The sequence below is a fragment of the Eptesicus fuscus genome, chromosome 2 (genome assembly GCF_027574615.1).
Source record: "Eptesicus fuscus isolate TK198812 chromosome 2, DD_ASM_mEF_20220401, whole genome shotgun sequence".
Lineage (NCBI taxonomy): Eukaryota > Metazoa > Chordata > Mammalia > Chiroptera > Vespertilionidae > Eptesicus > Eptesicus fuscus.
In genome coordinates this window covers 59,821,251-59,893,339 of record NC_072474.1, presented here as the reverse complement: position 1 = coordinate 59,893,339, position 72,089 = coordinate 59,821,251, and the positions used below count along the sequence as shown (strand labels likewise).

At 39.4% G+C, this 72,089-nt stretch overlaps 1 protein-coding gene across 1 annotated transcript; it reads left to right on the top strand.

Annotated features, from left to right (window-relative positions):
- Positions 1–45,385: 45,385 nt before the first annotated feature.
- On the top strand, positions 45,386–55,801 carry IBSP (integrin binding sialoprotein). Its single transcript, XM_054723276.1, has 7 exons — positions 45,386–45,439; positions 45,534–45,584; positions 45,683–45,760; positions 46,481–46,483; positions 50,128–50,190; positions 54,565–54,723; positions 55,283–55,801. Exons 1-7 carry the CDS (start codon positions 45,386–45,388, stop codon positions 55,799–55,801), a joined length of 927 nt encoding a protein of 308 aa, XP_054579251.1.
- The last annotated feature ends 16,288 nt before the right edge of the window (positions 55,802–72,089 follow it).

The following is a 72,089-nucleotide window of genomic DNA, read 5'->3' as shown; positions in this document are numbered from 1 at the left end:
AAAATACCATGTGCGGGCGCGCATGTACAGTGCGATTGAAACTTCGTGGCCCATGCGCAAAAGTCGGTTTTCGGCTCTCAAAAGAAATTTCAATTGTTGTACTGTTGATATTTGGCTCTGTTGACTAATGAGTTTGCCAACCACTGCACTAGATGATTTTATAATCAGATTAAATTGTATAGGCTCTCAAGCCACATTCAACTCTTTGGCCCCTTGAGTGTGGCTAGGTGTTAGAACCACTTCTTCAAAATAGACTTGCCCAGGCCGAAAACCGACTTCTGTGCATGGGCCACAAAGTTTCTATCGCACTGTACGTGTGCGCCCCCACGTGGTATTTTGTGGAAGAGCCATACTCAAGGGGCCAAAGAGCCGCATGTGGCTCGCGAGCCGCTGTTTGCTGACCACTGGTATAGGTTATAATGGGAAATGTGTTACATAATTAATCATATGACTAGAAAGATACTGCATTTACAAATCCTTAGGACTCTTCCATTATTTGCATAGATCTCTTGTGGGCTGAATGATGTCCCCTTAAAATTCATATGTTGAAGGCCTAATCCCTGATGTGATGGTATTCAGAGATGCAGTTTGGGGGACGTAACTAGGTTTAGAAGAGTCCATGAGGGTGGGGCCCATGATAGGATTAGTGCCCTTATAAGAAAAGACACTGGAGAGTTTACTACCTTTCTCTCTGCCTGTGTGCACTGAGAAAGCTCCTGTGAGGTCACAGTGAGGAGGTGGCACTCTACAACCCAAGGAGAGAGTTCTCACCAAACACTGACCCTGCTGACAGGTGGATCATAGACTTCCAATCCCCATAATCTGAGAAATAAATTCCTGTTGTTTAAGCCACCCAGTCTATGGTCATTTTTTTATGGTAGCCAGAGCTGACTAAAAATAAAACCTCAAATGATATGAAGTTTTCATTGTATTTAATTTTGTTGGGATTCTATGAGGCAAATAACAAAAACTGCAAAATTCTCTAAAATTATTGGCATTAAAATGATTGTTTTCTTGCCCAGAAAGGTCTATAAGACTGTATTCCAGTCATATTTTATAATATATTGTGTTTTTTTTCCATTCCAAGAGCCAGCAGGAGCTACTTATTGGTTTTCAGCATTGATATGAGAGATAAAGTTTGAATATAATAAAGAAGAATTAAAAGCATCACCACATGTTAGTTATGCTCTTGGAAGAAGAATAAAGATTTTAGGGGAAAAAACAGTTTGACTGAATTTTCATGATGCTAAGAAATATTTACCCCTTATGCTATCTAACCTACTAAAATATATATTTCCCTAAGTACATAAGAGAAAAACAAACTGATCATCAGAGTTTTAAGGTCATAAGAGTTTAACTAGAACACATCAATATTCTTAGTTCAGGAGGGTAGCCCTTCTGAAATTACCCATCAGAACTTGGGATATGATGGACTGTTAACAACGTGAAACTAAGTTAAAGATGTTTTAGTTAATCATATAGGTACATAGTGAAGGTGTCTGCAGGAAAAAGGTAAGGGAATAATGTAAATATTTGATTGTGGCCTAATTTCTTTGGAGTCTTTTTAACTTATCTAGAGTTGATAATTCACTACAATGCTCACTATTCAATGCTCCGATGCTAAACTTAGGTGGAAAGCTGGCTTTTGATGTCACCATGTGCTAGTATGTGAAGTAAAAATGAATTTGCTCATTAAAAGAGTGTATGAACAGTATTCATGACGTTTTCTATTATTAATTATAATATTTTTCCAAAATAAACAAACTTTAATTGAAAGTAGATGGGAACTGATATTCTAGTGTTCTATAAGTTCTTTCCCAGATGTAACATATCCTTAACTATTTGATTTTATGAAAGAACTCAACATAGGTTAACATAAATTTATAAAATCCCCTAATAGTTAATTGAACAAAAAAATTCTCAGATTCTTAATTAATTGGCATCTGCATCTTTGCATTCTTTAGTTCATTTACATTACTTCCATCATCAAACATCTCTAATTGATTTTTTCTAAAATTCTTCCTAACATCTAAACATCTTTTGACATAATGCTACTGACCTCACCTATAGGTCAATCATTACTCTAATCTATATCAAGAAGGGACATGGGCCTTAAAAATAACTCTAACTAAAAAATCCAGTGCCCAACCATGGAAAAAAAAATTATTATTGGCTAACTAACTAAGATCATAGACATCTTTAGCTCTTGGTTTTTAGGCTTGTTACTTTTTCCTTTTATTGGGTCAAATATATAAATTTTTTAGCCCAATAAGAGAACCATGTTTTGATTTTTTAACTCAGAAATAAGTTCCCAGGAAGATAAAGATAACTCATTAACTTTGTGGCATTCTATGGAAAAGAAACTGTGGGTTACCCAAACTCTGTCGTGAATCTCTGGCCAGCCACAAAGTCAATCTTGGCAAATGGATAGAACATGCATTTCCAAGTTTGCCAAATAAAGACGGCTGGTGCCTTGCGTTTTAAAGGCCACAGGGTATAATTTCTAAAGAAATAAAACAAAAACAATACAGCAATAAAAAAAACTAACCTGAATTTAATTACAGCAGCTGTCAAATTTAAAGATGTAAACTGGCATATTCTTTTCTTCAGTTCATGTATTATAACTTTTAACTACTCTATTTAGGTAACTACTCTTAATTTTTAAAATCTCTATAACTAGAATATAAGCTCCACAAAACAGTGTCTGTCTAGACCGATGTCTTATTTCCAGTGTTAGTAGAGTAGCTGGTACATGACAAATAGGCCTATTAACTCCATGTTCTCCTTTTATCCTCACCTGATGGGACTGTCATTTTATAAAGTGCTCCAGGAAAGTTAAAGCACAAGGAATTTCAAATTTGAACATTGACATGAAATCAGCATTTCCCCCTTTTCAGCCAAAAATAATCCAAAAGAAATAAAGTGAACAGTAAACAATGTCACAAAGGAGGAAATTAGGAGAAGATACTACAGTGAGAGAACTAATTGACGATAGGATCCAGTTGCTATAGACTTCAGAAAAAAAAACCTGCATATTTTACACTTTGCAATATTGTTCTGAGCACACAGATGTGCAAAAACAATATCCATTGCTTGCAAGGATGTAGGGATGGGGAAGAGATGGAAGCTGGGGATCCCAACTAGCTTACTTCATTCCAGATGCAGAACAAGTATGGCTGAAGGAAATGTCACTTAGACAGGCCATGTTTCCAAGAAGCAGTGTTTCCCTATGGCAGCAGGAAGAACACAACACCTGTATTGTGAAGGAAAAAAATACTGCCTATTCCAACTATTTGGGAAATAGTAAAGGCTACATAAACTTTCTCATAAATCCCTAGATTATAGGGAAAATCCCAAATAACATGGAAATAGTCCCTCACTTCTCCCTCTCTCAAAAATTTCCTTCAAAGAGCTGGTTCAGAACTAACAAATAAACAAACAGAAACCTTAAATATTGAATTATTGAAAAGGATCAGTAAAGAATCTATACAAAAGTTCTACAAGGAAAAAATGAAAATGCAAAGAAGATGGCAGGTGAAGAGCACTCATCAGAATACTGTTTCCTTGAATCAGATAAATGTTATGAACAAATATTTTGCCATCAGTTTAAACAAATGTGATTGCCTTTATCGAATGAGATACAAAATATACATAAAAACCCATAAAAGAACTCAGGAAAAAAAGTAAAAGAAAAATAATGATCACAAAAAATATGGCAAAACTAAAAGGACCTTAAAAAGGGGGATTCCGTAGACAGCACAGCAAGTGACATAGGAGATATAAATGAGAAAAGAAGCACACTGAACCAAAAATAGAGTTTAAAATGATTAGAGACTAAAATAAATCTAGAAAATAGGCAATAGAGCCTCAAGCCAGGTGTATATAGAAGGAAATGTACTGAAGAACAAGAGAACAGTAGCAATGAGTCTGAGGCAGGAGCATGTTTGACATTTTTAAGGATGACAAGAAGGTGGCATAACTGTGTGAGTGCGCAGAGAGTGATAGGAGAGGATGGAGAGACAAATAATTTAGAACACTAGAGGTTATTGTAAAGACTAAATTGCTCTCTAAGAAAGGTGAATAATCATTTGGAGGGTTTTAGGCAGAGAACTGACATATTCTGGCATTTTCCCCAATCTATCATAGAGTATAAATCTATCAGAAAGTAAAAGAAGGTATTCAGTGAAAAGTTCCCTTCTAACTTCTAAGCCTATTTTCCTACTACCCTAGTAACATCTGTTAATACTTTCTTGTGAATTATGTCAGAGCTTCTCTTTTTTAAAACTTTTATTATTGAGAGTATTATTGATGTCCCTCTTCTTTTCCCCCCCAAAACCCCCTCCACTAATTTCCTGTTCTGCCACAGGCCCTCACCACCTTATTATCTATATCCATAGGTAATGCATATATGCATATAAGTTCTTTGGTTAATCTCTTCCTGGCCTCCCTCCCCTCTTCCCTCTGAGATTCGTCAGTCTCTTCCATGTTTCAATTCCTCTGGTTCTATTTTATTCATCAGTTTATTTTGTTCATTAAATTCCTTGTTGTTTTATTTTTATTTTTATATTCAATGTTGATAGATATGCATTCATTGCCATTTTATTGTTCATATTTTTTATCTTTTATTTATTCTTCTTCCTCTTCTTAAAGAATACCCTTCAACATTTCATGTAATACTGGTTTAGTGTTGATGAACTCCTTTATCTTTTTCTTGTCTGTGAAGTTCTTTATCTAACCTTCAATTCTAAAGTAAAGAATTGCTTTGCTGGGTAGAGTAATCTTGGTTGTAGGTCCTTGCTTTTCATCACTTTGACTATTTCTTGCCACTCCCTTCTGGCCTGCATAGTTTCTGTTGCGAAATCAACTGATAGTCATATGGGCACTCCCTTGTAGGTAACTAACTGCCTTTCTCTTGTGGCTTTTAAGATTCTCTTTTTTACTTTAACTTTGGTATTTTAATTATGACCTGTCTTGGTGTGGACCTTTTTGGGTTCATCTTGTTTGAGGTTCCGTGCTTCCTGACTTGTATGTCTAATTCTTTCACCAGGTTAGGGAAGTTTTCTGTCATTGTTTTTTCAAATAGGTTTTCAGTTTCTTTTTCCCTCTCTTCTACTTCCCTATGATGTGAATGTTGGTTTGAAGTTGTCCCAGAGGCTCCTTACACTGTCTTCATAGTTTTGAATTTTTTTCTTTTTGCTCTTCTGATCGGGTGTTTTGTTTGTTTGTTTTTGTTTTTTTGCTTCCTTATATTCCAAATTCTTGATTTGATTCTCAGTGTCCTCTACTCTACTGTTGATCCCCTATAAATTATTCTTCTTATTATTTTTTAATTGATTCTTTATAGAGAGGAAGAGAGAGGGATAGAGAGTTAGAAACATCGATGAGAGAGATACATCGATCAGCTGCCTCTTGCACACCCCCTACTGGGGGTGTGCCCGCAACCAAGGTACATGCCCTTGACCGGAATCGAACCCGGGACCTTTGAGTCCGCAGGCCGACGCTCTATCCACTGAGCCAAACCGGTTTTGGCTATAAATTATTCTTTATTTCAGTTAGTGTATCCTTCATTTCTGACTGGTCGTTTTTTATCTTGTTGATGTTTTCACAGAGTTCCTTGAAGTTCTTACTAAATTCTTTGAAGTTCTAATTAATTTCCTAGAGCATCCTTATAACTATTGTTTTGAACTCTGTATCTGGCAGTTTTCTTGCTTCCATTTAAGTTATTCTTTTTTTCTGGAGATTTTTCCTATTCTTTAATTTGTGACATATTTCGTTGTCTCTGCATTTTGACTGCTTCCCTATGAATTAGGTAGATATGTTATGTTTCCTGGACTTGGTAGAGCTGCTTTGTGTAGCAGGTGTCCTGTAAGGCCCAGTGGCTTAGCCTCTCCAGTCACCTGAGGTGGAAACTTCAGGTGAACCCCCATGTGAGATGGGTGCACTGTCCTATTGTAGTTGAGCCTTGATTTACATTGGCATCACTGGACAATTGGTTGTAAGGATTGGCTGTGACTCTAGCTGAAGAGCTGCTGTGTAGGAGCCATGCCTATGGAGCAAGACTTGCTTCAGTGGGGCTTTGGTGCTCACCAAGTCTGCCCCTTTAGTGTGTCAGTCATAGATGTGGTAGGGTTGTAAACCAGTGTGGTTGAAGTTGACCACCAGCGAACACTGGCTCTGGGGTTTCTTGGGAGGTACAAAGTCAGACTTTGCCTGTATCATGTACGGGGCTATCCAGCATGAGTTACAAAGCAATCTGAAGATAGCTGCTATTTGTGTTGAGCTTGGAGGTGCCCAGGAGAGGCCAAACAGTGAATGAGTGTGGGCTGTTGCTAGTGCTGGGCCTGGGGCCACTTTTTGAGAGGTATGGGGCATGCAGATGCCAGCTGTTGCTTGTTTGAAGGATTTTAGGAAAGTCCAAAACATGAGTCAAGAGAGCTAGTTGTATGGAAAAGCCACTGGAATGGCTTGAATGAGCCTGCAAGTAGGGAGGGCATGGTCTCAGGGAATCACCAGGACCAGTCAAAAAGTGTGAGCCAGGTTGATGGAGATTGAGATATGGTGCAGCCTGTCAGCTCTGTGTTGGGAAGAGCTCAACAAATGAACATTGGCTTCTGCCAGAACTGTCTGTGAGAAAGCTGCCCCTCCAGCTGTCATCCTGGTTCCAGACAAGTTTGTTTCTCCCCAAATGTTCCAAGTTCTTTTCAAGCTGTTTCCCCAAAGCTAGAGTTCAAAGGGAGTGAGTCCAAGTAAGTCTCTGTGGGGTCCCTTTAAGAGGAACTGCCTGAGACTTCTCCAGCCTCCGTGTCACTCAGCCTCATTCCCCACTGGTTTTTACAGTCAGAAGTTGTGGGGACTTCTCTTCCTGGCACTGGAACCCTGGGCTAAGGGGCCTGGTGTGGGGCAGGGACCTGTCGCTCCTCAGGGAAACCTCCACAATCAAGATATCCCTCTCGATTTTAAACTGCCATATATGGGTGTGGGAACAGCCTGTTCTGCGATTCTGCCCCATGTATCCACCCCTCCTAATAGTCTTGATGTGCTTTTTCTTTAATACCTTAGTTGTAGGACTTTCATTCAGCTAGATTTCAGGTGTTCTGATGATGGTTGTTCTGTTTTTAGTTGCAAATTTTGATGTGATTGTGGGAGGCAGTGAGTACCATGTTTACCTACATGGCCATCGTGACCAGAAGCCAGAGCTTCTTTATGCATATGCAAGTATACACAGAGCATTACTGTTATTTCTATCCTTCCTTTTTACACAAAGGGTAGGACTTATGCAAGAATATTCTGCCCTGTGCCTTTTTTATTGAAAAAAAAATCTTGTTATATCTATACTAATAAAAGGGTAACATGCTAATTAGACCAGACATCTTCTGGACATCCTTCTGGACAAAGCCACGGTGGCGGGGCCTAGGCTAAGGTGGTTAGGGGCAATCAGGTCAGCAGGGGAGAGCAGTTAGGCAGTTAGGGAGATAAGGCTGGCAGGGGAGAGCAGTTAGGGGGATCAGGCAAGCAGGCAGAGTGGTTAGGGGTGATCAGGCAGGCAGGCAGGTGAGCAATTAGGAGCCAGCGGTCCCAGATTGTGAGAGGGATGTCCAACTGCTGGTTTAGGCCTGATCCCCCAGGGGTCCCGAGGAGTCCCGGATTGGAGAAGGTGAAGGCCAGGCTGAGGCCACCCCCGCCCCCATGCACAAATTTCATGCATCGGGCCTCTAGTATAAAATAACCAAAAATGTACATGTCAGTACACAGAGTTAAAGGTGAATTCTCAAGGAATGCATGGATCTAACTTATCTAACTGATGTTCTATTAATGGTCATTTGCAAACAGTAATGCACTAAGAAATGTGTACATCATTCCAAATGTGTGAGTATATCTGCAAGACAAACTTGCAGAAGTGAAATTGCTTAGTTAAAGGGCATATTCATTTGTTACTTCGTTAGATTCTGCAAAGTTGTAATAATTTAGACTTTCACCATCAATGAATAAGGTTGACTATGATCTCATAGCCTCTGCCACCTCAAAATATTGTTTTAATGGTAACAGCTTTTTTTTTCTGTGTCAGGAACAGCTGTAAGCATGTTACACAAATTTACATATTCAATCCTTAAAATATTCCCGTTATGAGGTAGGTAAGTTATGATTCCTGTTTTACTCATGAGGGAACTAAGGGACAAAGAGTCAAGAAATGTTTTCAAAACCTCCCAATTAGTAGGGCTCAGACACATGTAGTCTGGCTTCCGACACAGGCTTCTAAACCAATACTTCACAGAGACTAATAAAATTTTACACTTTTGCCAATGTGAGAGGTGAAAATTGTACCTGTTTACTTTTTAATTTCTCTTAAGAATCCGTTTATATGCTTAAGAGTCAAATTATAATTTACTTTCTCTGAACTTCTCATTCATATCATTTACCAATGTTGTAATGTGACTTTATTGATTTATAGAAGCTTTTTAATAACGGAGATAGACCATTGTCTGTGATATGAGTGGCAAATATTTCCCACAAGTTGTACCTTATTTTTTAATTTACTTAGTGTACTTTTTTATTCACATGTAAGCTTCTGATTTATATGTCATCAGTATGGTGTCAGAGAGAGGTTTTTTGAAATAGTGTGGGAAAAACTGCTTGTGTATGTACTATTGGGGATAATACAGTAGAACAAGAAATTTTTTAATTAGGAGATAGGTGAGGATTTCTGGAGTGGTGCCTTGAGTAGGTAAGACAGGTGGATTTTAATGCACATCACAGGAAGTTCATCTATAGTGACATATAGATGCAGCGTACATGGGGACCTACTAGTATGTGGGCTGGGAAGGGTGCTGGAAGGCTGTGCCAGTTTTCTTTTGAATGTTGATTTTTTCTTAGTTAATTGTCAAAGCAGGTCATCAGCTGAGAGTGTGGATCAGGAAAGACGTAATATAGTAGCTAGCAGAGACAGAGGGAATAAATAATTAGACAGACATAGTATGGCTGAGAGGCAGCATTAGCAAGCCCCTTGAAATTCATGGTCATGATGATGAAGCAAGACCAGTGTGGTTTTTCTCTGGCTATGGTTAGTTGAACAGATCCATGGGCAGAATAGGCAGAAAAGTGGATTTAATCAGAGTTGTGGTTCCACATACTAGTTCAACTAGGCAGGGGTAGGGGGAAATTATATACAACATGTAGATTAAAATGATGGAGCACGGGACTTACGCTGTGTAAGGAGGAACAGTGTAAAGGCATATTTAAAGAATTGTTGAGATGGAGTTTTGGAGAAAATGAGCTGAAAATCTAAGGGATGATGGTCAAATAATGAGATCCATAAAACAGGGCTTATAAAGGAACTGTAGTTAGTGAGAATGAATAATAATAAGACCTGCACACTGACCATAAAAGTGTCTGAGGCATATGTAGAACAAAAACTTTGACATTTTTTTTTCTCTCTAAACCCTAATGAAGAAGGGAAAGGAAAAATCAAACAGAACAGATAACAGTACATGAAATACATCAACAAAAATTTGGCATACAGAAAGCAAAGGGATCAGAGGGGGAAATGGTATACAAAACAACCAGCACAAAAAGAAACCAAAATGAAAACAAAACAAAACAAAACAAAAATTATGAGACTTATAAGAGGCATACATAAAACAGAGGGATACCAAAATGTTGGAAAATAAAAATTGAAAAGTATTTACAATGCCAACATAATCAAGAAAGAAAACTGGTAAAACAGTACTAATATCAGAGAAAGTAAACTAAGCTGAAAACCTTTACAGACATAAAGAAGGTTATCATAATAAAAATACTGCCTATCATGAAGATGCAACAGCTGTACATGTGTATGGATCTAGTAACATAACCTAAAGTAAAACAATTTTTAAAATGACAGAACTTAAAAATAAATGAATTTATATTTTAGTAGAAGATTTAAACACAATTTTCTCAGTAACTGATAAAATAGACAAAAGAATAAGAATTTAGAATATTTGAATAGCATGCTTAACAAATGTAGCATAATTAAAAATATATATATATCTACACTAATAAAAGAGAAACATGCAAATTGACCGTCCCTCCGCTGCGCCCACCAGCCAATCAGGAGTGAGTTTGCAAATCAACCCAACAAAGATGGAAGTTAATTTGCATATGCAGGCACGGAGTGAAGACTGAAGACAGCGTAGAAGGAAGCCAAGTGCTGCAGAAGGGAGCGAAATGGCGGAGAAGGGAGAGAGGCAACGGAGATGGGAGGGAGCAAGGCAGCAGAGAAGGGAGCTTTGCTCAGGCCGCAGGAAGCCCTATTCTTGCAGGAATAGGCCAGAGGAAGCCCTATTCTTGCAGGAATCTTCCTGCAACAGGCCTCTAGTGTATATGACACTGTACCAAACAACCCTAGAAGAGATGATCTTATCAAGTGTACAAGGATCATTTATCAAAAACAACCAAATGTTGGACATAAAGTAATTCTCAACACATTTCAAAGGATTGAAGTCAAAGTACTATTTCTGATTATGGTGAAAATTAGCTAGAAATAAAAATAAAAATAAAATTTGGAAACATCTATACATTTAAAATTAAGCAATATATTTCTAAATAATCCATCAAAGAAAATATCATAATAAAACCAATAAAATATTAACTAGAAAGTAATGAAGATACTATTTATTAGAACTTATGACATACAGCTAAAGCTGTGCTTAGAGAGAAACTTATAGCCTTAGGTTTATTTTACAGAAAACAAGAAAGACTAAAAATTAATGATCTATCTCAAGAAGGTGAAAAATGACTATGAAATGTAAGCTAATGGAAATAGAAAAATTAAATAATAAAAATATGATTAGAAATCAAGAAAATAGAAAGCAAATATAAGATTCAAATGATCAATTACCAGCAAGTTTTCTTTAGATTAAATTACAAGGTTGACTTGTTGCTCTAGAAGAGTCTCTTAAACTTTATAAATATCTAGAATGATAAATATGTGGATTCCTTAATTCAAAACATGAGTAATATAGGTTTAATTATTTTTATAATTTATATCTTTAATGTTAAATTTTCCCAAGTTTAAAATATACATATGCCCTAAAAATGAACAATTAGGTCACTCCAAATAATTTTTGAGTTTGTTTTTTTTCTATGAAAATATTGTTAGGTTTTCTCTCAGCACTCTGGCTTGTTGTCTGGGTGTTTTTAAAGTACCAGGGATATCAATCAGGATGCTACTAGATCCTTGTTTGATAAACTCGTGGGTGAACCCTTTTACAGTTGCTATATCAGCGACTCCACACACAAAGGAAAAGCTGGGTACATTACCTATTCCCTCACATTTGAATAATTTTATTCCCAATTTTCAAGTAAAGTTCATCTGAAATCCTCATTTAGTGGCTACACACTTAATTAAAGTTTATATTTCATTGATTCTTAAGATATGTAAATGTATTTCTATTCACTGGCTAAAAATCATTAGTGGAATTCTGAATTATTTCCTTTTTTCCTGACTTGTTGAAGCACACATCTCTTAATATTAGAATGTCTGATTGGATTCTGCAAATCTTAGGCTGTGTCTGCATCTATTCATAGCACACAGCAACTAGCAATTTATTCAGTGTGAGGAATTGGAATGCTTTGTGCACAATGATGGCTCACATAACAGTATTTTATTTCTTTGTGACATGTCATATTCCTAGCAAGTCACGACGACCCTTACTTTTTTAGTTCTTACTCCTCCAGGACAGCAATAACTAAAAAGAATTAAACCATTGGGTGGTCGCTCAAGTACTGACCTCAGAATTCGACCCAGAAGTTGGGTGTCACAGCATGAAAAAATAAACACACCCCATCGTTGTTGACACTAATTGTGTCCTTCACTTCTGTTTTCTCAGAAGTAAAGCCAAGAGTGAAATTGCTATGAAGAACAAGCTCCTTCTCATCACTGGGGGTGGCCTCTTTAGTACAGGGTTGAAGGCCAGTTCTAGTCTGGTGTGGGATAAGTGCACATGGCCAAAGTCTGTGCTATTCCTAGTGTGTGGAGAAGGAGGGCGAGGTAATCTCCTGGGACATCTAGCATCTATGACTCAGCAGCAAATCTGTTTGCAAAAGTTAAGAGAACATAGAATATGAAAAAAATAGGCAAGAGGAGACTTGATGGCATTACTCAGAATTTTCTTTGATGACACAGTCATCTATGATGTCACCACCTAACAGTTTTGTGTAGTTCCAGATTTATATTAGTAAATTACTAGAGGCCTGGTGCATGAATCTGTGCATGGGTGGGGTCCCTCGGGATGGCCTGAAGATCGGGCCCCAGCTTGTGCCCCCAGCCTCACAACCCTGTAGCCTCGCCTGGAGCCCTGCCTTGGCCTGGTGCCGCCCCTTCACCTGCTCCACCATCTTGCCTGTGGGTTGATTGATCAGGGCCTCCCCCCCCCCCCCACTCTCTCAGCACCTAGGAGCCAGGTGGCAGCCACCCCCCATCCCACCATCTGCAGGGTGATCAAGCCCCCGCTCACACCCACCTTGGCCTGATGCCGCCCACTCACCTGCTCCACCATCCAGCCGCCAACCCACTACCATCAGGGCCCATCAGGGCTGTCAGCGCCTCCACTGCCGCCCGCTGCCAATGCTGTGTCACTGACACCTGCCATGTTTTGTGCTGCCCCGTGGTGGTCTGTGCACGTCATAATGAGTTGTCAAACTCCCAGTCGAACTCTCGGTCGAATGATGGCCTGAGGGGACAATTTGCATATTAGGCTTTTATTATATAGAATTAACTTTTTAAACACTTAATCAGAGTTGGACTACTGATTAGAAAAACATGGTATTGGTCAGTCACCAGCAGAGTAAGTCTGAGCAGCAGGCCCATTTAACTCTCCTCCACCAACTTCACTTGGAACAAGATTGACATTTAGACTTCCATACACTTTGTACTGGCCTCATGGACTTTTGGCCTGAGCAGGGCCTCATGTTTAAAAGGTCCCTGTGCTTACAAGTCCCTGGCTATCCTTGTCTTGAAATTCTTAATAATTATTACTGGGCCCTGCAAATTATGAAGGCTGTCGTGTATATACCATCTATTTGCTTTTACTTCTTAATTTGTTCTATTTAGGTGAGAAAGAGGAATGTTGTTTACTGAGTAGCTCCTCAAAATCCCAATATATTAAATCATATAAAGAGGGAGATTTTTAAATAAGTCACAATTTATGGAATTGCATTATTATACCATGCAATACAGAAACTAAATATATTAATTGAACTATTAGCAAAACAAGGAAAATGTGATAAAGTTTGATTAATAACTACTCTCGAATAGGATGTTACTTATAGCCAAAAACATTAAACAAAGACACAGGGAAATTGAATATCCCTTTAGTAGAGATTTACTTTTTTTTTTTTCTATACATCTATGGAGCATTTAAAAAAATCAGTTGTGTGCTTAGTTACAAAAAAAATGTTTTAAGCTTAAAAACATGGGAATTTATAGCTTACATTTGACTAGTACAAATAAAATTATAAATAAATAATGAAACAGGCTCCACCAAAAATTGAGGTGAATTAAAGAATTAAATGGGGGAAAAGAATAATACAAATCTTACAGGAAAATTCAAGAGATTCAATATCAATCTATAGATGATGGAGCTTATTTATTAAAGTTGGAAAAAAGAAAAACACCTATTTTAAAAAAATAAAATAAAAATAAACAATGGATTTGGAGAAAATAACATAAAGACGAAGTGTAGGTAGCTATTACAAAATGGCCCAGTAAAAGATATGCAATAGAAAAAATAGCCAAGAAGTATGTACATGAACGAATAATAAACACAAGTATCCCACAAATATAGAAAGATACTTCAACTAGTAGTTAGTAGGATACAGATGAATGAATAGTAAATATTATTGCACACCTACAAAGATGTAATAAAAATGGTTCTCTAAGAACTACTAGTTCTCTAAGAACTATTACAGGCAGACAGGTAATAAAGCAGGCAGGCAGGTAAAAAAGCATTGCTATTGCTTTATTGAAAAGTGGTCTGAAAACATGTTGAAATTTAAAAAAATAAGTTATATTCTTTGATTCAATACCACTCCTGGGAATCCCATATAAATCAAGCCAGTAGCACATAATAACATGTGTTTAAGGAAGCCTATAGTAGCTTCATCAATAGTAGACAGAGAATATCTCTATAGTAGAGCCAGGGTGTAACAACTGATCACGACCAAAAGCTGACCATCCAAAGTCAGAGCTGGGTTGCCATGGCGACACACCGCTGACTACTGAGGCTGCAGGCCCAGTGACCCAGCAGTGACTGCTGAGAGGGCTGTGAATCAGGCTCAGAAAGAGACCTGAAGAGAGAAGCAGGGGCTGATCTGTAGCATGTGTGGCAACTTTTGACCAGCACTTGCCTCTATCTTTCCCTCCAAGCCTGGCCAGCAGCCCTGCCTCCATTTCTCTTTGATCCTCCACCGGGGCTGCTGATCAGCCCTGCCTTTCTGATCAGGCCCTGTTGGGGGATGTCTGACTGTCGGTTTAGGCCCAATCGGGATCAGGCCTAAACCGGCAGTCAGACATCCCTCTCGCAATCTAGGACTGCTGACTCCTAACTGCTCACCTGCCTGATCGCCCCTAACTGCCTCTGCCTGCCTGATCTTGCCCCCAAAGGCCCTCCCCTGTTGATAGGCCCAGAGACTCTGACTGGCATAGAAACTGACCAATCAGAACCAAATCTGGGTCAACTGTGAGGAGCCAATGGCTGTCTAGGAGGCAGAGCTTTTGACACTGACTGGCATAGAAACTGACCAATTAGAACCAAATCTGGGTCAACTTTGAGGGGCCAATAGCTGCCTAGGAGGTGGAGCTTTTGACACTGACTGGCATAGAAACTGACCAATTAGAACCAAATTGGCCAGCAGAGGAGGGCAGTTGGGGGAAACCAGGCCAGCTAGGCGAGGGCAATGGGGGTCGAGATCAGGTCAACAGGGGAGGGCCTTTGGGGGCAAGATCAGGCAGGCAGAGGCAATTAGGGGTGATCAGGTAGGCAGGCAGGTGAGCAGTTAGGAGTCAGCGGTCCCAGCTTGTGAGAGGGATGTCTGACTGCCGGTTTAGGCCTGATCCCAATTGGGCCTAAACTGGCAGTCAGACATCCCCCAAGGGGTCCCCGATTGGAGAGGGTGCAGGCTGGGCTGAGGGAACTGCCTCCCTCCATGCATGAATTTCGTGCACCGGACCACTAGTATACTAATAAAAGGGTAATATGCTAATTAGACCAGGTCAACTGGACATCTTCTGGTCATCCTGACTTCCTTCTGGACAAAGCCACAGTGGCGGGGGCCAAGGCAGAGGTGGTTACGGGTGATCAGGCCAGCAGGGGAGGGCAGTTAGGGGCAATCAGTCTGGTAGGGGAGGGCAGTTAGGGGCAATCAGGCAGGCAGGTAGAGGGGTTAGGGACAATCAGACAGGTAGGAAGGTAAGCGGTTAGGAGCCAGTGGTCCCAGATTGCAAGAGGGATGTCTGACTGCTGGTTTAGCCCCGATCCTTGTGGGATCGGGCCTAAACTGGTAGTTGAACATCCCCCAAGGGGTCCTGGATTGGAAAGGGTGCAGACCAAGCTGAGGGACCCTCACCCCTCTGTGCATGAATTTCATGCACTTGGCCTCTAGTCTATAAAAATAAAAGCATAATATGCTAATTAGGCAACATGTCCTTTCAGACGTCTTTCTGGATGACCTTCCATACGAAGCCACAATGGCTGAGGCAGCAGCGATGGCGGGGGCCAAGCCCTTTGCATGAATTTTGTGTATTGGGCCTCTAGTAAATAAATAAATTGAAACATAGTGAATGACCATCAATTGTAGTATAAATTATATCATAATCACACCATGTGATATTTACTTTTAAATTTATTTAAAAGATGTTTTTATTGATTTTAGAGAGAGAGAGAGGAAGGGAGAGAGAGAAACATTGATCAGCCAGGCATGTGCCCTGACCAAGAATCAAATCGACCTCTTGGTACATGAGTCAATGCTCAACCACTGAGCAACACCAGCCAGGCATAACAAAATAAATCAGAGATAAACAATTGACTCGAAGAGATGGATATTCATATTCATGAGGTATTTGTTGTTGAGTAAAATGTATAAAATGGGTGTTTATACACATATTCATTATATAACAATTTTTAAAGGAAAAGTGATAAGAAAAATTTACATGCATTCTATAGTCGATAAATGTCAGTATTTAATTCTGTGACCATGTGAAGAAATGGAAGTATACACGCTAGTTGTTATGAATGAGACTGATATATGTGGGAGAGGGTCTAGCAGGTTGTGAGTGTGAGGAAAAGGAAAAAGAAGAACAAAAAATGCAAAACAAAATGAAAACCAAACAACTTACTTAACCAGCATTTATAATACAATATGCATTGATGTAAAATTATTAGCATATATAACAAATAAAAAGAAAATAATTAGAAGACCAGAGCCTACTGCCCACATGCAGGTCTTCCAAAAGAAATTCCAACTCTAGAGATCATGGCATTAAATCCACCTGGGAATGGTCCTAGCTTCTGCCTCATTTCTTTTTTCTGAGTTTTTTGTTCCAACATAAGCTGATTTGAATTTCCACATGGGTAGGAAATGGCAGTACCTCCAGGAAGGTGGAAATAGCATGAGTGCAAAAAAAGGCACAAAGTGCTTAATAGTATGAAGTTTCCCTTTTTTGGGATAATGAACTACAGAGAAGTGATGGTTGTACCAAATACCACTGAATTGTACAATTTAAATGGTTAATAAAAAAGGCAAGAAGAATGGTTATGGGCAAATATATTCTGGGGTGCTATTTTTGAACCTAATTCAAGATATGTAGACAGCTGTTTACCTTTGATATCCAGTTATTGAATCCTCCAAAAATATTAACTCACCTTCATTGGCACAAACCATAGTCAAATGATTAAAAGACATATAATCATCTCTTCACTATTAATGTATTCAGCTGATAGATCCTCAATATTCCAGGATACTGTCAATGGATATTGTATTATAAATGCTGGTTAAGTAAGTTGTTTGGTTTTTGTTTCGTTTTGCACTTTTTGTTCTTCCTTTTCCTCACACTCACAACCTGCTAGCCCCTCTGTGATATAAACTCCTCACTCATCTTCTTCTAAAAAGCCATTCTTTAGCACAATTGCCTTGAACCCAGAAGCATCTTTTTCTGGCATTTAACTTGGCCCTCTAGTTCAAGACATATCCTGGCACTCCTGGTGATCAGATATCCAGAGAGACCTATGGGAATAAGTACAGACTTTAGATGTGTGTATGTGTGTGAGTGTGTGTGTGTGTGTGTGTGTGTGTGTAAGAGAGAGAGAGAGAGAGTGTGTGAGAGAGAGAGAGAGAGAGAGAGAGAGATCATATCTGTGACTACTGATAGTTTTTCAAAATGACCTTGTTTCTACTTTACTAGGGAATCAACTCAGCACAGCAGCTATAGAAATTTATGCTCAGAATTGACGTCTTCCACCTATAGACTCCTCAGTTATCTTATGTTAGTCCAAAATCCATAGATTGGCCTCCTTGCAACTCAAGAATTTATGTTAGGTGCATGTCCAGTGTTGGAACTGGAGTTGGGTTTGGGCAAACATGGTACATGCAAGCTGAACATAAGGAAGAACAGCAACCAAAAATCTTATGGAGCAAGATGGTTTGCAGTGAGGACAGCAGAACAGACAGAAGAAGAGAAATCACTTTTTATGGGAAGAGAGACAAAGATTGAGTCAGAGAGACAGGGAGGCTGCCCCCAATATTCCATTTTTTTCTGTATTGTTCTACAGCTCCCTTTTGAAGGTAGCTTGAGAGGATTTTTGTTCCTTGAAAACAAATGATGTCTACCCTTACAGATATTTTGTTTTCTACATCTGTCAGACAGATTATGCCAAGTTCAACCTGTTGGACAATATTGGCCAGGACTTTCTCAACTAAATCATGTATTTATGTTATATAACTTTTGAAATGTGTCTATTTAGTATTTTCTCTCAAGACTGTAAGGTCCAAATGGCATCCTTTATTTATTTTTTTTAAGCCCTTGAATGTCAACCTAGAACTCTCTGACCATATTCATGGTAGATTATCTCTAGACTAGAGGCCTGGTGCACAAAACAAATTTGTGCACCAGTGGGGTCCCTCAGCCTGGCCTGCGGGATTGGGCTGAAACTGGCTCTCCAACATCCCCGGAGGGGTCCTGGATTGCGAGAGGGCACAGGCCAGGCCAAGGGATCCCACCAGTACAAGATAGGGGCAGGGGAGGGATGCAGGAGGTTGGTCAGCCTGGGAGGAACCATTGGAGGGCTCCAGGGCATGTCTGGCCTGTCTTGCTCAGTCCCACTCAGCCGGACCCCAGCAGCAAGCTAACCTACCGGTCGAAGCGTCTGCCCCCAGTGGTCAGTGCATGTCATAGCAACTGGTCAACCGGTAGACTGTCTGCCCTCTGGTGGTCAGTGTACATCATAGCGAGCGGTTGAATGTCCTTGGCATATCATTAGCATATTACGCTTTGGTTGGTTGAACAGACAACTGGACGACTGGACACTTACATATTGGGCTTTTATTATATAGGATACTTGTTGAACGAATAAACACAGGAATAACTATTAGTCTTCAGAAACATGATAATAGCAAGAAGCTCTAGAGTCTTTAGGCACTCAGAAAGGATAAGAAATGGGAGAGGAGGAAGCCCAAATATTGCTGTTATTTCTGCCAAGATTCAAAGAAGGACCAGGAGAATGGGCCAACAGAATGAGCCACCCCTGAGGTCCAAACAGGAGGCAAGCAGGAGTGGTCTTCCAGTACCCCACGTCTCCTCATTCAATCCCCCCTTCTGACCTGCCATTGACATTGAGAGGGCACCAAAATAAAACCGAGCAGAAATATCTAATTATATTTACATTTTAAAGGCAGGGGAAAATATCTTTGCAGAGCCAAACATTGTTTACTGGTAACCTTACTACCTGCAATCTAAAAGACATAACATTAGTTTATTTTGTTTTGTTTGCTTTGCTTATTTCTGGAACTGTGGTTTCTCTTTAGAATAGCTGCAGGGTGGAAACATGTGAATATCCTGAGTTATTAAAACAACCACCACAGTCTTCACATTCAAGTGTGGAAAATATAAAAGATGACTCCTATTTCATCAAACTAGGAAAATAATATTTGGGGGAAGAAAATAGAAGAAAGAAGTCTCTACACACTTGTAAGAAATGCCTAAGAATGATCCAACCCTCTGCTCTTCAAAGTTTGGGCATCTGAAGGGAAGCAACATGGGGGCCACACCTTCATTTGGATAAATATATGGTTTTAAGACACTAAGCTACTCATTTACAGGTTTCTGCTTAAATTTTCAACCACAGTTTAAGCACAAAACTTTGTGGTTTATGAGTTAACAAGATGCAACCAAGAAAACATTGGTCCATGGGGTGTTGCTCTTGAGATCCTTAGAAACGTCAGAATGTAGTGTCCCCCCTTCCCCACAAAGTGACCCTTTGGGTTTGAAAGACATTGGTTTGCTAATGGTTGGTTTCAGACTGCAGTATTCCACAAACTGGTTTGTTCTTTTTCTATGGTCTGTGAATGATATGCCTCAAGGAATGGTGGCTGATACTCTTTTCATTTTCCTCCCTAATTTTCTCACTAAAATGTTTAATTAGTGAAAAGGCAATATATTTATAGATATAATAAAGCAGTAAAGGACAGACTGTCTTAAATATATGCACGTTATATTTAGATATACACATATATATTTAAAGGATACTTTACATTCACATACATGTGATTCAGAAAATAAACTGTTACATTTCCTTATGGTATGATAAAAGTGAAGTGATATATGAAAAACAAATTATTTGAGATGGTTCTAGATAAAAGGAATACATTATGCAAAAATCATAAAGTAATGTTTAATGTTACATTTAGGTAATTTAAGATCCAAGAAGTAAGATTTATTGTAGAATTACAATAGTAGACACTCTCTATGCACTACCTTGTTCCTCATAAGGACTTTAAAATAGGTATTAAGATCCCTATATTAAAAAATTGGAAACTGAGGCTCAGAGAAACTAAAATGAGTTTTAGTTTTAATAAAAGATATATAAATAGTTATGTCAACAATTTATAAATTCACTATTTGCTCTTACAACATTATTTAAAGATGACAATGCTGTAAACATTAGTGGCAACATTTTGAATGACAAGACTAATGCTCTGGAATCAACTTTAGTTTCCAAAATTCTTAATAGAAAATCCTAAATCAGGAGTAAATGGAGGCTGAAATGAAACATCCTGGAGTCAGGAGAACAAAGGAAAAGGTAATGTACTTCAATGGCCTATAAAGCTATGAAAATAACTGAAATTATTATTGATGTAAACAAAAATAATTCAATAAAAGTTAATTTAAATTGAGAGTAGAACTGTTTTACTATATCATACAAGATCCAATTAATAGGTACTATCAGTACTATGTAAGTGAAAATGTAATCAATAATTTTTGGTTACTCCTAAAATGCTTTATACTTTTCCTATGCTGTCAAAGTTAAAACAAGAAGTAAAATCTTCATACAAATTCTCAGGAGATATATTTTCCAAGCCTAGACTATAGTGCCAGCAGTGTTTTTTGGACCTTGATACAAGTGCAAAGAAAATTTTCATATTTCAACTTTCATTTAATAACAACAAAAATTCATTCAACTGAATTTTAATGGAAGCAATTGAGAAGCATCCATTTACTTTTCAATTGAAAGTGATTAATCTGCAATGTAATGACAGGCTAAAATGCAAATATAAAGTGATAAATCTAATAGAATTCTATAAATGCCTTCCAAGTAATAAATATGCTCAATTAAATTTACATGCTTATGGATTGATCAGTACTTGGTAGGACCTATGTGTGTAAAAAGACATTTTCAAAGATGAAATATGCAAAATCTCATCTCATTAACAGATGAACCTTTGCAATCAATTTCAATGATCAAGACCACTAACGTTGACCATTTTACAACTTCTAAGGGAAGGATGTGTAATTTTACTGCAGAAAAAAAGAAGATATAATTTACATTGATTTAGATATTAAGAGGTAATTTCTTATTTAATCTGAAGTTTTTGTTCCTTTATTAAAGTATTTTGTATATCTATAATAATCTAATCTAATAATAGACAAATATGCAAATTGACCGCACCTTCGCTACACCTAAGCCACGCCCACCAGCCAAGCCATGCCCACCAACCAATCAGGACAAGTATGCAAATTACCCTAACAAAGATGGCGGCTAATTTGCATATCAAGACAGCATCCACAGAAGCCAAGAGCTGCAGAAGGGAGTAAAGCTTTGAAGAAGCAAGCAAGCCAGGGGGGAGAAGGGAGGGGCGGAGGCGGGGCCGGGGGCGAAGGGAAACGCAGGCGGGTTGGAGGAGAAGGCGGGGCGGAGGCGGGGCTGGGGGCGAAGCGAAAGTGGGCGGGCTGGAGAAGGCAGGGCGGGGGACAAGGGCAGGGCGGAAGTGGGGCCGGGGCTGGGGCCGAAGGGAAACGCGGGCGGGCTGGATGGCGGCCCACATAGCACCAAAGATGGCGGCCCACATAGCACCAGGGTGGGACGCTAGCGTCGTCACCATGGTGACGACGCTAGCGTCCCACTCACAGGCCGCCTGAGGGAGGAAGAGCTGCAGACAGATCACTGGGCTGCTGGGCTGGGGGCACGCTCAGAGCCTCCACCTGTGCAGCTTGGAACATGCCCCCGGCCCAGCAGACAGAAGCCCAGCTGACAGAAAGCAGGCAGTGGGCCGGGGGTGAGCTCTGAGCTGCCGCAGTGTGACTTGGGACACGCCAAACAGACAGATGCTGGGTCGGGGGCTGCTCAGAGCTGGCGCTGAGCGGCTTGGGACACGCCCCCGGCCCAGTAGACAGAAGCCCAGCTACAGAACCGGGCCTTTGGGCCGGGGGCTGCTCAGAGATGGCCCTGCGCGGCTTGGGACATGCCCCCGACCCAGTAGATGGAAGCCCAGCTGACAGAACTGGGCCGTTGGGCCAGGGGCTGCTCAGAGCCAGGGCTGCTTGGCGGCCCACCTAGCACCAGGGTGGGACGCTAGCGTCGTCACCATGGTGACGACGCTAGCGTCCCACTCACAGGCCACAGAGGGAGGAAGAGCTGCAGACAGAACGCTGGGCTGCTGGGCTGGGGGCATGCTCAGAGCCGCCACCCGCGCAGCTTGGAACACCCCCTGGCCCAGCAGACAGAAGCCCAGCTGACAGAAAGTGGGAGGTGGGCCGGGGTTGAGCTCTGAGCCACCGCAGCACGACTTGGGACACGCCAAGCGGACAGACGCTTGTCCGGGGGCTGCTCAGAGCCGGGGCTGCTCAGAGCCACCGCTGCGTGGCTTGGGACACGCCCCCGGCCCAGCAGATAGAAGCCCAGCTGACAGAAATCGGGCGGTGGGCTGGGGGTGAGCTCTGAGCTGCCGCAGCGCAACTTGGGACACGCCAAGCGGACAGACGCTGGGCCGGGGAGTGATGCTGTGCAGCTTGGGACACGCCTCTGGCCCAGCAGACAGAAGCGCAGCTGACAGAAAGCAGGGCTGCTGGGCTGGGGGGGCGCAGCTTGGGGCATGCCCCCAGCCCAGTGGACGGAAGCCCTGCAGACACAATGAAGGGGGTCCTCTGTGCATGAGCTGCAGAAGAAACACCTTTTCTGAAGGCTCATTGGCTAAGCTCCCTGTAAGCTGCCTCTCACAGTGTTCTTGGTAACTTGAGTAATAAGAACCTAAGAAGGTGTTCTAAGGTTTTTCCACCACACTCCTGGAGGAAAAACAAAGGTCCGCTGCTGGAGGGCTAAGAAATGTCATAACCTGCCCTAGCCAGTTTGGCTCAGTGAATAGAGGCTTGGTCTGCCCACCACAGGGTCCAGGTTTGATTCTGATCAAGGGCATGTACCTAGGTTGCAGGCTCCTCCCTAGCCAGGGCCCAGGTCAGGGCTCATGCAGGAGGCAACCAATCAAAGTGTCCCTCTCACATTGATGTTTCTCTCTGTCTTTCCCTCTCTCTTCCAAGCTCTGTAAAAATCAATGGAAACATATCCTCAGGTGAGGATAAAAAAGAAAGAAAGAAAAGAAATGTCATATCCTATGAAAGACACATCTTAAAAGTGCCTAAAGAAAGCTGTCATTTTTTCAAGGTGAAGGGACTGGAGTCCGTGTTGGTGAAAACACCTTGGCGGCTGTGACAGTGGCAGCAGCAGCGGGGTGATGGGGCTGGTGCCTTCCCCTGATCAACCCAGTCACCTCCCGAAGGGGAAGGCCAGACTGAGGCTTAGGCCCGCTCCCCAACAGTAGGACATCTTCTGAGGGCTCCCAGTCTGTCAGAGGGGGCAGGCTTGGCTGAAGGACTCCTCCCCCTCCCCCCCCGCCAGTGCACGAATTTCGTGCACTGGGCCTCTAGTAAAAGCATAATATACTAATTAGACTGGACAGCCAAATGACCTTCCAGATGTCATTCCGGACGTCCTTCCAGATGAAGCCTCTGTGGCAAGGGCTGAGGCAGAGGAGGTTAGGGGCAATCAGGCAGGCAGGCAGGGGTTTGGGGTGATCAGGCAGGCAGGCGAGTGGTTAAGGGCAATGAGGCAGGCAGGCAGTAGTTAGGGGCAATGAGGCAGGCAGGCAGGCAGGCAAGCAGTTAAGAGCCAGCAGTCCCGGATTGCGAGAGGGTGCAGGCTGGGCTGAGGGATCCCCCTCCAGTGTACAAATTTCATGCACTGGGCCTCTAGTTAATAAATAATGTGTTAGGCCGAAACTGGTTTGGCTCAGTGCATAGAGCATCGGCCTGCAGACTCAAGGGTCCTGGGTTCGATTCCGGTCAAGGGCATGTACCTTGGTTGCGGGCACATCCCCAGTGGGGGGTGTGCAAGAGGCAGCTGATCGATGTTTCTCTCTCATCGATGTTTCTGACTCTCTATCCTCTCTCTTCCTCTCTGTAAAAAATCAATAAAATATATTTTAAATAAATAAATAAATAAATAAATAAATAATGTGTTAGGTTTAGTATAACTATCCTTTTACTGTTTTTATTTTTTTTTGTCCAATTTGTTTTATCTTCCCTTATATCTCTCTTTTTTTTTTTTTTTACTTTTTTTGGATCAATCAAGTATTTTTCTATGATCCTATTTTTCTCATCTATAACTTTGTTAGTTATATAATCTTTTGACATTTGCTAAGTGGTCACCCAAGTAAATGTGTCTCCTTGACCTATTAAAATTTGGTACTTTCACCCCTTCCCAGACAATATCAGGACCTTGTAATGCTTTCCATTCATTTATTCCTTGTCCCTCTTTTGTACTTTGGTTCTCATACATTTTTATTTTACACATATTTTGAACTTTATAAGACTTTGTCATTATAGTCACTATTAATTGGGGTTATTCATGTATTTACCCTTTCCATTGCACTTTATTACTTCCTGTACTTCCATCTTTTCTTCCTAGTTAATTGTCATTCTTCTCTTGGGACTGAGGTATCCATCCCCAAGTAGTCAGAAGTGTTGCTTGCTGATGAAAGGAGTGTTTAGGGGTAAAAAGGGCAGGTTTGGGGAGTTTTAGGAATTAGGGCATTCATGGGGGAGAACTACAGGGCTGGAAAGCTGGGAGCCCCCAGAAGGCATACATTCACAGAGTAAAGGGGCTGGGAGCTGCCAAAAGCTATACATTTACAGAATAGAGAGGAAGCCACCCATTCACAGAATAAAGAGGAAGGCCACAGGGAATAGAAAAACAAAAGGGGAAAAAAAGAGGGGAACCCCACGTGGGGTTCGAGCTCTGAAGCTGCTGTAGTGACCAATCAGAGGGGATAGCAGGACACAAGGAACTGCAGCCTTTATAAACCTTAGAAAAGAGGGACTTAGTGGGTCTCTTCCCCTCCCCACGTGAGCGTCTGTGCTTGTTTCCCAATAAATTTCCACCTTTTCCTATACCACCTTTTGTCTGTGACTTCAATCTACTAATCCACCTGGACAAGAACCCAGGAAATCACCTTTGCATCCTGCCCAGAGGGAAAACCACACATTCCAGTTTAATTTCTAAGTTTCACTGACAGTTCACATGGCGTCCCAAGGCAGGAATGGCTCTCAGCTGAAGGAAACTGCTCGTCTAAACCTATCCCCACTGTTAAGGGCAGCCCACATTGAAATACTGGTCATCAAATAGCGGGAGGACAAAGGCTTAGGCCCCTTGCCTTAATTCCAGAAAACCCTGAAGGACCCTGGCTGAGATCTCTGTTTTAATACTGAGTTACAGCTCAACTTCTCCATCTCCCCAATTCTGCTTTTTTCCTCCACTTAAAAGTGTTATCCCAGGAAGCACTCCCCTCTTATGTCCTACATGTAAATCTCCATGGGGGTGTGGGCAGTCTAGGTCATCCTAAAAGCACGTCTTTAATTTATTGCCATTAATTGTCTCATGGCCCACACTTGCTCTTAATAACTCTTGATTTTGAATTCAGAGCTTCTTCAAAAGAAATGTTATTAACTCTTGCTTTCTATTCAAATTGATCCTAATTTCAATCTTCTATGAGTTCCTCAGAATTTTTTATGGTCCGAATGGCACCTTTTTCCCCCTCACACTTTTATTTATTTACTTTTCAAAAAGTGTAAGTCCACAGTATCACATAAATTGTGTTCAATGGCTGTGGAATTTGGCATAAACCATGCCATTGTTTCCATGGCAAATTACTCTGGCTGTGTTTATTTTTTCCACTGGGAGTCACTTTGTTGTTCCTTGTACATGTAAGCACATTCCTTGCCTGGATAGAATTCAGCCCCCAATGCAGTTGGGTGGAAGGGCTCATAGCTGAGGTGAGGTCACTATGGTGTGGAGCCCTTGGTGTGTTCTGTTGTTTCCCCTGGTTATAGACACTATTAAATGCATTGCACTGGCCTTTGTTCATCCCTTTTATACTCTGACTAGAGGCCCGGTGCACAGACTCGTGCACTGGTGGGGTCCCTCAGCCTGGCCTGCGCCCTCTCGCAATCAGGGACCCCTCGGGGATTGGGCCAAAACCGACAGTCTGACATCCCCCAAGGGATGTAGTAGTGCACAAAGCAGCAGACAGCTGTGGAGGATCCTGAGTCTGGGCCGGGCGCCATGCTGCTCCAGCTCATCTCATGCCCACTGCGCCTGCCACCGCTGCTCAGTAGCGCTGCCTTGGAGGCAGGAAAGGCTCGCGCCGTCACAGCTGCGCTTGCCAGCCATGAACCCGGCTTCTGGCACCCATTGGTCAGCTGAGTGGCACTCCTGCTGTGGGAGCGCACTGACCACCAGGGGGCAGCTCCTACATTGAGCGTCTGCCTCCTAGTGGTCAGTGTGCATCATAGCGAGCAGTTGACCAATCGTTGGGTCGACCAGTAGTTCAATCGCTTAGGCTTTTATATATATATAGATTCTACTCAAGACAGTCACTTAGTTAAAGTTTAAGTATCAATGTTCTACCTTCATTATGGCTTAATTTTAAAATTAACCATGTTGTATGTCCATAAAAAGATGGGTACACCAGTGTTCACCACAGTTTTTTTTCATGACAAAAAAAAATTGGAAACAAACCAAATGCCCATCAACAGGAGTATGAATAACCAAATTGTGGTTTTTATTTATATAATGGAATACTACTCATCAATAAAAATAGTAAACTACTGATACATGCACCAAAATGGATGTGTATAAAAGTATTATGCTCAGCAAAGAAGTCAGACACAAAAGATTTACTATACAATTTCATTTCTGTGAAGTTCAGCAGAAGGCAAAACTAATCTATGGGGTAAAAATCAGAATGGTGAAAGAAAAGATATTTCACAGAAACAGAGTCCAGAAAATGTAACTCATTGTCCTGTCTGATGAAAGAACATCATTACACATTCTGCTCCAGGACACGACAGCTCTCATTTTTCTCAGACATGTTTTGAAAAACTATAGTGCTCAGAAACCTAGATGTAAAACTTGCATCAATTTCAATTTTCATCATTATTCTGCTGAGAATGATTAAGTCTTGTGAATCAGAAATACACTTCCTTATCAACTTGGGATTGATGCCTTCATCTGAGTGGATCTATAGGATTAAGATTGTACAATGCAATGGAAATTCTTTACATTATTCATGATCAAGGGCATTTATAAAACATATCATTTGTGATATGGGTTTATAAAGAGTAAATTATAGTTATTGACATGTAGAGATTACTTCGAGCTTTAAAATGTCTTTTGCATATTATAAAGTGAGTGACAATTGACAAATTAGCCAACACTAAATCAAGTTATAAATTCAATAAAATAGTTATAGCAAGTGTAAGTAAAAGGGCATGGAAAATAATAAAGAGGCAGTAATGGACTATTATTGCTTAGCAAGAATGTTTTAGAAAATTGTAATTAAAAATTTGTTGGGGGACAAATGGCTAGATTGTGTTAACCAAACTATAAAAATATGAATTTTATTTTAGTAAACAAATAAGGCAAAAATTTTTCTCCCACTGGTGTTATGGAAAAACTTGGTCAAGCTCTGAATTTTGTGTGCCTTGCAGAGTAAGGTGTTTAATTTCTCCATTAGATCCATCTTTTTCTGTCACCATCTTTGCTCCTACCCTCAGCCCAGCTACCCCAACTTCCCTTGGTACTATGCCTGTAACTTCTCCATGGGTTCCTCAGCTGGAGAGTGGGCCCCTTGTAATCCAATGCCTCATTTGATACATCCTGCTGCCTTCTCTGCAGTCCTTTCGATTTGGTTGTTCTAAAGTAACCCGCTCTTTTGTGAGGTTACCCTCTAGTCCTGAATATAATGTACTACCAAATTTAAAATATTCAAATCCATAGGGAACTTCTGTCTCTCATGGTGGCCAGCACTCCTTCCACCACAAAGACCAATGCTGGTTTCTCATGGGTGGCAGCTTCTCACAGTTTGACACTGTAGCACCCAAAGAAGCAAAAAGACTCTGCCCATTTACCTTAATAAAGTATGAACTTGAATATGGAGCAGGAGGTTTTGAGCTTTTACAGGAAAACATAATTACAAGGAGGACTTGGCTCTGGTTTTCAATCTGCCTGAAATTGTAGGCAAGTCCCTAGAACCCCTCCCCTCCCCCGCCAATGTGAGGCCACAGGACCAAGGGAGGACATCACCTCCCGATGCCAGCTCATCAAATTTAAAGAAACACAAAGAGTTCCCTGTGTTTTAAAAGATTTTTTCTGACATTGTAGAATTAAATGGCAAAATGTGAGTTTTAATGGGCTCTCTAGTCTACCATACCACAATTGTACTATTTTCCTTATGTAACTATGAAAATATTAAATCTGGCCTATTTTTGGCTGTTATGTAATTTTATATTTATACTAAGGAAAAACTCTTTCTAGGTGTTTAGACATTTCGATCTAAAAGTGCAAAATCCCCCATTTTTTACATATAGATGTTATTCCTCCAAAAGAGAGACTTTGCCAGTCATCAGGAAAAAATAAGCATTTCAACATTTTTGATGGTGATAGTGATGATAGTGACAAAGGTTATAGTTTCCAGAGCTGTTAAATTTCTTGCTTAATCTGATTTATTTCTGACTTGTCCTACCATTTAACTTGTCATAACTTTATTCCATCTGATTTTATTATAAATTGTTTACTTTTGTTTTTAGATTTTTAAGAATTGAGGGGAGATATGTCATCTCATCTTTTGCATTTAAGCATGGTTGTACCTGCAGAATGTAAAGATATAGACAATCATCTTGAGTTTAAAAATCCCTCTGAGAAATGCATTTCATAAGCATTTAAAAATTTAAATCTACCTGCAGCTAATATAATATGGTATATCAACTATAATTGAAAAATAAAAAAATAAAAATAAAATATTGAATCTAAGTGGCTGATATTTTATTCTTTGGGGTTGTCGATAGGGTAAGGAAGAGGAAGGAACTTATGTCCCTACCTCAAATTCTGGTATAGAAGGAAGATCCTTCTTCAGTAGCAAGGAACACATTCAAGAAAATGTCATTCAGTTAGTTACCCAATATTTAATAAGTTCTTTCTAAATGTGCAGTACCATGAAAGCAAGACAGAATCATTTGGGAATGGAGAAAAGCAAAGAACTAACTAGAACAGTGGTCAACACACTCATTAGTCAACAGAGCGGCAAACCATGGCTTGCGAGCCTCAGTTTGCCGACCACTGAACTAGAACATATCAAAAGGGTTTGGGAAAAGCATCTAAAACTAGAAGTTTTTAGGTCAGAGGATCTAGATGAATGCCTAGTTGGAAGGGGTGCAGTTCGGGAGCGAGCTGCAATAAAATGAGACTTACATATAGAGATTATTCTTCTATTAAGAGAGAAACTTGTTTGGAATGTGCTAGGCCAGAAGTATCCCTAAGAATCCACACTAGATATGTTTAAGCAGAAAACAAACAAACTGAATCCAACAAATGTCCACCAAGTGACCAGCTGGCCTCAGATGTCCAATGACTATTGTAACTTCTACAGTTGGTGCAGTGGAGTGAGCCATATCACACAGAATTACAACAGACCACAAGTAAAGACTGGCAGTGATTTGTTTCTTTGCGGAATCACAAACTGTTATTATTGCAGGTCATTGCAGAAGGTCCAGGGCAATGGAAAACCCAAGGAACACCAAAAATATAACCCCAGCTAGTAACTAACAGACTATATTTGTCAGTGGTGGAATCCCTAAAATGATGATTTCTGAGAACACACTTCTTAGTTCTTCACTAAAGAATGTGCTGATATGATAAAATATTAGGCATTTTAACACTACAAAGTAAACATTCATGAAATATTCAGGTTATTCACAAGCTAACTGAATAATTAGGTAATAGCATGAAACAGGAGATTCTCTGGTACTGTATTCTGGTAAGTAAAAATTTGTTTTTAGCTGAAAACACAGAAAGCGTTAAAGAAAATCATTAAATAAAGAGCAAAATAAAAATTATCCCTCAGTCTGCCCATATGTAGAAAAGAGTTTTTTTTTTTTGTTTTTCCTCAACTGTGGCTGGTGTAGATATAAACATGAAGGCCTTCCCTTCGCAATTCTTAGATATTACAATGGTTTGTGGCCCTTTAAAGCTCAATTCTGTTCAACAAAATCTTATTCCATAGTATTAAATGTCTCTCCTTAGGGATATATTCAATTTAATTTTTCTCCTTAGTGGGCAATAATAATAAAAAAAAAGATTAAGAAACACTGTGATAGATGGTCTTTTACTCATTCATTCTTAGGCAACTATTATTTCAAGAATATTTATTGAATAAATGCCCTATGTCAGGTTCTATGGTGAGTGGAGATGTAATGTAAGTAAGATCCTGTCTCTGTGCTTAACAACTCCTAATCTATCCAGAGGGCACGAGAGATGAGCAGCAGCTGCTACAGAGAAGGATCAGTGCTATAGGAGTGCTTTGGAAATATAGAGAAGAGGTACTCAACCAAGGTGGGATAGGAATCAGGACAGGCTTCCCGAAGGACGTGACTTCAGAACTGAGTCCTAAATGACAGAGTTAGACAATGAGAGCATGTACAAGGCTCTGAGAAAAAGATGTGGGGTGCAGGGAAGGAAATGGACTATGTTAGTGTGACCTGAGCTTAGTGTGAGGCAGGAAGTGTAAGAGGTAGGAATGGAGTCATTTGTAAGAGTCAGATTCTGAAGGACTGTTTATGCAACTCTGAAAAGTTTAAATTTTATCCTGACAGTATTAGAATCATGGAGGATTTTAAGCAGAGATTGAAAATATATTATTTTTTTTACATTTTATTTTAAATTTTTTATTGTTGAAAGTATTACTAGGTGTACCAGTTAATAATGCGGATTTTTTTCAATAGATGGAGTTACACATATGTTGATATATATGTGATTTGAAATGTATGCTATTTTGTTGTATAGACAACAAGCTTCAAAACTTCATATGTCAAATTTTCTGAAGATGTTAACATCATAGATATTTTTACACTTAAAAATGTCGAATTTCATGCCAAAAAAAAAGAGCATTTGTGGGAAGTTATAATTCATTACTTTATTTTGAAGAAAAGTGCTGCTGAATACTTTGGGAAGCTTCTAGTAAACATGCTCCATCTCAAGATACTTGTGAACGCTGGTTTAAATGCTTTAAAAGTGATGGTTTCGATGTGAAAGACAAAGAACGTCCAAGTCACCCAAAAAAGTTTGCAGACCAACAATTACAAACATTATTGAATGAAGATGCGTGTCAAACTCAAAAACAACTTGCAGGAAGATTAAACGTTGCTCAGCAAACAATTTCTGATCATTTACAAGCAATGGGAAAGATTTTAAATGAAGGAAAATGGGAGCCACATCAACTGAACAAAAGACAAATGGAAAACCGATAAGTCATCAGTAAAATGTTGCTTCAACGGCACAAAAGAAAGTCTTTTTTGCTTCGAATTGTGACTGGTGATGAAAAGTGGATTTATTCTGAGAATTCCAAATGCACAAAATCATGGGTTGATCCAGGTCAACCATCAACATCGACTGCAAGGCCAAATCGCTTCAGAAAAAAGACAATGCTCTGCATTTGGTGAGATCAGGAAGGTGTGGTGTATTACGAGCTTCTAAAACCAGGTGAAACCATTAATGCTGATTGCTACCAACAACAAATAATCAATTTGAACCACGCTTTGATTGTGAAACCACCAGAATGTGCCAGAAGACACAGCAAAGTGATTTTGCTTCATGATGATGCACCATCACACACTTCAAAACCAGTTAAAGACACATTAAAAGATCTTGCCTGGGAAGTATTAACCCACCCGCCATATTCACCAGACCTTGCTCCTTCAGATTACGACTTGTTCCAATCTATGGCACACACACTTTTTCAGCAGCACTTCAAAACATATGAAGAAGTAGAAAATTGGGTCTCTGAATGGTTTGCCTCAAAACAAGAAAAGTTCTATTGGGACAAATCCACAAATTACCTGAAAGATGGGGGAAATGTGTAGCTAGCGATGGACATTACTTTGAATAAAGCACTTTTGATATTTCTCTTGAAATTATCGTGTTTTCTTTTATTACAAAATCCACCATTATTAACAGGTACACCTAGTACATATGTCCCCTCGCCCCCCCTGCCCCCCCATAATGACCTCTCTAAGCCCGCCCCCATCCCCCAGCCCAGGCCTTCATCCCTCCTATTGTCTGTGTTCATTGGTTATACTTATATGCATACAAGTTCTTTGGTTGATCCCTTACTGTGCCTCCACCCCCACCCCCACCATGGCACCCCCTCCCCTGCTTTCCCTCTGAGGTTTGACTGTCTGTCCAAAGTTTCCACATCTCTGGATCTATTTTTGCTCATCAGTTTACATTGTTCATTATATTCCACAAATGAATGAGATCATGTGATACTTATCTTTGACTGGCTTATTTCACTTAGCATAATGCTCTCCAGGTCCACCCAAGCTGTTGCAAATGATAAGAGCTCTTTCTTTTTTACAGCAGTGTAGTATTCCATTGTGTAGATGTACCATAGTTTTTTAATCCACTCATCTGCTGATGGGCAATTAGGCTGTTTCCAAATCTTAGCTATTATAAATTGTGCTGCTATGAATATAAGGGTGCATATATTCTTTCTGGTTGGTGTTTCTGATTTTTAAAAAAGAAAATATATTATTGGTGTTTTAGAAAGCTTATTTTGACCATAGTGTGTAAAACAGATTGGAGAGGAAGATGTAAAGATATCCTTGTAAATAATAGTGAGACAAGAGTAGCCTCAAGTAATAAAACTTATAGTAGAGGTGGATATACGTAAGATTCAAGGAATATAGAACTGACAAGATACACTGATGTAGGGTGGTAAGGGACGGATAGAGACAAGGATGGCATCCAGATTTTTAGCATGAGCCACTAAACAAACAAACAAAAAGAAGAAGGCGGGGCAGTTGGGAAATTGAGATAATTTTGCAACTTCCAAGTGAAGATTTCCACAATAAGTTTTATATACAACCCTGAAGTGCAGGAGGAAAATCTGTGTATCTATATGTAAAAAAAGATAAGTAAGTGAAGTCATGGGAATCAAAAACATAATCCAGAGACAATCTGAAGAATAATGACAGATCCCTGAAAACATAAATATCTAAAAGACAGCTGGAGACCTCTCAGTATATATCTGAAGATACCCAAAACACTAATTTGAAAAAATGTATGCACCCTTATGTTCATTTCAGCCTATCTACAATACAGCCAATCTATGGAAGCAACCCAAATGCCCATCAATAGACAAGTGAATAAAAAAGCTGGACATACCGTATTTTCTGGCGTATAAGACAACTGGGTGTATAGAAGATTTTCCTGGGTTAAAAAGTCGTCTTATATGCCGGAAAATACGGTATATACAATAGATTGTATTACTCAGGCATAAAAAAAATAATGAAATTTTAGCATTTTCAACAGCATGGATGTACCTTATTTCATGCTAAGTGAAATAAGTCAGCCAGAGAAAGACAAATACCATATGACTTCACATATATGTGGAGCCTAAATAACAATATAAAGGAACAAACAAAACAGAAACAGACTCATAGATACAGAAAACAGACTGACGATTGCCAGTGGGGAAGAGGATTGGGGAACTAGGTGAAAAAGGTGAAGGGACTGAGAAGTACAGATTGGTAGTTACAAAATAGCCATGGGGATATAAAGTAGAGCACAGGAAATACAGTCAATAATCTATATAATAAAAGCCTAAATCACCTTTATGGCAGAATGACCAGAACTACTGGTTGCTATGATGCGCACTGACCATCAGGGGCAGATGCTCAATGCTGCCCCCTTATGGTCAGTGCTCTCCCACAGGAGGAGTGGCCACTCAGCCAGAAGCTGGGCTTATGGCTGGTGAGCACAGCAGCATTGGTGGGAACCTCTCCTGCCTCTGTGGCAGTGCTAAGGAGTAGCGAGCCAAGAGTGGTAAGGAGTGAGCAGGCAGGAGGTAAGGAGCAAGGGATCCTGGATTGCGAGAGGGATGTCCAACTTCCAGCTTAGGCCTGATCCCTCCGGAAGCTGGGTAGGGTAAGGAAAAGCCCAGAGGCAGACATCCCCCAAGGGATCCTGCTCTGGGAGAGTGTGCAAGCTGGGCTGAGGGACCCCCCTCCAGTGCACGAGTTTTGTGCACTGGGCCTCTAGTATTGTAATAACTATGGATGGTGTCAGTTGGGTACTGGAAATATCAGGGAGAACACTTTGAAAGGCATATGATTATCTAACCACTATGCTGTATATCTGAAACTAATATAAAACAATATTGAATGTAAATTATAATTGAAAAAAATTTAATGTTAAAAATATAAAAGGCAGCTGGAAAAAGGGTAGTACATAAAAGCAATTGAGAAATAGCAGGCAGGGAGGGAAGAAAAAAACAAAGATTGTAGCACCATGCATGTGGCAGGTAGGTAGAGTTTTTGCAAAAGGAGGAATCAGTCCATGGCACCTACTACTATAACCATCACCTAGGAAAGTGACTGAAAAGTGTTCATTCCAGTTAACAGGAAGAACTCATTGCTCAACCAGAATGAAGTCATTGGTAACCTTTATGAGACAAGTTTCCACAAAGTTATGGGGCCAAAGGCCGCATTTCAGTGGGTTGAAAAATGAATAGAAGTTGAAGAAATTGGGTCATTAAATGTTGACAACTCTTAAGAAACTTGGCTGTCAAGAGGAAGAGAGAAATATATAAGTAGCTGGGTGGGAGTGTATTTGAAGTGGGGTTTTTATTTCTTTGTTTTATGAAAGAGACTTGAAAATTAAATGCCAATGAAAGAAGGCCAACAGGGAGAAGTAGATGATAACATAGAGAAGTAAAGTCTCTGGGAAGGCAATAGAGAGATCCAACCAGGTTTAACTAATGAAGGTTTGGAAGGAGAAAAACAGATTTAGGATCTTTCCCTTGGAGATAGGAACCACATCCAGAGAATGGTCTGTAAGTACTCTGCTCTTAGATCAACTCTCTGCTAACAGCAGTGAATGTTCATCTTTGCCTCCTCTTTCAAAAAGGAAAAAAAAATTTGATGGATATCTCTCACTAATGTTCACCTGATGTCAGATTCTATGAGAACTGTCAGTCTCATGTAAATAACTATAGATGTGGTTTCCATGATTCCATATACAGTAATTTAAATAGATACAGGCCTTGCCTTCCAGAAACTCACAATAAAAAACAGATGACATGGACACATAGCCACCACCACCACTACCACACGAGGACACAATATTACAGTAAGAGAACATGATAGTTCTTAAATAAGAACTTATATTAGGTACAAGTTTAGTATTTGCTATTTCTGGCTATAGAATGCATGAACGTTTTGCTGGGAAGCTGGTTAGGGTAAGGAAAAGCGTTACTTGACTTTTATATAAACAGGAGAGGCCTGGGAGGGAAGAGAGGAGTGAGAGCTTGACTAGATTATAAACTCTGAGGGGGGGAAATATGTCTCTCTTTTTTAAAATCTTTAATTTATTTTTTCTTTTTATTGAATTTATTGGGGTGACACTGGTTAACAAAATTATATAATTTTCAGGTTTATGATTCTACATCATCTGTACACTGTACTGTGTGTTCATTATTCCAAGTCAAGTCTCCATTGGAATACTACTCAGCCATACAAAAGAAGGAAATCTTCTCCTTTGCGACAGCATGGATGCACCTGGAGAGTATTATGCTAAGTGAAATAAGCCAGTTAGAGAAAGATAAGTACCATATTTCACTCATATGTGGAATCTAATGAACTTACAAGCAAAATAGTGACAGGCTCATAGATGGGGAGAAGGCTAACAGCTGTTGAGGGTGGGGGAGGTGGAGGGATTGAACAAAAAAGAATAAAAAAGAGAAAAAAAATTCATGGACATGGATAACAGTGTGGAATACAGATTGGTGCAGCCACTGTAGAAAGCAGTATGGAATTACCTAAAAAAAATTAAAAATGGTATTGCCTTATGACCCAGCAATTCCACTTCTGGGAATTTATCTGAAGAAACCTGAAGCACTAATTCGAAAGAATATATGCACCCCTATATTCATTGCAGTGGTATTTACCATAGCCAAGGTTTGGAAGCAGCCCAAATATCCATCAGTAGATGAGTGCATAAAAAAATCTGTCTCTTGTTTCCTCCACCACCCGGGCTTGCAAGGGCTTAATTTGTGATAACAATTGACTGACTATATAAAGTCCTAAATCCAGAGAGTTATTGATAGAAAAACTAGGCAAACATTGAACAAGTAAGCCTGTATGGAAGGCAAATGTATACTGCAACTCAGAGTAGGGGTGTAAAACCTTAGACTGGCTAGAAAAGGTTTCCAGTGATGGGCTTATCAAAGAGCAAGCAGGCTGATGGTGAGACATCTCAGGAGAAGAATACTGTAGAGGTGAGGATTGATGCCCAACCTTTGGGCTTCAGAGAGAAAAAGTGGATGTAGAAGGCATGGAAGAAACTGTATAAGGGTTTATTAATAAATAGAATGTTGGTATAGCCAAGATTTTAGCATTTTTTTCTGATAAATAAGAGGAAATTTTGTCATTTATTCCATAAAATTCTTGATTATTGCAGTTTCCATTAAGATCTGCAAAATGTTTTAAAGTGTCTATATTTTTGACTTGACTATTTATAAGTCTTCTATAGAGCATATTGAAATGTATTCTCACAGGCAGGAAGTAATAAATAATATTGGAAAGGAAAGCTGGGGTCAGATGTTTTAGGTTGAGAAAATTAAGCTAGTAAATGACAGCACCAGGACTTCACCTCAATATTTTATTCTAAATCCTGTCATCACAGAATTGTTTAGAAGGGGAGATAGGCAACCTGCCCATGATTATAATGTTACTATTGTAACATGGCAAGAAGTAATGAGGACTTGAACAAACAGAGGCAACAAGAAAGAAGGGAGAAAGTTGGATTCCAAAGAAACTGTAGAGGTGGTATTAATAGGGTTTGACGACTGAGTACATGTGGCAGGTAAGAAAGAGGGATAGATCTCGAGTGTGAGTGTTTTCTCCAGAAATGACTTATCGCAAAGCGCAACTTGGTTGTGGCATGCCACTGAGACAAATGTGTATTCAAATGCCATCTAGGAGAACTAACCCATGACAACATGCTTAAATAAACATGACAATTATGATAATGAGATTGCAACAAAAAAAATGTTGTTGGGACAGCCTTTGATTATAGAAAAAGCAGAATCAGTAAAGATCTGTGGCTTTCTCTCTCTAGCACTACTCCTTAGAAAGAATGTTCCAATGATTAGGCATGAATAAATCTAGTCAATTTATAGGTAGAGCTTGATTGGATTAGCTAGAGGGTTGTTAGTAAGGATATATCAGGCTTAAATAAATTACAGAAAATAAAAGGTTATAGAATATTAAAAATTGAAAAACTTTTGGAGATCACTTAGTTCAATCATTTCATTAAAAAACTATAAGTTATTTCAAACATATACAAAGTAAAAGCATAGTATCATGAATCCCCATTAAACGATTACCGATTTAATTATTATTAATTTATGGCCAATCTTGTTTCATCTTTCCCCACCCCAGATAATTGTTTCATCTATAAATATTGTAGTATTGTGGCAGGATAGTAAGAAGCTAGGAAAGTTCCTGGACAAGTGAAATAGGAAAACTGAAACAAAAAAATTAAACAAAGCCAAACAGTTTGGGCAGCTTGCAGCCCGCTTGTAAATCACAAGACTTTATCTTCCCCAACTAAGGACACCCTGAGAGCAAATGGTGAACCACTCCTCCCTAACCAGAGGATACAGGACAGTGGGGGTGGGGAGTGGGGGGAGAGAAGGGGGAACTTTATCTCATTCATTGAACCAAGAAGTCAGAAGTTTTGGGACTTGCCAAGATAACAAAGAAATTGCCAAATGTTCTCATAAATTCCGGGAAAAGGCACAACAAAGTAAAAGGGGGACCTTGAAATCAAGTTTGTTACCCAAGATATCTGGCAGAAGAACCTTGAAACTTGTAGACAGAAAAGTATAAAATCCCTAAACCTTTACCAGGTTTGATGCTCAGACTAGCTGGGTGCCCACCTGTGCTATATGCCAAGTGTATTTTTAACAAATTTGTCTGCCTTGCTTCCTTAATAAATTCAGTTGCTTTGCTATAATGCTGCTGTCTGTCACTCATCTGAAATCTATCTTATGAGAGGAGGGGACAGCCCTCTCCCTCCAACTCAGGCAGTTGTCTGCTAACAGTATGAATCTCTAAAAGGTAAGAATTCTGTTCGAAAACATAATAATATCATCATATCTACAAAATTAACATAATTTATCAATACTATAAAATATTTGAACAGCAGTCAACATTTCTCCAATTATTTCATAATTTCTCTGGATATGTCCCCGAGGTCATTTTAATCTATTGTTTCCTTTTTTTTAAATTTTTTTTCTCCTGCTAATAAAATCGAAAAATAGAAGCCAGATACTATGTCTTACAAGGTTTCCCACATTCTGGATTTTGCTGAATGCATCCCAGTGGTGTCATTTCACTCATCCTTGTGTTCCCTGTAATTCCTCTAACCAGAGGCATCATCGGATTCAAGTTTGATTGTTTGGCAAGAATGTATCACGGGTGATGGAGGCACACAATGGCTGCTTCTTTTCTGGTGTGAAAACTGCTTATTTTTAAAAGATGAATTAAATCGAAGCCTTGGGGTGGGTAAGTGGTTAACATAGCAGTAGAACCAAGAGCAAAACCCCAGTCTTATGGTAGTCAGAACGCTACGCCTTTCGTTATATAACAAACTGTTAACCATTTGCTGAGTGATTATAGTACACCAATTACTCTGCTAGGTTTGTGTGAGATAGGACCCCAGCATTCATAAAATTACCCGAGCCACAAATCCAGAATAGATCCTAGGCTTCTCCACTTTCCTTACTGTTATTAAATCCTATTAATTTTATTTATTTGACATCTCTCAGTTGTTGAATGCTTTCCATCCCCACTGCTACTGCTTTAGTTCAGACCTTTATCATTGCTTTTTAAAATGATAAAGGTCTGAATAGCTTCTGGAAGCTCCTCTCCTTCATAACGATACTGCGTTTTTTAGCCCAGTTCTGACTTGCAAACAAAATATTGTTTTCAAGCTGCAATATTAAATATATTATTATTCTGCTTTAACCCTTCAGTATTCCTCATTTCCATGATGGAGTCCATACTGCTTAGTGCAACCTATAGCCCCATTCCATCCGCTAGTCTTTGCCTATCCAATCACTGTCATTAGTCACTACTTTCACTCACTCTATTCCAATCTATTGAATTAACAAAGGTTTCTGAATGTGCCAATAAGGACATGTAGTGATTAAAAGTAGACTCTAGAATTTGATCCCTAGATTCTCCCATTTATTAACTGTGAAACCCAGGGTATACTTGCCATCACTGTGACTCACGTACCTCACCTATCAAATGGGAATCATTTCATAGACATTTTCTCTGTGTGTGTGAAGGATAAGTGAAATAGTCCAAGTGAAAGAAATAGCATGAAAGCACTCAGCAAATGCTAGGTGGTGCTTATGTTGTTCATACATTTCCATGCCTTTTAAACCCATTCCCAAGAATGCTTTCCTAGCATTTGATAACCTAGCAAATTCCTATTCTGAAGTCAGGACTCAGCTCCACTGCTCTTTTGTCATTTAGAATTAAACCTCCCCGTTTCTGCAGCAAAATATCTTGTAGGTAGTTTGATTGCTGTGTCCTAGGACTGTAAGTCTGTCTCTCTGCATAACAGTAAACATCTTAAAGACGGGGACCAGATCTTTCTTATATTTGACTCTCTATGTCCTGGTACATTGAGTCTCCATTACCCTGGTTCAGGACAATAAGTGGAAGGCTCAATAATTTACAGTTTGGTAAGCTGACCAAACTTGATGGGGCTGAATGAAATCAAAAGGGCCTATCTAAATTCTTTTTCTATGAGTCTATATTTTCCAGGAAACTTTCTGAAATAAAAGATGATTTACTCAAAACATCTGTGTCAGGTTAGTAAGAAGCTAGCAATATTCCTTGGCAAGAGGAATGAGGAAATTGAGACAGATAGTTAAACAAATGGTTGAGCAATTAACAGACAGCTAATAAATTGCAAGATTTTATCTTCCCTAACCAAGGACATCTAGGAGCAAATGGTTTACATCTCTCCTCTCCAACCAGAGAGTGAGTAGCTTAAATCACCCTAGTAAGGGAGACAGATAACAGAGACCCAATTGTTGTCATCAGTGCCAGCCAAACCCCAGAATGGATGAAGTCAGGGGAACAAATAACACAAAAACCAATTAGAACCAGACAAATCCAAGATAAAAATAAAGCTGACCAGAAAATTATCCCAACCGCCACCCTCTCCCATATGCTCATTTTGATTCATCAGCCTATTAAAGGACACACGTGGAAAGCTGATGACTATTCTGTTGAGACTTGACCCTGAAACCTCCCCTAAAATTCCTGCCTTTAGAAAACAGATAAAAACTCTTAAGACAAAGGATGCTCTCCCTTGAGCATGCATGTCCCCTCCTTCTTTGATTTCTTTCTCTTAAGCTCTAAGGGTTCCCAAGAGACTTGATACCAGGGAGCATCAGGCAGCAGCACTTCATCCTGGGCTAACCCCCTGAACCTGTCTCCAAGGGCCCTCCTTTTGCCTCTGTAACTTGTTTCCTGAGTCCATGCAGCCCAGCGTGGCTCACTTCTGTTTCTATGACTTTCATTCTGAAAGAGCCAAGGCAGGCCCTGGTCAGTGTGGCTTTGTTGGTTGGAGCAATATCCAATATATCAATAGGTTTCGGTTTGATTCCTGCTTGGGGCACATTACTGGGTTGGCTGGTTCAATCTCCCATCAAGGCATGTATGGAGAGCAGACAATCAGTGGTCTCTCTCACATCAATGTCTCTCTCTCTCTCTCTCTCTCTCTCTCTCTCTCTCTCTCTCATCAATAAGCATATCCTTGGGTGAGGATTAAAAAAAAAAAAAAAGAACCAAGACAACTCCACCTAGGCTCACTCCTATTGCTGTGATCTTGCCTCTTCTATCCTAAGCCCTTCCTTTGTTTCACTGTCCCTAGCTTTAATAAGCATATTCTCAAAATCACCTTGACTCATGTCTTGAAATCTTTCCTGCATGAAGTCAAGAACCTACACATTCCAGACTGTGCTGGGGAAGACCTGCCTCATCCCAGTCCCATCCCATCTAACAAGGTGACTGGCACATACTTAAAAATGATATTTATTGCCTGGCTGGAGTGACTCACTTGGTTGAGTGTTGTCCTGTGCATCAAAAGGTTGCTGGTTCGATTCCCAATCAGAGCACATACTTAGGTTGTGCGTTCCATCCTTTGTAGGGTAAGTATGGAAGGCAAAAAACCAATCGATGTTTTCTCTCACATTGAAGTTTCTCTCTCTCTCTCTCTCTCTCTCTCTCTCTCTCTCTCTCTCTCTCTCTCTTTCCTTGGGTGAGGATTTAAATATATATATATCTCCTATATAATAAAAGGCTAATATGCAAATAGACAAGACAGTGGAATGACTGGTCACTATGATGCACACTGACCACTAGGGGGCAGATGCTCAACACAGGAGCTGCCCCCTGGTGGTCAGTGCACTCCCACAGGGTGAGCGCTGCTCAGTCAGAAACTGGGCTCATGTCTGGCAAGTGCAGTGGTGGTGGTGAGAGCCTCTCCTGCTTCTGCAGAAGCACTAAGGATGTGCCACTACTGGCTTAGGCCCGCTCCCTGTGGGAAGTGGGCCTAAGCCGTCAGTCGGACATCCCTTGAGGGCTCCTGGACTGTGAGAGGGCACAGACTGGGCTGAGAGACCCCCCTCCCAAGTGCACGAATTTTGTGCACCAGGCATCTAATAGTATATATATATATATATAAATACTCAATATTAATATATATATTAATTTTTGGTTTCTCAGGTAGAATAAAATTACTTGGGGAAGAATAAAATTACTGGACAAGGAGAATATATAAGCTATTTAACTAAATTTCCGTTTGAAAATTAAAAACATTAGCACTTTAGTTTATCAATTAGTCCTTTGTGTGTTCAGTTTTCATGAATCATTTCAGTAACAACTGATCACATTTGCCAGCTTTAATCCTATTTTTCTATATACATAAAACATTAAGTAGGAAAATGAACAGAAAAACTATACAGAAGCCCAAGGAAAAAAATTTTGGTTACATTGCTTCTGCAATAAGAAAGGACCATATAAATAACTAATCTAAGAGGTTTATTTTACAAAACAAAAACTGAAACCTTCCTATCAATAGGATGATCCTTAAAAGTTTAAACTTTGATACTCAGTGAAATTTTAGCAAATATATCTTATAAATCCTGACATTTAATTATATTGATATTTAACTCATGAAGCAGTGAAGCATATTTCAGGAAAATATAAGATAATATAAAATATTGTTATTCAGCTCTTTATTATTTAATTGTTTTTACTAAACTAATAATGTAGGACTGTATTTGATGACTAAGTGTTTTTTCCTTTCAACATAGTAAACACTTGTATAATTATGACATTTTTAAATGGTTAAATGTTTTGCTATTTTCATTCAAATCCAGTATATTATATATATTCAGAAGGCAAACTATTCATCTTCATCTAACCCTTCAATTAAATTCCACAATGCAAACTTCTTGGCACTAGAACTATGTTTCATGTTTATTCAACTGAGCCTGTGTCTTGAAAAAGTGTTGATGTTTGGGGGTTTTCTGGTGAGAATCCACATTCTGACATCACCTTGACCGTGACAGTGATTGGCTGTTGGAAGGCAAAGAAGAGTTTATAGCCAGCAAGGGCAAGTGAATGAGTGAGTGAGAGAGCAGAGGAAATACTCAATCTGTGTCACTCACTCCTGTGAGCCTGCCTCTTCATTCCAGGACTGCAAACGGGTAAGATTTAATATGACAGCTTCATTATCCTAAAAATCAAACAGTCCATGTTTTACGTTTCTGGACTTGGCTTTAAATTTTTTAATTTAAAAATGTTGATATTATTGAACTGTATAGAATGACTATGTAATTTAATACTTGTTTACCATTAAATTAGTACCTCAGATTTTAGATTTTTTTCCAAAAAGACTGAGCTTATTAACTAGACAATTATGCTTCCTACTTTCTCTCTCTGCATCTCATAGATAAGTGTTTATTTCCTCATTCTGAGACATTCAAGACAACCTGAGTGAATTCTATTTTTCATTTGCAAGTCTGCCTCGTTGTATGCAGACCACCCCATAAATTATGCCTAATTAGCATTTCCATTATATAAAATCTTTTCAATACATTATACATTCAGTTTCAAAGTGTTACTATCCTATAGCTCTGAAATCAGCATGGAAAAATGTTTAGTACTAGAGAAATAGGTGATATTGGTGGTTTATTGTACTTTTCCCAATAAAAACTTGTACTTTTCCCAATAAAAACTTGTAATCAGAGTCACAAAACTATCCTTTAAGAATATTTAAATTGTTGTCTGGGTTATTATGGTCAATATAGAGGTCTTTGCTTTTGCTAAATCACAAAGTAAATAAAATGAGATTTATGTAGGCAGCCCATTGCTACCTACCTGAATCACTCGGTTCTTTTCATATTACCCCTGCTATGTTTTCATCTAGTTATTTTTATGGTTTGTTCTAAGAAATTTATGTAATAAAAACTCTTTCTACAGTCCTATGTATTTAACTTTTTATCTCTTTAAGATATTATTATTATCCCAACTCTTTTCCATAAAGCTGCAAAGCTGCAGAACAACAATCTTTCTGTTTTTTGTTGTTTTTGTGTGTTTTTTTGTTCGGGGGGGGGGGCGACAGAGGTGGGGGCTGGATTATAGCTGGCAAAGTTCAAAGTATTATTCAGAGCACCCCAAGAACAATGCAAGCTTCTTAAACAGATGAACCCCCTTCAGGGGCAAGACCTCTTTATCCAGTGTGACCACCAAGAACTTTTACTGAAGTAGGAGGACTGTGAGGAAATGTGTAGGCATCAAAATCAAAGACCCACTCTGCCACAAATAGAATGTGGCTAAGGACCCAACAAGCTTCTTCAGGCCTCAAACCTTTCCTGATGTAATGTTTGTTTTTAGCGTGAGAGACTCAGAATGGATGCAATAAATCTTGTGAATGGTGACAAAATGCAAAATCAACCTCCATGGTACAGTACATACATGGGTCTTATACATTTTAAATGTAACTTTTCCAAGTGTGTTTATGGGGAAATTGCCATCACCATTACATATTGCTTCTACAATGTAGCAAAGCTGTCACTCTGATAGAGAAAGCACTCACGGTTAAATGTGTATGTCAGTGCAGGTGGGTGGGTGTTAGGAGACTGTCAGCTAACTTGATACACCCTCTATTAAACTGGATTTTATCAAATACAATAAAATTAAGATAGGACTTCACTAACTCTCTTCCCTTTACTTAAGAGGATTCCATGTGGAACTGAAATCTTTGTATGGCTACAAACCCCAAGACTGTTCAGGAACTATTCCCACTCTGAGAGTGGCATCTTCAATTCTTCCCTGACCCTGGAAAACCCCTGATCTACCCCATCACAGACTCCCATACTAGTGACGGAAAGCTTAAAAGGAGCTGGAGAAAAACCTAATTTAAGGACATTTGCCCCTGACATTTTAAGGTGAAACTCTGATGAACTCTTCCCGTAGAAACATCCTTAGACATGGCTATTGGTGCAACATGCCATGAGAACAGTATTTCACATATTATGGATCACTACACACACACACACACACACACACACACACACACACACACACACACACAAATACCAAGTATTCTAGAATATTCATAGGAAAATGGTCTCAATTTTACAAATGACATTTTAGTTCAAAAGCTACATAGAAGTTGGAAACACCTGTAGAATCATTGGCATAAAAACAATCATTTAAATGTATTCTATGTTTGCTTTGTTTTTAATTATAAAGAAAAGAAACAGATCCCATAACCACACTAACAATTCAATTCACTTAGCTGGTACTCCTGTGTCAGTGATATTAGGAGGCCTCTGAGCCCCAATGTGCCGTATGCTAAGTGTTCACAGCCTTTGAGGTGATGAGATGGTCTTCTAGTGACAGATCATAGCAGATAGGTTAAGACCAAATATGGAACTCAAGATTATTTACAGGTGGGTAAATTCAGTCTTCTATCCCTTAAATAAGAGGAACAATTTTTAAACAAAAGCAGAAATTTGGTCATAATTACTCAAAACTATAATTGGGGAGAAATAAAAACAAATTAAATACTTCATCATCTAGTATGAGCAAAAAAATGCACTTTTATTTTTAATATTTGTTAACTTTACCACTTCATTAATTCCAGAGGCAATCACCAAAATGAAGACTGCTTTAATTTTGCTCAGCATTTTGGGAATGGCCTGTGCTTTCTCAGTAAGTTCTCTATTAAAAACCTATATTTATTTCCATTTTTATCTTTTTTTATGTCAAAGAGAGGATATGTAATAATTAAATATTTTTTAAACAGATGAAAAATTTTCACCGAAGAGCCAAATTAGAGGATTCTGAAGAAAATGGGGTAATTAATTTTAGCATACTTCCTTGGCCTGACTACACTTACTGTGGATGTATTTGCAATTAAACATGAATATAATAACATTTGTTTTGTTTATGCAGGTTTTTAAGTACCTACCACGGTATTATCTTTACAAGCATGCCTACTTTTATCCTCCTCTAAAACGATTTCCAGTTCAGGTAAGTATAAAAACTAATTTTTATTTTTACCCATTTCAATTGAAAGAGAATCAAATTTAACTATGTAACACTGAATTAAACTCTCACTGAAACTCAGCCAGAAAGATCACTTACTACAAAAAGTTTGTTTTTAACATAATAAAATAAAATTTATCCTCAGTTCTCTTTTAAAGCAGTGATATACCAAACAGAGTAAAATCATTCGGGTCCAGTCTAGAATACAGTAAAAGCAAATACCTTGACATATTGAATTCAGGTATTTTGGCTAACTCACTGACAAAAGTGGACAATTTCATCAGTTGTTCATAAGTAAGTCAATGAAAAGGCATTAATCATTATGTTATAGTTAATTCAATACCGTCATAGAGTTATTTTGCATCCAATAATTTTAGAATCCTTTAATTGGTAGAAAAAAATGACTTTATAAACAGTAGAGACCATTTAAAAAGAAATTTTTGATAATCAATGGTGAGTGTTGAGGATTTTTTTAACCTTTGACCTGTGTAGGTCACTGGAGCAATAAATATGTCCCACACTGGAGCATAATTATTGTAATGACTCAAGAACTGCAGAGGAAAGAGAGAAATTCATGAAGTAAACCAGCATGCTCATGAGAAAAACAAAACATTCTTGAAAACAAAAAGAAAAATAGCCAAACTAAAAATAAAAAGTTTCTATTTTTATTGGATTACCTGTGAAGAGGGCCTTTGAAAACTGGAGGGTGTGGTGTTGATTTTAAATACACAACAAACCAGAATTGCACTATTTTTATTCCTATACAGTTGGCTTGAGGGTACCAATTATGCACCATTTGACTCAGGACTCCTGAGACACTAAAAGCAGTCAATATGCTGAAAACAATGCCTCAGCACAGTGGCTTGGCACAGCATTCTACCATATGTTGGGCCAACCCATCTCTAACTCATACAATGATAGGAAGTGATCATTTTAAAGTATTTCTAGCACCATAATAATTATAGGGAATGTGTGTGGACAAAGAAATATGAACACAAATGAGACAAGAGCTGTGGGTTTTCAGAATTGTCTTCCATTCTTTGGTTCACCTCAAGCCCATAAATAAACATTGTTCATTTGAAAGTTTGCTTCGTTTTCTTTCTTAAATAAAACAGAAATGATAATAAATTCAACTTTCTGAGTAGCTCCTCAACTTCCTAAAATATCAGGTACTTAAAGATATTCACACCTAGAAATTTATATATACGGTCCAATTAAAATATCTGTACTGAAATTATATTAGGAGAAGTTTTATTTTTCATCAAAAGACTCTAAATATATCTTTAATATACAAAATTTCCACAAATTATCTGCAGATTGGTCCATCTCAACTAATTGAGAATATGTAAGTAAGATAGTTGATTTTTTAAAAAGAATCCAATAAAATATACCTCCCAATTTAACATTCTTACATAGTATTTATGATATACTCTTCTATTTTGCAGTTTGACTATCAAGACTTTTTTTACATGTCTACTTATATATTTTTCATAGTTCTTTATTATTTATTCTTTTAAGTCTATTAAGTATTTAGTGCCCAGATTTTCACTCCACAATGGATTCAGCTGTATTGACTTTGAAATTTGTGTTTTATTTAAACAAATCTGTTTATATATAACTATTTCTAAAATACCAACTTGTATGAAATATTCTATAGTGATTGCAAAGCTATTAACAGTCTACCATATCTTATCTATTGGTCGCGCTATAAAAATCAAAGTATAAATAAAGTCACATCTTAAGCATTTTTAATTGAGGAAATTGCTTTTTTATGATTCAATTGATATTTGATTAGTGTGTAAACACTTAGAGGGCAGGAACATTATCTTATACATCTTACTAGGGGCTCGGTGCACGAAATTTGTGCACTCGGGGTGGGGCGTTCCCTCAGCTCGGCCTGCACCCTCTCACAGTCCAAGAGCCCTCAGGGGATGTCCAACTGATGGCTTAGGCCCGCTCCCCACAGTTGGACATCCTTAGCACTGCTGCAGAGGTGGGAGAGGCTCCTGCCACTGCTGTGCTTGCCAGCCATGAGCCGGGCTTCTGGCTGAGTGGCACTCCCCCTGTGGGAGCACACTGACCACCAGGGGGCAGCTCCTGTGTTGAGCAAGATCAAGCCAAAACCGGCTCTCCGACATCTCCCGAGGGGTCTCTGATTGCGAGAGGGTGCAGGCCAGGCTGAGGGACCCCACTGGTGCACCATCAGGGCTGGGGAGGGATGTGGGAGGTTGTCATCCAGGGAGAAACCACGAGAGTGTTCCAGGGTGTGTCCGGCCAGTCTCAGTCCTGATTGGCCGGACCCCAGCAGCAAGCTAATCTACTGGTCGGAGCATCTGCCCCCTGGTGGTCAGTGCACATCATAGTGACTGGTCAACCGGTAGACTGTCTGCCCTCTGGTGGTCAGTGCACGTCATAGCAAGTGGTTGAGTGGCCTTAGCATATCATTAGCATATTATGTTTTGATTGGTTGAACGGACAACTGCGCAACTGAACACTTAGCATATTAGGCTTTTATTATATAGGATATTGAACTCATCTCAGCTATCACAGTGCTCAATACAGGCAAACTGTCCATATTTCCAACCTCATCTCTTGTTATGACCCTCATTCTCAGTACAATGCCTGGAATATATACTTGGGGATTGAATAGATGGAGTGATATACGTTAGAAGGAGTAATGGTTAAAAAAAAGTATATATATATATATATATATATATATATATATATATACACACACACACACACACACACACACACACACACACACACACACACACTTTTGGAAAATCCATAGGATTTAGTGACAAATTGTAATAGGAATAAATGAAAGATAGGAAATGAAGGAAAAGCCCAGGATTCAAGGCATTACATTCAGTTTCACAATTGTTCTCACTGTAGATATTAATTGAAGAGGATGTGGTTGGAGTAGGAAGAAAGCTAGACATGAGAAAGTTTGGAAAATGATGAAATGCTCCCACTGAAGCAAAATATGCTGCCCTCTCTATATAATTTAACAAATAAAAGTAGTTCAAATATAATATCTTTCTTTATTTACTCTCTGGGCTGGGAAAGGAACAACCATTAAGGTCATGGCAGTGGAAGAGCAGGTCTAATTATTCTCTTTTCCACCAAGGTTATTCTTGGCTCAAGGGGACAAGCATTCCCTTTCCTTGGGTGGAAGGTGTGGCCACCTGAGGAATAAGCCCAGCAGGATGGCCCCGAGTAGGACTGGATCTGGACTGTTTCCTAAAATCTGATTTCTAACCTGGAGGTTCTTCTGCAGCTATATTTTCTAAGGCCCATGGAATTTAACTGAGTCAGAATCAAAATTAACATTTGCAAAGTAGAAAATGACAGAATCCTAAGTCGGGTATCCATTTGTGTACCTGCTGCCATTAAAAGTTGTGACACAGAAAGAAGGAAACTTCAATTGGATTAAAACTGGGAGAAAGATGAAGAATTGTCTTAAAGGCTCTGAAAGCAAAAGTTTAGATTTGCATTTTCCTGTAAACAGTAGCCCAAAGCTCGTTAATTTATAATTATATTTGTATACCAGATTCCTTGGTTCAATTTATTCTCATTTGATATTGAGCTCATAGAGGGATGGTACTCTAAAATCTTATAAATGAATTAATTTTTCTCTTACATAACTTTCAGTATACAGGGTAGCCAAAGTAGGTTTATAGCTGTGAGTATGCAAAAGAGAGTATTCTTATATTATTATTTATTTATTGTTATGGTATTTTTATATTACAACTATAAACCTACTTTTTCCCATCCCTGTATACTAGTACATATTACAATTTTAGGTATTAGTTTTAGATAGAAAGATATTAAAAATTATATGCAAATTTTATTTCAAGTCAAATTCTAATTTAAACTCACCAGGAAAACAAATTACTTAAGAGAATCATTTTATAATAAACCTAATCATCATTTTATTAATATTTTATAAATAAAATGAAATAATGTGATCTATGCCTAGCCCAAGATTTTCCTTGAACTGGTTGATGTCACAACCATTCTGGGCTTCAGATTCCTTCTTTGTAAAAAAGAGAAATTGGACCAGATAATCCTCTTGGTCTCTTAGAGCTAAGCAATTTTGTGATTCATTGCTCTAGTTTTTACATACAAAGTGTTTTTAACAGATTGTCTGTGCTTTGAGGTTAAAAATGGAGTATCTCATACATATCTTGATCATTGAAAAATACCTTTTCCTCTCTAACCTAATTTTATTTGTGCCCAATCTCCTCCTATCTTTTTCACGTTAGCACAAAAACTGTTCTAAGTAAATAAATGTAAATCTACATATATAATCACATGTGTATGAATTCATGTGTACATTTTTTTAGAACAGTGACTCATCTGAAGAAAATGGAGATGGTGATAGCTCAGAAGAGGAGGAAGAGGAAGAGGTAAGAAATGTCTGCAGTTTTTTTCATAACAAACCAGGCAGCACAAAAGCAAATAGGAAGCTAGTTTACTGTAGTAGAAACTCAGCAAACAGCCATGGCCAGCTTACCAACTGCCCACAGTCTTCTATTTTGGACAAGTAAAATGTTACTTAAATTAGAATAAACTAAAATGACCTATTTAAAACTATTGCAGTTTGGGGTTAAAGTGACCTGTACACAAAACCAAAAGTGCCCTCATTTTAAGTGGAAGAAGTCTGAATTCTGATAAAAATGAAAGAATTATTTATATTTAAGTGGATAGAACATGATGGTAAAAGACAAGTGTATAATAGCTATAAACTCAGTGAAATGCTTATTTTAATTACTAAACTTAATTTACTAAGTGAGTAGTAGATGAAAACTAATCTTATATCATCTGCACTACAGTGTTATTATGATTCATCAGCCTTTCTTGACCCACCAAAGTAGCATTGTTCTTTTTAATAGGATTTTCATGTCTTTTTTGATTAATGACAAAATTCATGTTTTTACAGAAATGCAAATACTCAAGATCTAAAAATGTCTTCCGATATTGTACTAAAAATCAGTATAGTCATGGCTAAAATTCACCTATATATCTTGGAAATTGTGCTAACATGCTTATAATTGACACTCTTCCCCAAGAAAATGTACTAATTAGGTACATTTTCCTGGGTTGTCAGTTATAGCAATCCACTGGTTTGGGAACCTTCTACGTTCAGGTATTCATAGGTGCTATTTATGAATGGACAATGACAATAAAAAATGGATCATGAATTAATGTCTGTTAATCTTGAAAACAAAACAGTGTAGGAACTTTAAAAATGACAAATAATTAGTTTAATTTTTTAAACTGTAAAACTAACATTTCCAGTACAGTAATTTACCCTACTAGCTTAAAGGAAGGCCTTAACAAGAATGCCAAGCCAGTACCAGGAAAAATGCCACCTACTAAATCCCACAAATTTCTGCCTGTATCCAACATAGTAATCTTACACAAGAACTAAGCTAGGATAATCCACTTAACTACAGCTGTTTGCTGTACAGTGATTGTAAAATTGCCTTGCCAGCTAGATTTCTCAACTAGATTATGTACCTTTTGGCTCTTCACTTGTAATGGTGGTTGGGGATGGAGGAAGAATAGGACTCCTTTACGACTCTGATGCAATCACACACACTCAAAAATTTGCCAACAACCTCTGAACATATATGATCTTCAAAGAAATTACCTTTAAACTCCCCATGACCCAGGAAACTTAGAGACCATAGGTTTCATTCCTCTTTAGGAAGAAATAGTGCAGTACTCTTTTCTGTATCTCCTTGTCTTGCGTAGCACCGTTTCTTATACATATATGGTGCCCAGTAATTTTTGGTGGTTTGGTTTTGAACCTTCAGAGGAATAAATGCTTCAAAGATCATTCACTAAAAGTTATCATTGAAAAGTGGATGAAAAAAAAAACTTGCAGTCTTCCATTCTAAAGAGATTCTACAAGCACTTTGCCCCTATTTCTTCCCTACAAGTTCATTGGCCATTCAGATTAAACACAGTCTCCAGGAATTGTATTCACATGAGAAGGTGTGTAGGTATATTTTCTACTTGGTAAACAAATATTTTTTCCACTTATAAACTATCCAATCTCAATAACTATAAAACCTCTGTTAAAATACAATATACTTAACACAATTATCATGAGTATGAAATTTCAGAAACTGAACACACAAGTGTAACCAGCACTCATATAAAAAAGCAGCACATGCTTTGAGCTCCATTCCATTCATTAACCAACTCCCACCAAGGGCAACTGCTATTTTGACTCCTAACAGATTGTTTTTAATCTTTCTGTGTATTGTATGCATATATGGAATCACACAGCAAATACTCTTTTGTGTGTGGCCTGTTCTACTTTCAACTTCAAAGACTGATTCCTATTGTTCTATAGTTGTAAATTATTCCTTCTCATTGTTAGTATTTCATTATGTTAATGTACCACAATGTATTATTCTTCTGTTTATGGGCATTTGGGTAGTTTCTATGAACATTCTAGTATTCCCTCTGGTGAACATATGCATTCATATGTGGTTGCCAATTTACCTGGAAGTGAAATTTCTAAATCAAAAGGCTATGCATATGTTCAACCTGAGTAGATTCAACTAAACAGGTGTATCAATGTGAACTCCCACTGTCAGTAGGAGGGTTCTCACCAACACTTTTTCTTTCAGTCATTTTAGCATTCTAGTGGGTTAATAATACTTTTTAAAGCACAAGTTACTGCTAATTTTTCTATCCAATTAGATATTTGAAGGCTAATGCCCATCAATAACAGACTGGTCTAATTTCCTTTTTAACTTATCATAGCAGGACATCCTCAAATAAAATATCTAGGAAAAGAAAGAGCGTTGTAGGAGAAAATGTAAATGTCCATAAATCAGGAGTTTGGGCCTATATTCATGACCCTGCCACTAATTAACTGCTGTCTATTGACCTCATATGAGACACTTATTCCATTGGACCTCAGAGTTTTCACCTGTGAAATGAGGGTACAGGACCCAACTTATATATCTTCTTACTCTAAGGATCATCCCTCCTCCACACCTGAAAGATTTTGTTTGTTGGATTAAAACGTAAACATGAAAAAGTAAATAAACAGTATGGTGTTTGTGGGCTATTTAACACAATTAGCTTGGAGGCTATTTTGGGGTTGACTCTAGTATTCTCAAGAGTTCACTGAAACAGTGGAATTTATAAATTTTCTGAAGCAAACATATTTATTTTTGTATTTAAATATCTTTTTATTGATTTTAGAGAGAGGAAGGGAGAGAGAGAGAGAGAGAGAGAGAGAGAGACAGAGAGAGAGAGAGAGAGATAAAAACATCAATGATGAGAGAATCATTGATGGGTTGCCTCCTTCATGCCCCCTACTGGGGATTGAGCCCACAACCTGAGCATGTGCCCTGACCAGGAATTGAACTAAGATCACTTGGTTCCTGGGTTGATGCTCAACCACTGAGCCACACCTGCCGAGCAAACATATTCTTTTTTAATAATAAGGCAGACTAAATCTGAGTTTTGTTTGTGTGTTTTTCAAGTCTTAAAATATAGGATCCCTAGTTAAAATAATCCTAATATCACAGTATCTTTAAAAATACATTAAAATAAATTCAATTTTCCAAGACTTAAAGTAAATAAATTTTATAGAAATGAATTCCTGATTTTTAATATTAGCTATGAAATATTTTGTGAAATTAACTCAATTAACAAACAGTTACCTAACAACATGGAGTAAAGGAAAAAGACTAAAATGTTAAGAGATTATAATAAGCATTCATTTGAGGAGAGGTAATTTTTAAAAAACATATTCATGCATAGCATAATATATTACTAAGGGTTTCTTGGAGTGTCTAGTTTCCTCATTGCACAGAAAAACTGATTGCATGTCAAATTCCTGACATCTTTTGAATACTGCATATGGCACAGAACTGGCTTACATATTGGCAGATAGATTTTGAATTAAATATATCCTTTTTATTTTAATAAACTTGAAAACTAATGAGATGTATTCACTTCTTTTGGTAATAAATAAGACATGTTATCAATTTGTTTGAAAGGAGTTGGTTTATATAAAAAAAATTCCCTTTGAAAAATATATGCTAGTTGTCATGTGGACAACTCAGATAAATTCTAACCATCATCAAAAACTTCAAAGGCTCAGCTTTTTGAGTTAGAAAGATATAGTTTCATCACTTACCATGAGAACTTAAGCAAGTTTTTTAGCTTTTCTGAGCTCAATTTCTTTTTCTAAAGAGTAAGAGTAATAATCCTACCTTAAAATGCTGCTATAAAGAACAAAAGAAAAATAGGTATAAAGTTCTCAGCTAATTTGTCAGCAAGTATAAGAGTTAATTTATTACCATGTTGTAGTAGTTTCTAATAAGAATTTTTAAATTTTAATTATTTAAATCAAATATTTTTAATCAACTTAAATTTAATCAACTGAAATTATATTACTTCAATTAATGAAAAAGACTTTAACTGTGGGACTTTAAGAGCCTAAATCCTGTATGTTGTGATACCATATAGAAAGATATGCTGAAATTTTTATACAAATATTTTTGAATTAATTAAATAGAATGTAAAAATATCTAAAACACACTATAGTGAGGTACATAGTATGTGGTAACTTTGAGTTGAGTTATAAAAAGTTAGAAGTGCAAATGGCATAAGAGGAAGCAGAATTGGGTGATGAGCTGGCTGAGGAATGCAAAGTTTTTTCCCCAACAGTGGTTCATGACTCCAACAAATCTTGAGTTATCTTCTGGCTAAAATAACTTTTTTTTTGCTTTGGACATTTCTACCAGGAGAATTCAAATGAAGAAGCAAACAATGAAGAGTCTAATGAAGATGAAGAATCCGAGGCTGAGAACTCCACCCTTTCTGCTACAACACCTGGCTATGGAGAGGAGACCACGCCTGGAACGGGAAATGTAGGCCTAGCTGCGATCCAACTTCCCAAGAAGGTAATAATTTATCCCAATGTTAAATATGACCTCATTCCTCCACTGAAGCCTTAGGTTATCCTGACACTATATACAGAGAACTCTGTATTGTCTTTTTAACTCACCGAGAAAGCAAGAGCAGATACAATATTCTGGTTTACAAATAAGGAAAGATCTTTTTCCATGCAAGTTCTCTTCCCATGTTATTACAGTGACTTTTATTTTATAACAGAAGGTTAAGGACAAGCATCTTAGCAATGGATTAAAGGTCTTGAGAGATGCCATTACATTTCAGGGAACAGGATTCAAGACAGAAAGTGAGTAGCAAAGCTATATAAAGCATCTCCCACAGAGAAAGTTCATTTATCAAGTACATTTTTCTCCTTCAAAACATAGAGACAAAGGTCCTAATTCTGAATTTTTAAAGTCCCCACCAATCTTTTGGTAAGTTAAATTGGCTTCAATTCAGAACAACACCTAGAATAAGGCTGTCAGTACAGTCTGTGTTGAATAAAGTGATGGCCTTTTTTACATTTTTTTCATGCCTAGATTTGGATTTTTTTCAAATTTTCCCTTCCAGGCTGGAGATGTAGGAAAGAAGGCTACAAAAAAGGAGGAAAGTGAAGAAGAAGAAGAAGAGGAGGAAGAGGAAGAGGAAGAAAATGAAAATGAAGAAAACGAAGCAGAAGTGGATGAAAATGGGCAAAGCGTAAATGGCACTAGCACCAACAGCACAGACGTAGAAAATGGCAATGGCAGCAGCGGCGGAGACAACGGAGAAGAAGAAGAGGAAGAAGAAAAGGCAGAAGGAACCACAGTGGCTGGAGAGCAGGACAATGGCGGGTTTGAACCCACCACTCCACCACAGGAGGCCTATGGGACCACCCCCCCACCACCGGGGGAAACCACTACCACTGAATATGAGGGCGAGTATGAACAAACAGGCACCAATGAATATGACAACGGATATGAAGTCTATGAAAATGAGAATGCGGAACCTCGAGGGGACAATTACCGAGCCTATGAGGATGAGTACAGCTACTATAAAGGGCGGGGCTATGACAGCTATGATGGTCAAAATTACTACTACCACCAGTGAAGGCCCAGCCCGGGGTGGATTCATCCATTTCGGTGTTGCATAGGGCTACAGTTTTCAATGTTCAACTCAGGAAGGTGCAATGTAACACATGTGCATATAATAATGTGGAATGGCGCTACTGTTCCAAAGTGATTTTCTGTAATTGCTTCTGCAAGTAATGGGCTTCATGCTGCTTTCCCCTGGTATGCTATTGAGAGGTCATTGTAGATCAGGGTCATGTGTCAAGTGGTAAACCAATCCATGAGGTCGAGTTCAATGGAATGTTTTTAAGTTGTGGTTCTGTAAGTTCTATAAGTCGTGTTTTTATCGTGTTTGCTCTATTACTGCTAAAACATACTTTTTGTGCAAGAAGTGCTTCTAAGAAAAAACTCATTGACATTAGTGGCACTGTATACAATAAATGTGTAATTCATTAATCATACTACCTATCCAACACTGTATAGTTTAATTATCATCCTCATGTATTTTTATGTGACCTGTATGTATAGTCTATTATGGGTTTTATCACAAATAAAAATGCAATCCTTCAGATGTGTTATATGAAGAAAAGTGAGAGATTCGGAATGAAAAAAAAATGTGAGGCAAGTAGGGGGACAATTCAGCTAAAAGGATAAAAGCTTATTTTCACTATAATTTAAAATTCAGAAAAACTATAAACATTTTCTTATAGATAAATCAACTTATCTAAAATTTTGACATGCTTATGGTCAGGGTTGGCCATATACATCAGGGGGAATAAATGGCTTTTATTAGGGTTTTCAGATTTAACAAAATAAATATGATGCCTTTAAAAAATTGAATTGTAGGTAAACAATAAATAATTGTTAGTATAAGTATGTTCCATGGAATATTTGGCCTTTGTGAACTATTTGGACCATACTTATACTAAATGATTCATTGTTGCCTGAAATTCAAATTTAATAGAATGTTTTGTGTTATATCTGGCAACCCTACTCATATTTAATTTGCTTTACGGTGTGGTAGGGAGTAGGGTAGGGTATAAAACTCTTACACACACACACACACACACACACACACACACAGAGTTGATATGCAAACCCTTAACTGCTATTTATGCTTTAATCTAACCCTAAAAACAAATTTCTAATGGGAGTAGTAAAGGAAAGTAGGTAGTGGTAAGAAGCAAGAAGACAAAAATTTATTCATCTTTTTATTTAGTCATGTATAAGGTGCTTTGAGCATCTACTATGGAGCAGGACAATGTTTAGACTTTGAGTATATGAAAACAAAGAATCCTGTGCTCAAAGTGATTTCAGTCAGATAACTAACAGTTGTAAGGCATTACATGCATCAATTCATTGTCTTCTCACTTTTTATTTTGAAAAATACAAAGCTTTCAGAAAATTTGGAAGACTAGTACATGAGCACTCTTATTATACCTTTCAACTAGATCTACCAAGGGTTAACACTTTGCAATATTTATGTTATTTCCTTCTGTCTATTTTTGTGTGTCTGTCCTCATATACATATGTATATATACTTCTTTTCCAAATGATTAGAGTGATTATAGATATCATGACATTATGACTCTTCACTCTAAATACTTTAAAATTTCGTGTAAGAATAAGGAATTCATATACAAAATCACAATACTGTTCTTTCCCAAGAAATTTAACATAGATGTAATATTTTCTAATATACAATCTATATTCAAATTTTCCCAATTATTACAATAATTTCCTTTACTGCTAATTTTTTAATTCTTGCAACACTCTATCAGGCACAAAGAAGTTACCTGTGAAATGTATTTATTTATTAATACCCCAAAGTTATTCATTTTTATATAGAAAAATTGGTTCATCTTTTCCTTCATGGTTTCTTCCTTTGCTTTTGACTCATGTAATGTGGATAACCATTATCCTACCTCAGGGATTTGAGCTAGCTCACTCCCATCCCTGAGTGCAGAATGATAACTATTCTACAACATTGCTCCAAGCAGCTAAGTGTCTCCTTTAGACTAGTGGGGTTTGTTAAGAGAACCGTGGCAAAGTATTTCTTAGAGTAGGCAATGCCAGCCAGCAGAGGGAAGATTCATGGCCTACCCCCAGACACCAGCATGAGTAGGCAGTCAGATGTTGGAGTCTGTAGACAACCAACTTCCCAAGGGCCTAGATGGAAGCAACATAAAGTTCTTCGATGAAGACAAAGTGGTGGGCTGGTGAGAGCTATGATTTAACACAGTTCCTGGGCACCCCAACAATGCCTCTTTCAGTAGTTCTTTCAATCATACCTGCAAAATCTTCTGTATGGAAGCCCCCCTCTTGAAATATTTATCCTACTTAGGGTCACAGAGTCTTAGCCTCCTTCTGTCATCCTAGCTAGCTAGGCTTGCTGGCCTCTTGCTCCAAATTCTCTTTAACTTTCCCTACTAAAGCTCTACTTTCTGTATTCCCCCATTGATGACCTATTTGGAAGAAATTTGATGAGAATTCAAAATATTCGAAAAGAAAAGAGAACATTTTTATTCTTCCAAGATAGTCCTTCCCCTGAGAGTGAATCAGATGACTCTTTTAAATGGAGGAAAGATTAAGAATGAAGTAAGCTAGTCTCATAGCATCTCTTCACCAGGCTGCTCCAGATGGAATCACAAAGCACTCTGCCAAGACTTGGGCAGGAGTGCACTCAGGCCTTGTCCATGTGTCTTTCTGGGAACAGGTCAGGTTGTCAGGAAGTGCAGCAGAGCTCCTCCCCTACATACCTCTTCCAGATTCCAAAACTTGGGAGGCTTCTGAGTGTCCTGGGCCATTCTAAAGGAGGCTGGCCACACAGGGGAGTTGGCATGAGAAAAAAAAAAGGTCTTAGGGAATAAAGAGGATTACTTCTCTGAGTTGAGCCATGGCAGACATGCAGGCCCTTGCCAGGCAATAGTGTGCTGAGTGGCTTCTCAGCACAGGCCTCGCGGTGGGGTGGATGTCTGTGGGTATCAGCATGGCCACAGGGCAGCTGCTCCTCAGGATGACTCTGTCCCTCTCCCTGTGGTCACCCTAGGTCCTGTTCCCTCATTTTAAGTCCCTCTTATTTCCTTCAACATGATGCCTCAATCAATATCCTCCCCAGGTGGTAACCTGGGGGGGGGGTGTGCATATTTAATTTATGGGAAACAATGAATAACCCCCCTCCATTTCAATTTATTATGTGACATAAATTCTATACCCTGCTTCTTTCATGGCTAACTCTGTGAATGTCCTACCACAACTTTCTTCTCTTTACAAAATTTTCGCCTTGAAAAGCTAAAGCTTTGTCTTTCAAAATGATCGTGTCTATTGAGAGTTCCAAGGTCCTATTTCAGAATCAAAGAACCAAATGCTGACTTTCTTTCCATTTGTATTTCTCTTATAAAACAAAACAAAATAAAACACAATCCATCTCTAGGCAAAGTGAATCATTCTGAATGATGAGAAATTAAAGTGAGAGAAAAGCAGAAAAATAAATACTCTTTTAAGAGGATAATCCAATATCAAGAAATTTTAGTCTCACTTAGAAAAAGAATCAATATTAATTAAAAGGAAACAATGAAGCAATCACTTGGATGTTTTGTTTCACCAAATGCAAATATTTGTAAATATTTTCTACCCTTAGATTTTGAAAATACTTAGTGGGTTAAAATCTCATTAATTTGATTTGTTGGTCTAAGACTAAAAGTTCCCATGCAAATTACATTCCATTATATTCTGTTCTTTCTCAGGATATTCCCCCCTTGAATTTCACAGCACCCAGGGTCCGAGAAAGTAAGCCCTCCATCAATGTGTACACAACTTGTCTTACAATACAAATTCAACCTTCACTATTTTAGTCAGAGGTAATCAAACTTTCTCTGTACAGCAAAAGTCAGCAAACTTTTTCTGTAAAGGACAAGATAGTAATTTTTTTGGTTTTGCAGGCCATATGGTTTCTGTCACAACTACTCAAATCAGTCATTGTAACAAAAGCAGCCATAGGTAGTATGCAAACAAATTGGCTTGGCTGTGTTCCAATAAAACTTTATTTGCAAAAACAAATGATGAGTCAGATTTGGCCCACAGGCTATAGTTTGCTGAATCCTGATTTAAATGATTGACTAAAGTCATTACTATGAAGAACTGATTAATTTAAAATTTTAGCTGTTTAATCACTTAGGATATAAACAAAGGATCAGTGAACTCATTACCTTTCTCTTCTTCCAATTTGAAACTTGATCCTTTGTTTTAAACTCTATAAAAATCAGTAAAATTTCTGGTGTTTGATAACAGTAATCAGTGAGTGATCTCCTTTTTGCAAATACTTAATAAAATGCTCTCTATAGTTCCTTAGCCTAAATGCATCAAAGTATTATCTTTGATAAGTAATATTGAGGATAACTTTTTCACTATACTAATTATCTTTTGAACTTTTATGGAAAGATATTATCAGGTAAGTCTCAACCTTTAGCCAGCTGAGAGAAAGCTTGATCTTGATTCTAGCTGTGGCATAGTTACCTAAAGACTGCACAACATAAACTATTACTTATTCTGTGTAGAATGGGTTATCATCAAATCTAGTATCGTGATAGTAAATTCTGAGTCAACTTGACTGAGGCAAGGGGTGCCCAAATTAAACATTATTTCAGGATGTGTCTGTGAGAGCATTTCTGGATAAGATTAGCATTTGAATAGTGGACCACAGTAAAGTTGATTGCCCTCAACAATATGGGTAATCATCATTTAACCCATTGAGGCCTGAATAGACAAAGGGCCTCAGAAAGAAAGAAGCCTCCTGAGAAAGAACAGAATATCTTACCTTATAATAGAGAAACATGCAAATTGACCGCACCTCCGCTATGCCCATGATTGGGCCTGCCAGAGGCTGGGGGCGGGACTCCGGGTGGCCCATCCGGCCGTTGGGAAGACCAAGATGGCTGCGCCCAATCCTGTAAGTTCCGAGGATCCGCATGGCGATCGCCACAGGGGGGGGGCGTGTTGGGCCGAGGGCGTGTCCGGGCCGAGCCCTGCGCTCCCCGGGTGTCAGCATGGCGACCGCCACCCCGGGGGGGCGTGTCCGGGCCGAGCCCGGCGCTCCCCGGGTGTCAGCATGGCGATGGCCACCCGGGGGGCTGTCCGGGCCGAGCCCCGACAGCTCCCCGGGTGTCCACATGGCTATCGCCACCCGGGGGGCGTGTCCGGCTGAGCCCGGCGCTCCGTGGGTGTCCCGGGGGCGATCGCCACCCCGGGGGCGTGTCCGGGCCGAGCCCGGCGCTCCCCGGGTGTCAGCATGGCGATCGCCACCCGGGGGGCGTGTTCGGGCAGAGCCCGGCTCTCCCCGGGTGTCAGCATGGCGATCGCCACCCGGGGGGCGTGTCCGGGCCGAGCCCGGCTCTCCCCGGGTGTCAGCATGGTGATCGCCACCAGGGGGGCTGTCCGGGCCGAGCCCGGCGCTCCTCGGGTGTCAGCATGGCGATCGCCACCCGGGGGGCTGTCCGGGTCGAGCCCGGCGCTCCCTGGGTGTCAGCATGGCGATCGCCACCCGGGGGGCGTGTCCGGGCTGAGCCCGGCGCTCCGTGGGTTTCCCGGGGGCGATCGCCACCCCGGGGGCGTGTCCGGGCCGAGCCCGGCGCTCCCTGGGTGTCAGCATGGCGATCGCCACCCGGGGGGCGTGTCCGGGCCGAGCCCGGCGCTCCCCGGGTGTCCGCTTGGCGATCGCCACCCGGGGGGCGTGTCCGGGCCGAGCCCGGCTCTCCCCGGGTGTCAGCATGGTGATCGCCACCCGAGGGGCTGTCCGGGTCGAGCCCGGCGCTCCCCGGGTGTCCGCTTGGCGATCGCCACCCGGGGGGCGTGTCCGGGCCGAGCCTGGCTCTCCCCGGGTGTCAGCATGGCGATTGCCACCCGGGGGGCTGTCCGGGTCGAGCCCGGCGCTCCCCGGGTGTCAGCATGGCAATCGCCACCCGGGGGGCGTGTCAGGGCCGAGCCCGGCGCTCCGTGGGTGTCCCGGGGGCAATCGCCACCCCGGGGGCGTGTCCGGGCCGAGCCTGGCGCTCCCCGGGTGTCAGCATGGCGATCGCCACCCGGGGGGCTGTCCGGCTGAGCCCGGCGCTCCCCGGGTGTCCGCATGGCGATCGCCACCCGGGGGGGCGTGTCCGGGCCGACCCAGGCGCTCCGTGGGTGTCTGCCTTGACAAAAGCTTTCCACATCTCTGTTTATTCTTTTGAATCCATAAAAGGACCTTTAAAAAAGCATGGGGGCCAGCTAAGAAAGAATGCACTTTCTGGCCAGAGCACGCAGGATTCTTTTGCCCAACAGGTTAAAGGGAGCAGAGCTGGCACAGTGGGAATGGCCCTGGTGCCCTATGAGGAGACCGGGGGAATGGGGTTGCCGAAATTCCCTAAGCCTCTTGCCACCTTCTCCTTTGCAAACCACACCATCCAGATCCACCAGGACTGGAGGCAACTGGGAATCACAGCCGTGATTTGGGACATGGTAAGCAAATCTTGAGGGGCCTCTGAAAACACCTGCAACTGATTATAAGACTGGTCTTTATTTAAAAAGAAATAAAAGAACAGCTTTGTTGAGAAATACCCATATACTGTACATGTCACCTAAAGTGTACAATGAACTGTTTTTTTAAAGTAAATTCAGAGTGGTACAACCATCACCATGCTCAATTTTTAAATATCTTCGTGACCCATCCCCTCCAAAAAAAACTTCTACCCACTGGAATCACTTTCCTGATCATCTTCCCCAAAATAGATTGCACTTTAAAGGTGGGTAAAGGAAAGTTGAGGGAAGTTAAAACACTGCACAAAGGATATTGTAAGATGACAAAGCCCAAAGTGAAGATCATGTGTTTTCTTTAAAATATATATATATTTTTAAAATTTCAGAAAGGGAGAGGGAGAGAGAGATAGAAACATCAATGATAAGAATCACTGATCAGCCGAAACTGGTTTGGCTCAGTGGATAAAGCGTCGGTCTGTGGACTGGAAGGTCCCAGGTTCGATTCCGGTTAAGGGCATGTACATTGGTTGAGGGCACATACCCCGGTGGGGGGTGTGCAGGAAGCAGCTGGTAGATGTTTCTCTCTCATCGATATTTCTAGCTCTCTATCCCTCTCCCTTCCTCTCTGTGAAAAATCAATAAAATATATTAAAAAAAAAAAAAAAAGAATCACTGATCAGCTGCCGCCCACAGGCCCCCTACTGGGGATTGAGCCCGAAACCCAGGCATGTGTGCCCCTGATCAGAATCAAACCTGGACTCTTCAGTCCACAGGCCGATGCTCTCTCCATTAAGCCAAACTGACCAGGGCCATGTGTTTTCTTCAAGTTCTGCGTGGTTGTAATGGTCCCCAAATCTATACTAATAAAAGGGTAATATGCTAATTAGAGTGGTTGTCTTCTGGACATCTTTCCAGACAAAGCCGCAGTGGCTACAGAGGCCAAGGCTCAGGCAGCCATAACCACCTGCAGTGGCAGCAGCATTGGGGTTATGGGGGTGGTGCCTCCAGAGGGAGGCCAGACGGGGGGCCAAGGCACAGGCAGTTTGGGGTGATCAGGCTGATAGGGGAGGGCAAGGTAGGGGCAATCAGGCTGGCAGGAGATCAAGGTAGGGGCGAGCAGGCAGGCAGGTAGTGGGGTTAGGGACAATCAGGCAGGCAGGCAGGTGAGTGGTTAGGAGCCAGCGGTTCCAGATTGTGAGAGGGATGTCCGACTGCTGGAAATTGGACATCCCCTGAGGGGTTCCAGATTGAAGAGGGTGCAGATTGGGCTGAGGGGCACACCCCCTCTATCCCCCCCTCCCACCAGTGCACGAATTTCGTGCACCGGGCCCCTAGTAACAAATATAATTGGCATAAAAACTTTTATTCTTAGCCCAACAAATCCAGTTAATGAGTTTTTAACCCACTGAGTATGCTAGGTCTTAAGCCATCATGTAGGAAGTTCAGCCTATTGTGCTGAAGAGAGATGTCACGTGAAGAAGCTCCAAGGTACCATCTTGGATGTGCAGCCTGGTCAAGTCTTGAAATAACTTTTACACCTGCCCCTCTCTGACTGTCTGAAATGAGAGATTCTGAGTGAGGACCTTGCAGCTGAGCCAAGTCAACCCATAAAACCTTGAGAAATAACAATAAATTGGTGTGTTTTTATATATAGAGATAGATAGATAGATTATTGTATTGATTTCAGAGAGGAAGGGAGAGAAAAATCAATGAGGAGAGAGAATAATTGATTGGCTGCCTCATGTACATCCCCCACTGGGGATCAAGCCTGCAACCTATGCATGTGCCCTGACCAGGATCTAACCATGACCTCCTGGTTCATGGTTCGGCTCTCAACCACTGAGCTATGCCAGCCAGGCAAATTGGTGTTGTAAACCACTAAGTTTTGTGGTAGTTCATTACATAGCAATAGATAACTGGAACAGGAGCTGACAAACATAGAGAAAATCTGAGTTCATGAGAATTAAGAAAATCATGAGAGAAGAGCTAAAATAAAATAACAATGCAGATAAACATGAAGTTAAAAACTTAGAAGACTAGACATGCTCCAATTTAGTAGGAAAACATCAGTATGTGTCCAGTGCAATGAATAACTAGCTGGCAAATGTAGTCATATTTTGTGTTCTAAGGAGAAGTCTTGGTTTCAAAAGACAAAGCGCTGCCTCTGAAAAAGACTGTTTTGAGAATGAGAGATATTTCCCCCTTGAGGTCACACAACAAAGTTTTGTAGCCACTTCCAGCAGTGTCACCATGTCCTGAAGGAAAGGGTTGGTATCATAATTACATTTTAACTACATCCTCTGAGTTACATTTGAAGGTGTAATAAGACATCTTCCTAATATAAAAATAAAATGAAATTATATTGACATGTCTTCTCTTTGCTGGTAATAGCGGAACAAGTAAACAAATAGCCTAGAGAAAAGAACACAGCTAGCTTCACGCTGTTCCATGACCCTCCGTGGTTCCGTATCTGGCTGGAATTTTTATGTACTTCTGTTGAAATTCCCAAATACTGAGGGAAGAAAAAAAAAACCCTAAAAATAAAAATAATTTTGGGGTAGATGAGAAAGCTGGTTGTAAGTGATGTTTTAGGGAAAAAAATGACCTTTTAAAAACTTAGAATGAATATTGATACTTATGAATGAACATATTTAAAACAGAAACATTTTCTTCTGCTAAAAACAGGGCGAGACTCCCAGCACACCCAACTCTGGGATCAGTGGGGAATAAATGCTTCTGTGAAATGCCTGAAGCCTTGACAAAGCTTTAAAGGTCTTTATATGGGAAAGAGGAGACTGTTCAACAATGGCCCCTCTTCTCCACTCACAACACTGTAACGATTCCCCCACTGGTTCAGAAGGGGAAATGCTGTATATTTGTTGGGTATGTAAATTACAAGATGGAGAGTTATTTTATGTTAAAACACATGAAAATACATAAAGAATGTGTTTATGTCTACCTGCCTAATAAGATACAGAGAAATGTGTTACCTAATAGTGTTAAGAATAAGTTGGAAAAGAGGATTAAAAGATTGCTTACAATGTTAAGTTTTAAAAAATGTAAATCAAAGCATCTGGGCCTTGTATAGTGAAATACAGAGGATTTGGATGGAAGGTTCCAGAAATAGATGGGAAAAGAAAAGAAAACAAAACAACAACAACATAAACAAGTCCTTACTCCTGGATGAGGGTTTAATAGCTAAAACTTGTATTGTAGCTTGCTAGTTAGCTATATTTTAATGATTGTTCTCACTTGAGTTAAGAGTAAGAAATGAAAAAGCAACCAAAGAATGAAACATGTTCCATGAACAGCTTTTTTATCAAAAATCTCTTGGAGGAGCTACTCTACACGTCAGCCTGGCCCAGGAAATCTGGGCCAAAGCACCATCGCTGGAGATGTCTGTACCTGAACCATAAACCAAGAACCAGAGAACGTTCAAGTGTCCATTTCTTGCCCTTTTGTATTACTTCCTAGTTTTGTTTTATTTTGTTTTGCTTTCTAGTTAAATTGAGATGGTGTAAAGATAGATAACCTTTTTTTATAGAACCCTGATCTTTATCTTTGTTTATTGGTTCCTAAGAAATTTACAGCAAAACTGCACAAAAACTTTAGAAAATTTATTCTGAGTTTTTGAAGCTCAAGCTCAACCCAAGATATAAGCTACCAGAGGGTTGAAGTAACACCTCACCTTCACAGAACTTGAACAAATGATCATTCTCAGGTTTTTCTTCCTAGAGTTTCTTCTCTGTAACCTTCCAGTCAGAATAGGGTTTTGTTTTGTTTGGTTTTGCTTTGTGTTTGTTTGTTTTTCTTTTGTCAATTGTAGGTTCTAAATTTACTATAAGGCTTAAGTTGAATTTCTTTTTTAGCTTGGAATTCATTTTAGCTTTGAGAGCATATATATTTAGCTACTGCCAGTTACTCCTTGGTGGGACTAGTAACTACATGAAATTTTTTCTTTTAAAAATTTCTCTCATAGAACACAGCTTAATCTAGATTGAACTAGATGCTTTCCCATGATATATCAGGATTGGGGAACCTTTTTTTGTGCCAAGGGCCATTTGCATATTTATAACATCAGTCTCAGGCCATACAAAATTATCAGCTTAAAAATTAACCTGCTATATTTGGTCAAACATTTAATTAACTCACTCTTAACACCTTGGCTGGGCCAGACCAAATGATTTCAAGGGCCTTATACGGCCCGAGAGTCAGACGTTCCCCATCCCTGACTTAAATGAAGGGGAAATCTCTTTCATACACACTCAAGTTCTTTGGGGAAAAGGAAAAACAAAGGAAAAGCAATATCTGAAACTATAAATTAATATCAGTGAAAAAAATCAACAAAATTTTCCAAGGCTGTACCATGTATGAAGCACATATCAGGTGTCTACTCTCTCTGGATCGTTCAAAAGTACAAAGTTAATATTATGGAACAAGGTACAACCATAAAACATTGCATGACTTGCTAATTGTTATAGGCATTCCTGAATTATTCATTGCTTTAATGGAATGTGAAAATGAGCATTTTTGTGGTATTCACATCTGGCTACTGTTTAGATAGCTATATTTTTCTGTTCAGTCTTATGGTTCACTGAGGACTCTTTCTTGTTGTCTTTTTTCTTTCCATTTCCTTGTTAGTCTCTTTCTGCATCACCCAAATCCTTTGCACTTTGCTGAAATTCTGGTCATTAATATTTATGATGTCTGGAGAAATAGCTCTTAAATGTGAACTCTATTATATTTTTCACTACGGCATTGTTTTTTCCTCTTATCAAGTAAGTTGTAGAAGACGACCTCATGGGAAAACAGAGGACAGAAAGAGACACAGAAGGATGTCATCTGAATTTAATGATAGGAAGACTGGGTGGGATGGATAGCTATTATTTATTTATCATTTAATTTAGAATTAGGTGCTGGACTAAGCACCATGTAGACACTTGTTAATTTAATGTTTATGCTGACTTTATGAGACAGTATTGTGTCGTGGTTTTCAAACCTCACTTCAGAGTCAGATTGCCTGATTACAAATTCTGACTTTTTATACGTGCTAGATATGTGACCCTAAGCAAGTCACTTTACTGCTTTATGCCTCATCACTAAAATCAGGGTGATAATAGCAGCACCTGCAGTATAGAGCTCTTATAAACATTAAATGAGTTAATGCACCTTGTTTGTTTATTTATTTATTTCTTTATTTATTTATTTATTTATACTAGAGGCCCAGTGCACAAAATTTGTGCACAGTAGGGGGTGTCCTTCAGCCCAGCGTGTACCCTCTCCAATCTGGGACCCCTCTCACAACCCAGGACTGCTGGCTCCCAACTGCTTGCCTGCCTGACTGCCCCTAAATGCTTCTGCCTGCCAGCCTGATCACCCCCTAACCACTCCCCTGCCAGCCTGATCAATGCCTAACTGCTCCCGTGCCAGCCCAATTGCCCCTAACTGCCCTCCCCTGCAGGTCCCCCCCACTGCCCTCCCCTGCAGGCCCGGTCATCCCTAACTGCCTTCCTCTGCTGGCCTGATCGCCCACAATGATGAAAGAGAATTATTGATCGGCTGCCTCCTGCATGCCCCCTACTGGGGATGGAGCCTGTAACCCAGGCATGTGACCTGGACCAGAATTGAACCCGGGACCCTTCAGTCCGCAGGCCAACACGCTAGCCACTGAGCCAAACTGGTTAGGGCAATGTACCACATTTAGAATAGTGCTTGGACCAGAGTAACCACTCAATGAAAATTTAGCTTATTACTATGCTCCCCCTGTTTTCAGATGGCAAACTTGAGTCTTACAGAAGCTCAATTTAGTTGCTTAAGCAACTGACCCAGCAAGTCAGTACTAGAACTCAGGTAAGTTTGATTCTAAATATAATTAAGTTAAAGGTTTCCATTATCAATGACAAGGTTTAAATACTCTGAAATCCATGGTTGAATGATTGAGAGTCAACAGTGGCCCTAGCTCAATAGCTCAAATTTTAGTCCCAGCAAGTGTTTTAAAAACCAGGTCCAGCCACTCAGAAGAGGAGCTTCAGAATTTGGATGAAGCAAAAACAGGGATTAGCCTGAACTAGAAAAGACACCATTCTCTCAGCTACAGCTGTCCAAGGGCTATTTGTTTGTGTCATTTCTTTCTCTTTGTCTAAACAGGAAGTTAGGGGAAATTGGGAGTTTATACTTAACTCTCATTAGATAGCATTTAGATCTGTTAAAATTGTGTTTATTGGTAGTTCTCATCACTTGGTATGTCATAAAGAGCACTTGTTATCTTTTATTGATGTTTCACATAGGTTCCTAATATAAGTTACCCCTCAAGGTATTATAATATTTTTAGACTGACTGGAACCTCTTGAACTATTGCAATTATGATTTTTTTTTTTTTTTACAGAGAGGAAGAGAGAGGGATAGAGAGCTAGAAACATCGATGAGAGAGAAACATCGATCAGCTGCCTCCTGCACACCCCCCACTGGGGATGTGCCCGCAACCAAGGTACATGCCCTTGACCGGAATCGAACCTGGGACCCTTGAGTCCGCAGGCCGACGCTCTATCCACTGAGCCAAACCGGTCTCGGGAACAATTATGATTTTGACAAGCAGATTGGGCAAAACAGAAGAGCAGGCAATTGTCCTAGAAAAGCATATTCCAATATGGTATATTGTGTCCACCTACTCAGAAAGTCAACATCCTCAATTGACCACTTTATAACATTCATATTCAAACCCAAACTGGCAATATTTCCCCCAGACCACTTCTGCAGTTTCCCCAATATCAATAAAAGGCAGCTTTATCCTTCCAGTTGCTCAAAACAAAAAACTTGGTATCATCCTTCATTCTTGATTTTCTCTCACGACCCACATCTCATGCATCAGCAAATTCTACTGCCTTTACTTTCAAAATACATTCAGAACATAACCACTTCTCCCCACCCCTTCTGCTGCCACTCTGGTTCACGTCCCAATCAGCTCTTCCTCACATTACCCAGAGAGCTTCCCAGCCAGTCTCTGCCTATTCCTACCTCATCTGCTCCCTCAGTTACTCCGCTGCCCCAAACCTCCAAGGGCTTTCTTCTCCTGCCAAAGCTTTGCAATGGCCCAGAGGCCCTTTATCATCTGCCACCTGATGCCTTTCTGACCTCATTTCCTGTTATTCCCCTTGTCAGTCCCTTCAGCTAAGCTGATCTCTTCTCTGTTTCTGGAAGAAGTGAGCAGGCTCTTGCCTCTGAGCCCTCCTCGTCCTCTTCCTTCTGCCTAGAATGCTCTTCCCTTGGATAGTCATATGTCTCCAGGTCTTTACTTCAAAGTCACCTGTCAATGAGCCCTTCCCAGGATTCCCTATCTAAAATTTTAACCTAGTGTCTCCACCCCCTTCCTGCAATGTTTTCTCTTCTTAGACTAAGTCTGTGTCACTATATAACTTACTATATTTTACTTATTTATTCTGTGTATTATCTGTCTCCCGACCAGATTATAAACTCTATGAAGACAGGGATGTTTTTTTCTCCTTTGTTCATGCTGTTTCCCCAATGACTGCCACACAACAGGAACTCAACATTTTTCTTAAGTGTTACTGAATTTAATTCAGACAAAATTGAAATTATAAACTTTCTACATAAAATGATTGCTAAAATGTTTTCCATTTTTAAACTTGTTAATTATTCAGTCAGTCTTAATCAATAGTTTTGAAATCAATTTTAATGATCTGACAATATGATATACCAAGCTGAGGTATTTATATTTTCTGTTTATCCCACTTTCTGGAACATTTGATAGCAGCTTTCCACCGCAAAAACATTTTTAGATTAAAATTACTTTGCCCCCTATGGTTATCTGTGGGCACTGGTAACAAATTGTTTTTGCTAGTGCTAAGTGAGACAATGCTGATTGGCCATTGGGAACTCTAACAAACTTTAAATTTCAGCAAAATGCCAGAAACTGCTAATCCTGAAGAAGAAGCCAGGTATTCTGAAGCGAAAGGATACCAGGTAACTTGGCTTTCTTGATAGCTTTATAATGCAATTGTTTACATTTTCAGGACGCATGTCAACCAGGTAGAGAGATGACTTTTGAAACTAAATGCAAATTGAAGGTTTTCTCTATTGAGCACAACTGTGTAATATTTAGTGCTTTGTTTTATACAACAGAAAGTACATTACCAAGCTCTAGAAATTAATAGCTAAGACTGATGGCAATTTCTTCTTTGATTTGACTGTCAGCATTATCAAGATCCACAATAACTCTAAGACTCTAATAGTGTTCCATCCCTTCAGTTATAAACCAGGATAAGGATAATGTGATCTTATTCATACTTTCCAACCTCATCTGTGTTGGTATCATCTGGATGGATATTTCTCAGCATTAAGTCATTTAATAAGTGACTTGTATTGTCCTGATCTGTAAAACGCTTAGATGGCTACATTACAGATAGAATTAAGGTTCTTAAAATTATATTAATTTTGAAGAGAATAGCCTATAATTTTAGAATATATTTAATAGTTATATGTATTTCTTCAAATAAAAGGTGTTTTTAACCCTGAAATGTTTAAAGATTACAACAGTATTTAGATTATTTTTCCCATTAAAAGTGCTTTTCCCCAAGTATTCTCAAAGAGTGGTATACATTTTTTTATTCTCATATTGGTTGTTATATGTCTGTGTGGTAATTAGTAAAATACTTAATGTTTATTAAAATCAACAGATTAGTAACTCAATGCTATATTGACTTTATTTTCAATCTAATGGCCACTTGACTTCAGTGAACTAACTAGATCCTTTTAGTATATTTACCAAAGGATAAACATGTACCTTTATCCATAGCTAAATGATAATTTTTTAAAAATTTATTGTTGACAGTATTACAGATGTCCCTCATTTCCCCGCTTTGCCCCCTTCACCCAGGTCCTGCCCCACCCCAGGTCTTCCCCATACTATTGTCTGTGTCCATGGGTTATGCATATGTGCATGTATGTTCTTTGGTTAATCTCTTCCCATCCTCTCCACCCCCCTTTTAACTGAGATTTGTCATTCTGTTCCATTAAATGTTAATGTTTTAAACATAATTTTGTTGAGCCCAATATCAAATATTATTTGCCTTTAAATCAACTACATATAGGTTTCTCTGTAATAAAGAAAAGAATGAAAACATTCCAAGTGGCATAAAGTTTTGATTAAGAATACTGGCTCTCTGGCTACATTGCCAGTTATTAATCCCAGTTCTGCCCCTTAATGCTTGGGAATTCTGGGACAAGTTACTTGACTTTCTGTGTCTATTTCCTAACCTATAAAACAGGAATAGTAAATGCCACCTAACTCATAGGGATATTATGAGGCTTTATTAATTGAATGTGTGTAAAATTTTTAGAATAGTGCTTGGTTCATTTTAGTATTAATATATGTTAGCTATTAATATAAATATTACATCAATTCACTCTCCAGCCCATGGACGGATACTAGATCAGATACATTGCTAATGAATATAAGAACATATATTGGGGAACCAGCCTGGTAGCAGACAAAACTATATTCCTCACCATGGAGCCTGCTACCCTGGCAAATCATTTAAAGAGAATGTTATAAGCTGCTATACTAAACTTAATGTTATTATGAATTATATAAGTAACTAAATTAAATGATCTCTCTCTAAAGACAAAAGAAACAAGTGTAGGCTGACAATAGAACAAATAAATAAGTCTATAAAGTTTCTTTATATGAACTGACTTCATTGCCTCACTAATATTGGACACCCCTAGCCCATTTGGCTCAGTGGATAAAGCATCAGCCTGTGGACCGAAGCGTCCTGGGTTGGATTCCGGTCAAGGGCATGTAC

Excerpts from the sequence above, each read along its gene's own strand:
- IBSP (XM_054723276.1), top strand. The coding sequence starts at position 45,386 with ATGAAGACTGCTTTAATTTTGCTCAGCATTTTGGGAATGGCCTGTGCT. Across the intron at positions 45,440-45,533 it reads GAATGGCCTGTGCTTTCTCA|ATGAAAAATTTTCACCGAAG; the intron begins GTAAGTTCTCTA and ends TTTTTTAAACAG. Across the intron at positions 45,585-45,682 it reads AGGATTCTGAAGAAAATGGG|GTTTTTAAGTACCTACCACG; the intron begins GTAATTAATTTT and ends TTGTTTATGCAG.